A 72,089-nucleotide genomic window follows, 5' to 3' on the forward strand; every position below is an offset into this window, starting at 1 on the left:
TAGCCTGACCAAACAAATTTATGAGCAGTTTCTACCTAGTTAACCTAAAGTACCCTGGAAATGTGTGATGAACAAGAATGATGCTAGACATAAGGCCAGATTCATCATGTGGATGCAACTACAATACAAGTTTCTCACTACTGATAGGCTACCAAAATGGGGCATAACTGTTGACTTAGAATGTGTTATGTGCCATACTCAACCTGAAAGTAGAAATCATTTGTTCATGGACTATGATTTCACCAGAGCAGTGTGGAATAGGATTCTCATATGGATTCAGAAGAAGGTAGGGCCAAACACTGGATGGGATTAACATGTAGCTTGGATAATCCAGAATGCAAAAAGGAGGACTCAACAAGCTCACATATTTAGAAATGTCATGCAGAATGTGTCTATGCCATTTGGATGGAGAGAAATTATCACGACCCAAACTGATAGGCCGTCACGGACACCCAATACTTTACTCAACCGAGTACCAATGTAACGTATCTTTCATATCATACTATCATAGGTAAATGAGCCGGAGAGGTTGTCGTGAGATAAGTAGAATAAAACATGAGGAAATACTCAATATAGGGTGACCCAACTTGATATATCGACTTATAAATATGGCATACTGGCCTATAAGGTTATACCAATATCCGTATACATGACATCTGTCTACAAGCCTCTAAGAGTACATAAATATCATAAAGGTCAGGACAGAGCCCCGCCATTCCAAATCATACACATCTAAATCATACCGACCAATCAAGCAACTCCGGAGAGAATGAAGTGCACCAATATCTTATGCTGAGCTGATCGCCTACTTGGAGGACTCTCGACCTGTCTATCGAGACTTGCGGGCATGAAACGCAGCGTCCCCAGAAAAAGGGAGGTCAGTACAAATAATGTACCGAGTATGTAAGGAATGAAAATCAGTAAACAATAGACATGAGAAAAACATGGAGTAAAAGGCTCAACATGTATGTCTGAATAACTCTGTGCATCATTAATATTTACAATGCCGTGCATATACGTATAAATATCATACCATGTTTAGGTATATGCATTCATAACATCATCAAGCCTCCGAGGGCATCCCATCATATCATCTCGGCCACTGTGGGCAAATCATCAACGTATACAAGCTGATCATATGGTGGTGCATATATAACGCCGTAACCTTTTCCCATATCCCATATTCATATAATATACGCGTATATAACGCCTTCTAGTCATGGGTCAATATACATGTATAAGTGCACGAAATGCATAAGAAATACGTTAATAAGATTTCTCGAATATCATAAAATCAATATGCCTTTCGGACAAACTTTTATCAAATACATTTTTTTCTGAGACCCATGAATAGAGGATATAATAATTATTCACATAGGGAATCAAGAATATAGACACCACTAGTATTTCTATGAATAGAGTCATTTATGAAAGTTGCGTATTTTGCTCATTTCGTTTGTATCATTTGGATCATGCCAAAAAGAAAGAAGGAATAGCCTTAACATACATGGATAGATTCTCTTGACAATTCCTCTAACACGCGTCTATTGCAACAACACGTAATGGCGGATCAAAGTAGGAAAATATTCGTATGATATTCTTGAAAAAGATTGTTCCGTACTCCCTTAGAATCGCAAAATTCTGTTGCTGTTACGCAGAATAATTTCGTATGAAATTCTTGCTTAAGATAGTTACCTTGCTGAATTTTTTTAATCCTTCTCTCTTAATGAATTTGATTACAATATTGGATAACTTTTCTTGCTGAAGCTATCCGTCACTTTGAAACAATCTCGTATGAATTTTTGACGTAACTCACGTTGCCATTCAAATTCACATGATGTCTCTCTTTGAATTTGAGAAGTTTCTTTGAATTTGAGAAGTCTCTTTTGATAGGTAACTCACGTTGCCATCAACATCTGTAAAGGATTCATGTGAATTCCTTCTTTGACAAATTCCATCCGTTGCTTTGTAGTAAGCATCTCAATATTATAATTTAGAGAAGCTTTTTATATTAGTGGTGTGGTCCCCACTTGCATAATGACTAAGCCACCCAAAATTCACCTAACTTTGTCATTTTGCAACATAATTCATGAGTCATTAATTATAGTGATGGGCTGCCACGTAAATGGTTATAAGGCTTATCCAAAAATCATCCACTTAATTCCTTAATCAACTCATTAATCTCCTGCTAATCCAATAATCTACATAATTAAGAATTATCTCAAATTACTTAAAATACTACTCATTTTTAACATACCTCATACATATTACTATCATAGTCATGTGGTACCTTGTATGGTACTAGTCCATAAATACCGGATATTTTAGCTCGGTCCGTATTTTATCCCAAAATATCAAATTTCGACGAAACGCATTTTCTTTGATTCATTTACCCTTTCACCTTCATGAATTTACTCATTATTTGTTTGAAATTGCCTAATACTTATAATTTCCAAATAATCTTGTCCTTGAACTGATGTCAATTATCTTACGACAAATTCAAAATACAATACTATAGGGTGTAACATCGTCATAACAAATTACTGCGGAGCGTAGCACCGTCGTAATAAATTACTGCGGAGCGTAACATCGTCGTAACAAATTACTGCAGAGCGTAACACCGTTGTAATAAATTAATGTGGAGCGTAACATCGTCATAATAAATTACTGCAGAGCGTAACATCATCGTAATAAATTACTATGGAGCGTAACATTGATGTAATAATGTTAGGCGTAACATCATTCCCCCCATTGGAACATTTGTCCTCAAATGTTGACTGATGCATTTATTAATTTCATAACCTATAATTCTTGCGAATGCTTTAGTACTCTTCTTGCCAACTAGGCAACTGTTCTGTCAATAAATCCAAGGGTCAGGGCATTCCCCACTTTAAGCCTCTTTCTCATACCACGACTTGTGGTAGGAATCCTTTCAATCCCGTAACTGTTGTTACCTTATATCATGCATCATGTACGATTCTGACCTTGTAAATGTGCCTATGCAACTCTTCTCTCCTTTTTCCTCTAGATTTTAACCAATCTCTAAGCCTCACTTTGTAAACATATACAGAGCTTGATAAGATATCCCTCTGGGCATCTATAAGTACACCGAAGTTCTCTGCTCGGTACTTTGTTGAATTTAAGAATATTGTTATATCTTATTTCATATACATCTCTTGACTTTGTTATGCCTTGAGAATAGCGAGGACTTTGGTTGTGATGCTTAGGCTCAGTTTTTGACTCGTGTATAAGTACCTCAAATTGTATAGGCTTAACTTTGCTTAACTGCTTTGACTAGAGTGTCTTAATGAAACTAATCCTGAGTGAGTTATGTGTCATGTGTGTGTGAGATTTGGGTGTTATTCCGTGCATTACATTTGATGCCTAGAACTTGCCCCGTGTGTTTGCAAAGCGAAATAGTAGTTTTGTTCAGTCTTGGAAGTGATATAGGCATTTCTTTGTTGAGCCATATATATATTTTACCCGCCTAATTATTATGTATCGTAGTTAACCCATTTGAGCCTGTAATTCTGTTTCTTTGGTAACCATATTACAAGCCTTACCCATTTGTTTGAATTAACCATCTATTTGAACCTTCTAACCTCTCATGAGCACTTGAATTATTATGAACTGTGTAAAAGTTAAAGTGTGGGATGGATGGTTTGGCTTTTGAGTGGAACTAATGAAATAAGGAGAAAGGTGCACTGTTTTGAAAAAGTAAGAGCCACTTGAATTGAAAAAGAAAGAAAAGGAAAAAAATAGTTGTATTGCTGTGAAAAAGAATTATTCCTTGATAAATGGTGACTCTTGATGTAATTGTGCTTAAAGAAGTATGGGGTAATATACATTGATGTGAAGGTAGAGTTTGGTTTGACATAAGTATGGGGTTTGAATGTTAAAGTATATGTATTAAAGTGCTTAGGGAGGTGTAGTCACTCTTATATCTAAATGTATCCTACCCGTCCCGAAGCCTGCATTACAACCAAATAAAGTCCTACTTGATCCTAGACTGAATGAGCTCGATTAGTAGAGTAGTACACTACAGACAAGCCTATGGTGCATATTTTGTGGCATATAAATGTTATTTGTGGATTCGACTCCGGACTTTTAGACCGAATTATATTTGCAACGACCGCTTATCCTTTTTAGGACTAGAGTTGGGCGTGATCAAATTTTGGCGCCGTTGTCGGGGAACTAACAGTGTAAATGTAGGTGTATGTAGTTCTAGGTTGCAAGTTTGAGCTTTTATTTTTGATTTCTTGTCTCTGATTATTTTTTAAATTTTTATTTTTGACTTGAGAGACATGGCATCTTGGAATTATGAGAGTTTTGATGTTGGTAATTCTACGTTTGATCCTCCTTATGCATATAATTGAGGAAGCCACCCATTGCAAAATTATCAAAATATTCACGTGAGCGAGTTATGTGCACCAACTCAATCTTACGTGTGGAATGTGTGGTGGTCAAGATGGTCACTTTTAATGTTGTGCTTATACTTCTTATCATCCCCCAACCAGTTATTCATCCGTATGACTTTACTGCATCTAGGTAGGTCATACTGTACCATAACTCTTACTTTGATTTATCGTTACTGAGGTCTTCTACCAAACTCCAGGATATTTTCGTTGCTTATCCTATATGTATAAATCTAAGTCCTTTAATGCTTCTTCATCACTGTTCATCTTATTAGTGATGGCCTATTCTCATCTCATACTTTGTAACTTTTATCCATCCATTGTTGATTCACCTCAATATTGATCTATAATCTACCATTGATAACTTGACCTTTTATGTAATCACTACGGCTCACGTCTCATCGGGGAACATCTGAAATGATCAAACTGATCCACCTGGGGCGATAACTTGCTTTCATAACCGTATTTCATAGCATCCCAGTGTGATTCATCTTATGTGGGTATTTTAATCCTGTACAATTCATGAAATCAAATCATTACTCAATCGAAGGCCCAAACGTCATCCTTTATCTATCGCAATCACACCCTCATTCTACTTCCAGGGCAACATTCCATCTTTTCTAAATGCTACTAGTCTTAGACTCCTTTGAGTTCATTCAGGCTATACTAAGCTTTCTATAACTTAGAGAAACCATCATCTCTCTTGTTTTCACTGGCTTAATCCCGAGGAATTATCCATTTTTTCACCTTCTCACTTGCCCTTTCTTATCCTTACTCCCGTCTTCCTAAAACCTTGTCGTTTTACCATACTTTAGCTTGGGACCTACACATATCTATTTATACTACTCGCAACCTTCCTTCAACTTACTTGCATCATAGATTTCCTTATGTCAGCCTGGAACATCAAGCGAGATATCACATCGTTTCTAACTCTTCTTTATTCTTTTAACTAGACTTCTTGATACATAGAAACCATAGGCCAGAAAATATTCCAATGCCGATGCCGTTATCATTCCTGGATACTGAGTATCAACGTTTCTGGCCTTCTAGCTAAAGTATGGACTATTCACAACCTTCTGCTTTGAGTATCTCGTATGTTGTTCACCTTTACCTTACTTAGCTTAAAATCTCGCATCACATCTTCTATCTCTTTCATGACCTCCCTTACACACAGCTATAATTCACATCCACAACTTGAAGCTCTATTATAATACTTGCATCTCTGGTGCATACACAATCCGGTGAGAGCTTCATATTGACTTTTTATGAGGCTGGTACTCTTCTAACTGGCTTTGTCGTAGATCCGTTATATAATATGGTTGTTGTACTATCTCTCTTGTACCTCTGATATTAAGAGTGATTCTTCAATGTTCTCAATCATGATGTCTAAAGTTTTCTGGGTCCAATAATCAGACTCCTGATTTTCTTCGTTGGTGTAACTCTTTAGTTTCCTCTTCCTTCTGACCAGCCTTTGTGTAGGCTTAAGCTATCTTCCGATCTGCAGCTCATGGTATTAGTTATTACTTTAGCCTTTCATGGACGCTATGGAATATCTATGATATAATCTTCTAACGATTCAATCCTTTGTCTATGACCTGGACTCAATTCTTTATTTTAACTTATACCGGAGTCTTCTATGGCTGTATGATTATCAACATATATGCTGCATGGATAATACTCCAAAATCTTGAGTGCATTCATAACGTAACTCACTCTAGATCATTGATCGAATAATTCCTTTCGTTCCTTCTTAGCTTTCTTTAAACATAAGATATTACCTTTCCTGGTCTTTCTGCCCCATTGTTGCTTGCATACTTAGCTTATCTTAGTTCCCATGCATGCCGGAGTTTTCGTGCAACTCATATAATCTCGAATGTTACTTTTGATTTTTACTTCCCATTCATTAGCCACGGTAGGTGCCGCTTTCTTATGGAGTGTATCCAATATTGTAGTGAGACTGTTTTTTTTTACATGACCATTTCCTCTTTAGGTCGCTGTGCTTAGGTTGAAGCCTTCTTCCTTATTTCCTCAGCTAGTCTTTCGTTATTGTACTTAGGGAAGACCCTCTGACTCTTGTAAAGCTGCGAGCTTATTTCATCGTATACTTGACGGAATTTTCAATGTTCTTCCTTGCCTATAATTATCCGTAGTTACTTATTTCCACACCCTTGTGCTTGTAGGGTTGCTCCTGAACTGAAGTTTTGACTGTCTTCCCAGTGAGACTATCTTTTATTTTCATAACAGTCATACGGTACCTTTAACTACCCAACTCTTATCTGAATATTTCTCAAGGGTCACGATGTCGTATCTGCGAGACTAAATTCCCATGTTGGGGTTCACTATGTTTATCTTGCATGATCTGTTGATTTTTCTATAACCTCTTGTCTATCCATAACTAGACTCTTCCTGAATCAACTACTAACTGCTCGTTGGTCCATTTTCATATCTGTATTCCGCGGAATCCCTCTTGGGTTATTCCCTTTGTCTTAACTTACGTCTTGTACTGGCTCCTTATTTATCAATAACATCTCGGGTAGGAACCCTTACTTCCTTTCCTTGACATCGTGTTTGCATAATGTTCTGGAATCGTAGCATATCTGTAGGATTTGAATCAGTGCAATCTCATCCCTTTTCTCCTTTTTATCGCATTCTTTTACCATTCCATAGTTACTAGAACCGCTTAATTCTGACTTAATTCCACATCACTCCATATTCCCCCCTTTAGAGGAGTACTAAGAATTGGAGCTATGACGATCTACGTATAGATGTTTTACATTTTCATCTTTGGCATCTTTTCACATTATCGATGATCCTTACTCTCCTCGCGGTAATCGTTCTGTACCAAGGATAACGAAATTCCTCACTCGCAAGGGTGACACTTAGTGTAACTGGCACATACAGTCCCTTAAGCTTAACTTTGCTCACCTTGCTTGCTTTAGGGAAGCGTCTTCCTAAATGACCTTTAAAGGGTATTCTTTTGTCCTCCATTCTATTATTGCCGGGACGCAATCTCTGATATTCTCATGATGCCGATTATTACCCAGTCCCTAGTTCATGTTTAGTTTATCTTGTTCATCAATCGGTGCTGATTTCTTATTACTCTGGGGTCTAACTTTTCCTTTTGTTTATCACGTTGGAGTCACGAACTTATTTCTCGAAATGAGGATATGACTTTATGGCCTATACTCTTTTATTGTCTCAAGGCCTGTCACCTCTCGTCTTTTCCTTCACTTGACTATAAACTCTGTAATATTGTCATCTTTTTTATCAACCGTTGTCATCCATGTATCACATCTTACTCATAATGCTTCATTAACTCTCTTCTTATTTCCCTGCCAACATCTCTATCTATCACTTTATTCTAAAAACTCGAACAAGACATTCTTTTGCTTTTTAGCTCCCCTTGATCCATCTACTGGCTGTTCGGGTTGCCTAACATTATTTCTCTACATGTGACGGGATCCACACTAAGGTAATATTTATCCCTTCAAGGCTTCTAGTGCCTATCTTTGTAGTATTCGTATCTAGCTATACTATCTTAGAGTGCACCATCTGGGTGTGGCCAATTATACATACCTCTGTTACTGTTGAAGGTAACTCAAAATGCTTATATCTCTCTTCCTGAATTGTAGATAATGTTCATCTTTACTAACTGGGTACATTATTCCCTTCTTCACCTTGCTTCTTTTACTTGTTGAAACTTGTATCAACCTTCCGATTCTCTTATTCCTTTTTACCGTATGGGTATATTCTTGCCTTATGGCTCCTTATCAAGAAGCTTACATGTCTTACTATACACATGATCTGCTGAATACCTCATATTTATCCATCATAAGCATGATGCAAAATTTGAGTTCCTCTTACTCAACTCTTCCACAGCTATATCTCTTACCAGCCATCTTTCTGGATGTAGGCATCATCGTATTATGAATAAGATAGAGTTTAGGAAATTGAGTTCTTACAACTGAGCTCTACCACACGATCTAGAGTAAGAAGAAAGAGTGACAGTCCTAAATGCCCTGTAGCCTCCTACTTATAAGTGCGGTGCACAACACACTCATAAACAAGACTCCACTAGACACGGCTTGTAGACTCCCTAGGACAGAACTACTCTGATACTACTTTTGTCACGACCCAAACCAATAGGCCGCGACGGGTACCCGGTACTTTACTCAACCGAGTACCAACGTAATGTATCTTTCGTATCATACTATCATAGGTAAATGAGCCGGAGAGGCTGTCATGAGATAAGTAGAATAAAACATGAGGAAATACTCAATATAGGGTGACCCAACTTGATATACCGACTTATAAATATGGCGTACTGGCCTATAAGGTTATACCAATATCCGTATACATGACATCTGTCTACAAGCCTCTAAGAGTACATAAATATTATAAAGGTCGGGACAAAGACCCGCCATACCAAATCATACACATCTAAATTATACTGACCAATCAAGCAACTCCGAAGCGAATGGAGTGCACCAATATCTTCTGCTGAGCTGATCGCCTACTTGGAGGACTCTCGACATGTCTATCGAGACCTGCGGGCATGAAACTCAGCTTCCCCAGGCAAAAGGGACGTTAGTACAAATAATGTACCGAGTATGTAAGGAATGAAAATCAGTAAACAATAGACATGAGAAAAATATGGAGTAAAAGACTCCACCTATATGTCTGAATAACTCTGTGCATCATTAATATTTACAATGTCATGCATATGCGTATAAATATCATACCATATTTAGGTATATGCGTTCATAACATCATCAAGCCTCTGAGAACATCCCATCATATCATCTCGGCCACTGTGGGCAAATCATCAACGTATACCAGCTGATCAAGTGGTGGTGCGTATATAACGCCGTAACTTTTTCCCATATCCCATATACATATAATATACGCGTATATAACGCCTTCTGGTCATGGGTCAATGTACATGTATAAGTGCATGAAATGCATAAGAAATACGTTAATAAGATTTTTCGAATATCATAAAATCAATATGCCTTTTAGACAAACTTTATTAAATATGTATTTTTCTGAGACCCATGAATAGAGGATATAATAATTATTCACATAGGGAATCAAGAATATAGACACCACTAGTATTTCTATGAATAGAGTCATTTATGAAAGTTGCTTATTTTGCTCGTTTCGTTTGTATCATTTGGATCATGCCAAAAAGAAAGAAGGAATAGCCTTAACATACATGGATAGATTCTCTTGACAATTTCTTTAACACGCGTCTATTGCAACAATACGTAATAGTGGATCGAAGTAGGGAAACATACGTATGATATTCTTGAAAAATATTGTACCGTACTCCCTTAGAATCGCAAAATTCTGTTGCTATTACGCAGAATAATTTCGTATGAAATTCTTTCTTAAGATAGTTACCTTGCTGAATTTTTTTAATCCTTCTCTCTTAATGAATTTGATCACAATATTGGATAACTTTTCTTGCTAAAGCTATCCGTCACTTTGAAGATGAAAATTCTCACGTTAATCAGATACAATCTCGTATGAATTTTTGACATAACTCACGTTGCCATTCAAATTCACATGATGTCTCTCTTTGAATTTGAGAAGTTTCTTTGAATTTGAGAAGTCTCTTTTGATAGGTAACTCACGTTGCCATCAACATCTGTAAAGGATTCATGTGAATTCCTTCTTTGACAAATTCCATCCGTTGCTTTGTAGTAAGCATCTCAATATTATAATTTAGAGAAGCTTTTTATATTAGTGGTGTGGGCCCCACTTGCATAATGACTAAGCCACCCAAAATTCACCTAACTTTGTCATTTTGCAACATAATTCATGAGTCACTAATTATTGTGATGGGCTGCCACGTAAATGGTTATAAGGCTTATCCAAAAATCATCCACTTAATTCCTTAATCAACTCATTAATCTCCTGCTAATCCAATAATCTACATAATTAAGAATTATCTCAAATTACTTAAAATACTACTCATTTTTAACATACCTCATACATATTACTATCATAGTCATGTGGTACCTTGTATGGTACTAGTTCATAAATACCGGATATTTTAGCTCGGTCCGTATTTTATCCCAAAATATCAAATTTCGACGAAACTCATTTTCTTTGACTCGTTTACCCTTTCAACTTCACGAATTTACTCATCATTTGTTTGAAATTGCCTAATACTTATAATTTCCTAATTATCTTGTCCTTGAACTGATGTCAATTATCTTATGACAAATTCAACGTACAATACTATAGGGTGTAACATCGTCGTAACAAATTACTGCGGAGCATAACACCATCGTAATAAATTACTGCGGAGCGTAACATCGTCATAACAAATTACTGCGGAGCGTAACACCGTCGTAATAAATTACTGCGGAGCGTTACATCGTCATAATAAATTACTGCATAGCGTAACATCATCGTAATAAATTACTGCAGAGCGTAACATTTATGTAATAATGTGAGTCGTAATAGAAATAAGAGGATCTTCGAAAAGAAACCAAGGAACTGGGAGATTATAGCTAGAGAAATTGCCTACTTGTCCAATGTTAGAGCATTTCATGGTGTCCAAAACCTGTTACATAACATGTTGTTCTAGCTTGGCTAGCTAGAGGTTATTACTGGTTTGCTAGTTCAGCTTAGGCTTTTGGTGTTTTTCTTTAGATAGCTAGTTGTGTTAAACTAGCTATGGTATTGTAATGTTGATTCCTGATGATTAATATAAAGTTAGTTACCTAAAAAACACTCCCTCCTAAGTTAAATTGATTTTAATTTGACCTGAAAGTGATTGGGTGCTAATAAGGGTGGCAAGTGGGCCGGTCCCGAGCCTAAACGGGCTAAGTGGTCTGGTCCAAACGGTCCCGGTCCCGGGTCGGTCCCAAATTAAACGGGCTAAACGGTCCCAGAAAAATGGTCTTTTTGCAGGGACCGGCCCGGGACCGGGACAGTTTGGTCCCGGGCTAAACGGTCTCGGCCCTTGGGCTAAATAAGCTAAGTGGGCCCAATGGATTTTTTTTTAAAATTAAATAGAAATTAGAGATAAAAGGATGTTAAAATTAATATCTAAGTCTAAAGACAAAAATATTATAAAGAGATATGCCTTGTAATTTTATTATAGCATTAAAAAATATAGCAATATCTTTCTTAGTCTTCATCCCCCTATGGAATGAGCACAACAAGGTGCTAATACCACCATTGAGAAGAAAAAGAAACTAATCAAGATGTGCCAAAATATAAGTTACATAATACATACTAATGTTTGTTCATACAAGTTACATGGTATCTCTTTCAAACTTTATAAATCTATCAAGGTCCGGAGGAATTTCCGTTGGTGGTGGCAGAAAAGTAGCTTGGTCATCGCCACTTCCGGGCGAAGCAACATCCTCCGCAAGTTCAGCTAGCATTTCTTCGTAAGATTTGTCTTCATCTGGTTGTGATTCAGCAAGTACAAAATTTCTTCTTTCCGACCGAATCCAATTTCTGAAAAGTACTGAATTTTCCAAGCTCTCCCTCATAGACGCTCTATAATCACCGAGTTGAAGTCTTGCTTGATTGAAAGCGCTCTCTGATGCCACTGTTGAAGCTTGAATAGTTAAAATGTCTCGGTCCATCCTTGAAAGAACCGGAAAGTATTTTTCTTCGTCCTTCCACCATTCCAAAAGATTAAAGGAGCCGTCAGGATTCACTTCCTCAATTCCCTGCGATAAATAAACTTCAAGCTCATTTAGTTGTGAAAAATCACTACTACTAGAATCTTGAGAACCCTTAAACCCCGCCCAAGCACTAAGTGCTCTTACTCCCGCAGTTTTTTTAGATGATTGAGAATCAGAAGAAGAAGGAGTTGGAACATTTGGTCTAGCATGATTTAATGCAACTTGATAAGTATTAAAAATAATTTGAGCATTTATTCTAATTGAGGCTATTGCTTCCGGAAGTTGAGACAATTCCGTATCTTCAAGTGCTAAACCTTTATAAACAGTTTCATACAAAAAATGAGGACCTCCTAATTTCATACAAGGATTTAACAAAGCAGAAATACCATAAATAGGGGGAATAGGGAAAAAATATTTTTTATACTTTTTTCTCATAGAATCAATAGCAAGTTTATAAATTTCCCCACCCTCTAAAAAATGGGCAAACAAATTTGCAAGTTCTGCAATATAAACTAAACAGTTAGAAATAGTAGGATAATATTGCCCAGAAAATTCATTTGTAGCAATATGAAATTTTTCTAAAATATCTACAAGTATTTTAACATTAGCCCAATCCCCATTTGTAAGGTGCTCATCATCATCACTTACATATGCATTAAATGTTGAGTTTATGGGGTTTCTACATTCATATGCAACAACCAAACTTTCATACATGTAATTCCATCTAGTTGGACAAGGTTTAGGAACCTTTCTTTCTCTTAGGCCAAATTCATCGCATCTTTTAAAATATTCTCTAAGTCTACTTCTACGATTTGAATAAAAAATCCAGTTAAGAGGCATTTTAACCTTTTTAATTTTAATATTTAAAATTTTCATACCATCACCCATAATTAAATGATAAATATGACAAATACATCTAACATGAAAAATATCACTAAATGCAGGATTTAGCGTAGTGGTAAGCAAGGCTATAGAATTTGTGTTACTAGTGGCATTATCCATTGAAATTGACATTATTTTATCACTAATGCAAAAATATCTACAAATATATGTAACTGTGCTAGCAATAAACTGCCCTGTGTGACGTGAATTAATTATTCTATAAGAAATAATGTGCTTTTGCATTATCCAATCCTCATCAATCCAATGACTGGTAACAGTAAGGTAATCACAGTCGTTACCACTTCTACCAATATCAGTTGTAATAGCAACACGACAATTTATATGAGTAAATAAATAGCGCAAATATTGTTCATATTCATGTTTATATTTATAAATATCGCTCTTTACGGTTGTGCGATGAAAACCTTTATAAGTAGGATTAAAAATCTTTCTAATATAATGCACAAAGTTAGGGTCAGAAGGAAAACTATAGGGTAAACGCATAATAGTTACCATTTTTGCCAACTCTTTCCGATCATTTTTTGGATCATAATATAAAATACCACCGGTAACAGTATTAATTCTCGGTTGAAATTGATTTGCACCGGTACTAGGGTCAACCTGACTAGGAGTAGGTAGACTTTTCCCCTCGGCCAAAGCTTTCGGACGAAGATATCTCACTCTATCTTGAGGGTGTTTTATTATGTGTCTAGCCAAAGTTCCCGTCCCTCCACGATCCAAAATATTTAAAAACTAACTCCGTGACATAAGATTTACACTTAGCCTTATTTTCTGAAATTAGTTGAGTAAACAATGGTTAAACGGGAGATGTTTCTGTCCGTTTGCTAGGTTGTCTAGAAAACGTAGGGGTAGTAACAGGAGTATCAGATGGGGCATTATTTGGATTAGCAGGGTTATCACTAGTTGGGTTAACATCAGGAGCAGGACTAGTTAGTGTATCATCATCCGGTTGAGTTTCATCAAAATCTATTTCCTCGTCATCATTTTCATCAATAGTTGGATTAGAATAAAGAGCATTCATTAATTCATGGTCTAATTGTTCACCAGCTCTAATATTATGGCAAAATTGACTTTCAGTAAATTGTAATAAACTATTATCGCTATCAAGAATAGCAGGTGTAGGACGGATATGGAGTTTGATTCGGGGAGCCCGGGGCAGTGGAGGAGGAACAGATTGAGCACTAGATTCGTCATTCTTGGATTTTTTTTTATTTTTATCAATTTTTTTAAGGAAGTCATCTTAATTAATAAAGTAATAGAAAATAAATAAAACAAACAAAATTATAATATTAAAACTTAAAGAGTTGGAACGAGTTTACCGAATTGACGAATAACTTGTTGAAAATTGATTATTGTTGAAGACTTCAATTCACCAACTTCATAATTGTTTCGCAAATTATAACAATAAAGTAAGCAATAGTAGCAATTATAGAAGAAAATTAGAGAGAGATTCTGATAGATTGATGATTTTGTAAGAAAAAATGAAAGAGAATGAGGGGGTATTTATAGTTGAAAATAGGGAAAAAGTGTAATTATAAAAAGTTTGAGATTAAAACAAAGTTGGAGGAAGGGGGGAGTGGCTTAAATGACTATTTTATAAATAGCCAACGACTATTTTTGGCAGCCTAACGGCTATATTTTAAAAAAAATAGCCGTTGGGACCGTTTGGCCCGCTAAGGAACCGGTCCGGTCCCTGGCGGGCTAAATAATCCTGGGCATGGCAGGCCCAAATCATAGGACCGACCCACGAGACCGGCCCAGGCCCACTAAAACCGGGCCAAACGGTCCTGGCCTGTTTGGTCCGCGGTTCCGGTTCGGTCCCGGGCCTGGACCGGCCCACTTACCACCCTTAGGTGCTAATTAGGACAGATCAAAGATAAGGATTGGCAAACACGAGAAATGTTATATAGCCTTTAACAGTTTATTCTGTTATGTGTTCAAGTTTATTATTTGTGTTTGTTTTGGAAGTAATTGCCTTTGGTTTGTTACGAACTAAGTGTTTTTAACAAGTTTGCTACTGTAATTAGCTGCTCTGATGAACTTTGATTAAGAAATGACCATCTCAAAAATCTTATTTTAGCCAGTTTCTGTCTCCTATTTTGTTTCTGAGCATATCAAGTTTAATGTTGATATTCAATTTTAGATAGAAGCGAAATAGCAGTCCAGTGCTTATGATAATGCGTCTTCTGGTGACTTGTTCTTCAGTCTAGTGGAGGATCTAGAGCATGAGATATGGGTTCACGGAATCTAGTAACTTTTATCTAGATCCTCTATATGTATTAATAAATTCTCTAAATATATGTAAATATTTCACCATGAACCCAGTTATTATTGTACATTAACTTGAGGTTGGTGTAGGAACACATAAGATTCAAATTCTAAATACGCCTCTGCTTCATTAGCTACTGAGATGCTTAGCTTCTATAATTGATTGCACGGTAGGATCCAAAACAATACTTGATTGGTCTAAATAGAGTATAAGTATTCATATATTACAAATGGCACATTTTGTTATGGCAATTGGCAAAATCCAAATGAAACCTTCGAACAGAACTGCAGAGGTATATGCCACGTGGTCAATTTCGAATACATAACTGTAGTGAATAAAACAGATTGTTTGGAGAGAACATAACTGTAGGATTTGATTCCAAAGCTACTAAAAGCATTGAATTTGTCAAGGGTAATAGAGATGTTGGAAGCATTAAGCAAATCTTTAAGGCCTCCTGTCCAATTTTGTTTCCAATTTTAATTCCAAATTGTGCAGTTGAAGAGCTTTATCAATAGAAAATACACATAAACAAGGGATGATGTGATACACGATTATTAGAAAGGGAATGGAGTTCAGAAAAAGAGGCAAATAAGTTAGTTGTCACAGTGTTTACCCCAAAAACATATAGAGTTGAATTTATACGTAGTTCTAAGGGTATGTGGTATAACTTGACACAAATCTTAAGAGTAAATAGAAATATCGAGTATTGACTGTAGAGAATGAAAAATAATCAAAGTTGAAAAGAGGATGATTTATGGGTTAAGCAAGATGAATCAATCAATGAATCTAAAAAGGGATAACTCTTCAATATAAGAGTGTATGATATCTCAGTTACAATGTATGCCAAACTTCCTCCCCTTTACATAAATATAGTCATCCCTTTTATAGTGGAGAGATCCTACTTTAGATATAATTAAAAATACATAGTGTGAAACCCATGATAAATCAGTTTTTCCCTAATTCCCGCAGAGATTCTCTCCCTTAGTACGACTGCAATGGCTCTTGTCTATGAGCTTGATCTTGATCAGACTCGGTATTGGTCGTTATTGGACGGTTTCCAGTTTTAGAGATCGATGCGGGTTTGAGGCCGATGCTTATTCGGAGTCCGGTAATGACTTGGTCTCGATATTGGTTGGCCTCTGGCCCTTAATCTCGATTCCATCATATTTTATCGTAGTTCGATTCGGACTCGAGCTCGATAATGACTTCGAGCTCGGTATTTGACCTGTCCTAGAAATTTGAAGCTTGTTTGTGCCTTCTTCGGATCCCATCTCGATATTATGAAGACTTTCTTCGGTCCATTACGTTCTCATCTCGATCAGTCGTACGAAGACCGAAATCAATTTCGACCGTATACAGATAGTCTCCTCGTTTCTCGGGAAGGATGTGGTGAGAAACTATATGATTTCCCAACTGCTCGATTGGATATGCACTAACGTTTGCATCGAGCCCAACCATGATGTACGTGATAGCTGTCCCGTCGGTTCAATTTTCCAAGGCATTTAATGCGTGTCAGACGGTGGTCGGCCACCGCTGATAGTGAACCGTCATTGCTCAATCTATAAATAGCCCCTCTTTTTACAATTTATCACTTTTACATCTTCAATCTCCAAATTTTCCAAGTTCTTTTTCGTATCTTTTGAGTTCATCTGTAAATCTATGGTTTTTCACTGCAAAATCTTTTTTCAAAACACCAAATATTTGTTACATCCTTCTATTTTCAATCTTTAAATCCAAAATGGCGAAAACATCAAAAACTATTCCTCAAAAAGAAAAATCTTCTTCTTCACAGTTTGCCGCCAACAAAACACCAGCGAGGCCACATCCTGAGGAGTGCATTCCAAGGGCGTGTGTTCTTACCTCTGATTTTAAGGTCGACAAAGGCTCATCGGTTCCCGACTGATGTGAGCCAGCATTGAGGTATATGTATTCGATAACCGAGGGGTACCTCGAACAGATAAGGAAAGGTTGAAGTTGGGAGAATAGAGAAATAGTAAACCCCGAATCCTGAAGAAGATATCACCACTCACGTGAAAGGGTTTTTAAGCCTGTATACTTACCCTTTCATGTTAGGTCCTCTCGACCCTGTTATTATTGATTTTTGCCGTCAATACCAAATAACCCTATGCCAGATCCATCCTTCTTTTTGGCGGATCGTTATTTTGATTAGTTTCTTCGTGAACAAAATCGAGGGGATGCCTTTCACCCTCAACCATCTCATTCGATTGTACTGCCTCGCCTCTTTCGAGGTGGGTTAATAAAACTTCAGTGCCGGGCTACCAAGGTTCTATTCTCGAGCATAGACGAGGACAAGGATCGAGGCTGGATGGGCAGGTTCGTTCGAGTGAAGATTTCGGACCTGATTCCGTCTGAAAAGATGTCATTTCCCAAGGAGTGGAACATGAAGCGTAAGTCTAATTCTGCTATTATCTCATACTGTTTTCCCCTTCATTTCTTCTTCACTGATATCCCTCTACAAGAGTCAAAAGGTCTCCCTAAGTACTACAATGAAAGACTAGCTGAAGAAATAATGATGAAGGCTTTAACCTAAGCATAGTGACCTGAAGATGAAATGATCTTGGAATAACAGTCTCACTACAACATTGTATGCACTCCATGAGAAAGTAGCACCTATCGTGACTAAGGAACGGGAAGTAAAGTCAAAAGTAATATTCGAGATCATATGAGCTACACGAAATTCCAATATGTGTGGGCACTACGATAAGCAAAGTATTCATGCAACATGTGGCAGAACGATCAGGAAAAGTAATTGCTTACGTTTAAAGACAACTGAGAAGGCATGAGGAATTAATCGATCTATGACCCAAAGTTAGTTACATTATGACCACACTTATGATTTAAGAGTATTATCTGTGCAACATATAGGTTGACGTTCTTACAGTTATATGAGACTCTGGCATAAGTTAAAAGGAAGAATTAAGTCCACATCACAAACAAAGGCTTGAAATGTTAGAAGATTATAACATGGATGTTCCATAGCACCCACGAAAGGCTAAAGTAATAACTAATACCCTGAGCCGCAGAACGGAAGACAGATTAAGCCTGCATAAAGGCTGAGAGAGAAGAGGAAGCTCAAGAACTACAATAGCTAAGTAAATTAGGAGTTCGATTATTAGACCCAAATGATTATCGAAATCACGACTCAGAAAATTTCAAAATAACTCTTAATATCATAGGTGCAAGAGAGATAGTACAATGACCATACTCTATAACAGCTCTACGATAAAGCCAGTTAGAAGAGTACCAACCATATAAGAAGTCAGTATGAACCTCTCGCCAAGTTGTATATGCACCCGAGGTGCAAGTATTATATTAGACCTTTAAGGTGTGTATGTGAATTCCACCTTTGTGGAAGGGAGGTTATGAAAGCCACAGAAGATACGATGCGAGATTTAAAGGTAAGAAAGGAAAAAGTAAATGAGGTACGAGATACTCAAGTGTATAAGGTTGTGAATAGTTCAGACTTCAGATAGAGGGCTAGAAGCATCGTGATTCAGTATCCAGAAATGACAGTAGTATCATCAGTAGAATATCTTCTAGCCTATGTTTCCAGGTATCGAGAGGTCTAGTTAAGAGAGTAAATAAGAGTTAGAGATGACGCGATGTATCGCTTAAGGTTTTAGAATAACATAAGGAAATTTGTGGTGCTAGCACATTAAAGAAAGATTGCAAGTAGTATAAATAGATATGTGAAGGTCACAAGCTAAAGTATGGTAGAGAGACAAGGTTTGAGGTACACTAGAGTATGGATAAGAAAAGGTGAATGAGAAGGTGACAATAATAGGTAAGTCCTCGAGATTAAGCCCATCAAAACAAGAGAGCCGATGATTTCCATAAGTTATAAATAGCTCAGTATTGCCTGAATGAACTCGGAGGAGTTTAAGACTATGTGAATTTAGAAAAATATGGAATGTTTCCCTGGTAGTAGAATAAGGGTGTAATTGTGATAAATGATAAGAGGATGACATTTAGGCATTTGATTGAGTAATGATTCAAAGAGAAGAGATTTCATGAATTTCATGGGATTAGAATAACCCCATAAGATGAATCACGCTGGGATGCTATAAAATACAGTTATTGAAGTATAGTATCGTCCCTCGGTGGAGCAGGCAAATAACATCAGATGTTCCCCGATGAGACGTGAGCCCTAGTGACAATGTATACGTAAGAGGTTTCAAGTTATCAATGGTAGATTATAGATCATCATTAAGGTGAATCAACAATAGATGGATAAAAGGTCCAAAGTATGAGATGAGGGTAGACTGTCATTCTTAAGAGGAACAATAATAAATAAGCATTAAAGGACTTAGATTTATACATATAGGATAAGCAACAAGAGAGTAACCTGGAGTAGGGTAGCAGACCTCGGTAATAGTAAAATCGAAGTAAGTGTTATGATATAGTATTACCTACCTAGATGCAGTAAAGCCAAAAGGATAGATAAGCAAGGCTATGAAACAAAATATAGCAATAGTCATAAGTTCAACAAAGTACCATGCCGGAAGAAATAAGAGAGAAGAGTTGCATAGGCGCGCGTACAAGGACAGTGTCGTGCAGGCTGCATGACAGAAGGTAGAAAAAGTTACGAGATTGGAAGAATTTTGACCACCCTGGCCTTTGTATTTAATCACAGAACAATTGCATAGATGGCAAGGACAATATTAAGGTACTCGTAAGAGCTATAAGTTATGAGACTAATAAGCGCATCAGTCAACATTTGAGGTCGAATGTTCCAAAGGGGGGAATGATGTTACACCCCATGTTTTCGTACATGCGAGTATGTCGTAAGTCAATTAATGTAAGCTCAAAAATGAGATCATCTTTGAAAGTACATAAAGTAATTTAATCATATTACCGTGGAGTTAAAAAAAAATTATGATCATGAATTACAAGTACCAAAAGGATTGGAAGTCTTAGAAGTTAAACGAATTGAAGATAATAAGTTTTGTCGAAAGCCGACAAGTTGGAAAAGTTATAACATATACTTTTGGGGTGAGACTACGGTGCCCAACATGATAAGAAAGTTATGTTATGAGTTGTTTTAGTCTTATCATAGTCGTGTGCTATATTTTGAATTCAAGCGAGTTGTGGAAGAAAAGTTGGCAAAGGACATCACAATGTACTTTGAATTAGGGGATGTTCCACCTACAAAATTGAAGATCTACGAGTCTAGTTTCCAAAGGATTAAACCGTTCATTGATAAAATATTGGAGTAGAGATATATTTGCATTTTCGTGAGACTGCGGAGACTAGTAGGTGACAAGTAGGTGCATCACCTACTTGCCAAAAAGAAAAGGCCTCAATTAAAAGCTCCTAAAGTGACTAGAGAGGGGCGGCCAAGAGGGGACTTTTAAGGACTTATTAACTCATTTATTTCACTCATTTTTCAGAGCAAGAACATCATATTGAACCCCTACAACTCCTCCCCAAAAATCCCACACAAATCCTAAGTGATTTCGGGTGATTCGATCTTATTCTAGTGCCGAAAACCCCAGACAACTTGCTAGTTTCTCTTTCTCCTTCTTGTAGCTGCATTGAGGGATTGATTTTGGATGAAGAAGGACTAGGTTTAGTGGGTTATACTCAGTCCAAGGTAAGTATATGCATCTCCTTCCCTTATCTATGCTTTTACGAGTTGTAACTTGATCATAAAGACTAGACCTAGCGAGTTTCGAAAGAGTGGTATATTGTTTGTTGTTGCATCACTGTTGGCTAGTTGTGAACTTATTTTGAGTTGAATTCATAGATGGTTTGTAGTATAAGAGGCTTAATTATGTACTGTTGGGTGTGTTTCTCGATTTGAAATAAAAGACAAGTGGGAAACTTGTTTTAGTAAACTGAAAAATTAGTTTTGAGTTGTTGAACTTGTGGGACTGTTATGAGGTCATTTTAAAGTTGTATTGTGGCTGAAACTTCATAGGGATTAGTTAATATGTGGCTGTTGATGTTGTTCATAAATTCTTGAAGGGAGAAGGAGTTTAAAACTATAGTGGTTTAATCACAAACTGAGCTTGTCCCTCGTTGTACTACTGTTTGAATTGTTCTTACATTGTTGAGGGGTTGAATGGATAGGATTAGCTGTTGATATTGATGATGTTGTTGTTTTGTATTCTAAGAAGTGAGGAAATATAGCGGAAGTGCTACCCAATTCTCCATAAGAGAGCTAATAGTTTAGAAATGTGTTTTGAGTTCTTCTATGGTATTAACCGTAGTTCATACCTTGATGTAGGTTGAAGTACTACGGGCATTGTATATTGAGTCGTTATCAACAAAGGTATGTTATGGCTAAACTTTTCCTTTATTTTGGCATGATCTCGTAACTACATGCGTTTTATAACGAGACATAAAGATAAGTTCGTACTCCTGAATTTATGTACATTACCCTAGTCTCATAAGTTACAGTACTGTCTCTTATCGGGATTTTATATTCAGTTAAATATTGTCTTATTCCAGTCAAGAGAGTAGAGGGTCTATATACATATTCAGTATTACAGTATTTTCACAACCATCGAGCTATAATCAGTGGGCAGGCCCCTATTGGGCAGTATTATAGTATTTTTACCACCATCGAGCTATAATCGGTGAGCAGGCCCCTATTGGGCAACCTTTGATCAGATGGAAAGTTATATACCGAGCCTACTATGGTCGAGTGCCTATGAGTGAGCCCATAATGGCTGAGACACAGAGCCTAGTATGGCCGAGTGCGTATGAGCGGGGTTACTACGGTAGAGCAGTTACATGGACCGAACCTTATAGGGACGAACAACCATTTTACTTACTATATTTAGAGAGTTGAGTCAGTATCAACATGTAAGCATTTCTTCAGATTATCTTTGACTCCCAGTTACTTTTAGTTATTGTATTATCAGTTCAGTTTCGGCTTTCAGTTATTCTGTTGCCTTACATATTCGGTACATTATTTCGTACTGACGTCCCTTTTGCTGGGGATGCTGCATTTCATGCCTGCAGATCCTGATAGACACTTGGATAGACTTTTCCAGTAGATTGAGTCAAACATCAGCTTGGTTGGTAAGTTCCACTTCCTTAGACTTATCAGGTCTAGACCATGGAGTCCATTTTATATATACATGTTTGATATGTAGGTTGGGGCTCTGTCCCGACCATGATACTGTTCAGTTATCTCTAGAGGCTTGTAGACGAGTTATGTGTATTTTACATATCAGTGTTGTAGCCTTGCCAGTCCTATGTATATGTTCAGTTTGGTATTGCTGGTTGGAGACATTTATGGCGGCTCGTCGACCTGCACAATTATGTATATGAGCTTTTGGGTATGTTTATACCTCAAATAAGAGGGACGTTATTTTCAGATGATTCTGAATATGGACTCATCGTCCTTGATTGGTATTGTCAGTTTGCAGGTAAGCCTCGTCGGCGTAAGTTGAGGGTTACACCTCTAGAGTTCATAGTTACAGAGTGGTATACTCGGGCGAGTTGGCAGCTGGTGTCGGCCACGCCTCCCCAGGTTTGGGGCATGACAATCACGCTCGGTCTCCCAAGTTTCTTCCTTAACTGGGACATGACAATCACGCTCGGTATCCCCTTCACTGATGCTCTTCTTCATAAGCCAGATCCTCATCTAACTGCACTGAACTGAAATCCAATACATTTGACTGATCCTCATAATACTTTCGAAGCATGGAAACATGAAGCACCAGATCAACTCCCGATAAGCTGGGTGGAAAATAAAATATGTAGGCCACCTCACCAACTCTCTCTAACACCTCAAATGGACCAATATACCGAGGGCTAAACTTGCCCTTCTTCCCAAATCTCATCACGCGCTTCATAGGTGAAACTTGAAGAAGAACCTTCTAACCCTCCATGAAATCCACATCAAAAACCTTCCTATCAGCATAACTCTTTTGCCTGGACTGGGCTGTACAAAGAAGCTTCGAAATCAATTTCACCTTCTCCACAGCATCACGAACAAAATCTATGCCCAATAACCTAGTCTCACAAGGCTCAAACAACCAATCAGAGAACGACATTGCCTCCCATATAAGGCCTTAAAAGAAGCCATCTAGATACTAGACTAATCCCAATGGCCTCCGAAATCAATAACACATGCCCTCAGCATATCCTCCAAAATCTGAATGGTCCGCTCGGACTGCCTATCCATCTGAGGGTGAAATACAATTCCTAGCTCAACCTGCATGCCTAACTCACACTGAGCAACTCTCAAAAAGTTTGATGTAAACATATTGCCCCGATTAGAGATGATACAAATAGGCACACCATGCAAGCAAATAATCTCTGTGATGTTGTTTTGATCCAACTCCTCTGAACTGTAAGAAGTCATGACCGAAATGAAATGCCCAGGCTTGGTCACTTTGTCCATAATGATCCAAACATCGTCCAATCTCCTCAAAGATCGTGGAAGTCATACCACGAAATCGATGGTAATGTGCTCCCACTACAACTCCGGTATCTCTAACCTTTGAAGCAAACCACCCAGTCTCTGATGCTCATACTAAACATGTTGGTAATTCAAACACCAAGAGACATGCCCAATAATGTCCTTCTTATCCTCCACCATAAATAATGTTACTTCAAATCACGGTACATCTTTGCAGCACCTGGATAAATAGAAACCACGAACCATGAGCCTCCTTAAGCATCAACTCCCTCAAGCCATCCAAATCAGGGGACATACAAATATGACCCAGCATCCGCAAAACTCTATCATCTCCAACAATAACCTGCTTGGCACCTCTGTTCCACACCATGTCCTTAAGGACAAGCAAATGAGGGTCATCGTACTGACGAGCCTTGATGCACTCAAACAAGGATGAGTGCGCAACAATGCAAGCGAGAACATTCCTAGGCTCGGTAATATCCAAACTCAAAAATCTATTAGCCAAAGCCTGAATATCCATAACCAAAGGCCTCTCCACAATTGGAATAAATGTCGAACTCCACATACCCTCCACTTTCCTACTCAAAGCATCCACTACCACATTAGCCTTGCCTGAATGATACAAAATAGTGATACATAATTCTTCAACAACTCCAACCACCTCTACTGCCTCAAATTTAAATTCTCTTGCTTGGATGTTGAAGACTGATGATAATTGTAAACCTCACAAGACACGCCATACAAGTAGTGCCTCCAAATCTTGAGTGCTTGAACAAATAATCGCCAACTCCAAATCATGGACCTAATAGTTCTTCTTATAGGGTTTCAACAGGCGCGACACAAAGGAAATCACCCTACTGACCTGCATCAACACACATCCAAGGCCAACACATGATGCATCACAATAGTTAGTATATATTAGCGATCCTGAGGAGAACACCAAAATCGAAGTTGTAGTCAAATAAATATTGAGCTCCTAAAAACTCTGGTCACACTCGTCACACCCTTTGAATAGAGCGCCCTTCTGAGTCAACTGAGTCAATAAAGCTACAATAGATGAGAACCCTTCCAAAAAATGACGATATTAACCATCCAAACCTAGGAAACTCCAGATCTCTACAGTGGTAGAAAGTCTAGGCCAACTCTGAATTTCCTCAATATTCATCGAATCCAGCATGAACCTATCACTTGACACCACATGGCCCAAGCATACGACCGATCCCAGCAAACACTCACACTTGGATAACTTAACATACAACTTCTTCTCCCTCAAAATTTGAAGCACAATCCTCAAATGTTTCTCATGCTCCTCGGCATTACGATAATAAGCCAGTATATCATCAATAAATACAATAACAAAAGAAACCAAATAAGGCAGGAACATATTGTTCTTCAATGCATGAAAGTTGTTGGGGCATTAGTCAAATAAAAAGACATTACCAGAAACTCATAATGTCCATAATGAGTCCTGAATATTGTCTTAGGGATGTCTGAAGCCCTGATCTTCAATTGGTGAGATCTCAAGTAAATCTTCAAGAACATCCTGGCACTCTGAAGATGATCAAATAAATCATCAATGCAAGGCAATGGATACGTGTTCTTGATAGTTACCTTGTTCGACTGCCTATAATCAATGCACATCCTCATGGAACTGTCCTTCTTCTTCATAAACTACACCCATGCACCCTAAGGTGAAACACTTGGCATGATGAACCACTTTATACAACAACTCTTGCAACTGCTCCTTCAATTCCTTTAACTCAATTAGAGCCATGTGATACAGTGGAATAGATTCGAGCTGAGTGCTCGGCACAAAATCAATACCAAAATCAATGTCCTTATGGGGTGGCATGCTCGATAGGTATGTAGGAAACATATCTGGAAACTCCCTCACTACTGGAACTGACTTAACAGTAGGAGTATTGTCATGCCCCGAACTTGAGGAGCGTGACCGGCACTTAACCGATTGAACCCAGTCAAGCAAGCATGTTAGATAATTTTTACCCAAACTTACTTATGAATAAAGATAATACATATTTTCGTTAATTAGCAATAAAGAGATCATGTGTACAATACCAATTCATTACCATTAGTTACTTCATTTTAAAGTCTCAAATTACACCCATTTTCATAGTCTGAAGCGGAATAAGTAATTCAAACACAACATAACTTGTTTGACTTTCCCCAGCACTAATATAAAACCCACACTATGTATATGGAGCCTCTAATAGATACAAAAGAGTACAATAATAGTGCCGACAACAAGGCTCCGGCTATGCCTCAAACACAGTACACGAGGAATAAAAGATATATCCCAAAAATGAAGTGGGGCTCACCAAGTCAGCTGGGAAGGGGATGTTCCGCTATCACTGATAAATGTCTCCTGTAGTGGAACCACCTGCATCCATTGAAGATGCAGCTCCCCCGGCAAAAGGGACGTTAGTACAAGTATGAGTGACAAAAACCCTCTTAATAGAACGATTAATAATACAAGAAAGAACAATCATAATATCAATGGAAGCCTCAAACAACATCAAAACCTCAAGTTTGGACCAAGACAGTGTTTAAATAAATTTTCATATTTTAAGTTGTGAGATCTATAGTACCAATATGCCACTGTTTACAATACCAACGTTCACAATACCAATACCACCGTACTTTTAGCAAGGAGTCTGATCACGACCCAATCGGCTAGGCCGTCTCATCCAAGACATCAACAACAATCACAATTTCAATTACAATTTCCAGCACAATCACCATCATGCATGTAGCATGGCGTCTGATCATGACCCGATCGGCTAGGCTGTCTCACCACCATGATGTGTGGATCGACATCATCCTTTTCTACCAATCATATCGTTTTATACTTCTTTCACATCTTTTCATTTCATTGGCACTAGTGGCCACAATTATAAAATCATTCTTGGAACGTCGGCCATAATTAGTATTTCATGCTCACCTTTTTCACTTTCAAACATCGTCATCATCATCAACAACAAGGCTTTTCAAAACATGGTTTTTAGTACACATGCGAGCAATTAAGAATTCTTAGGCACATAGAGATTTTTCACAAAATTTGGCATAATAGCCTTTGTTTGAACTTGACTTGAAGTCGAAACATTTTTAATGCACAACCTATACTTTGAACACATTCTCAAATGATAACATAACATGATAAAAGCATTTGGGATACACATTGAACATATATCTTTCAACACAAGCTTATTCGGATTAGCCAATTTTATAATGAACAACTCGGGACTTACATAAATTACATGAACACCCTGGGATTCAATTCTAAGAGAGGAATTTAGCCAACAAACCTCAATTTGAGCTTTCCTTAACTTACTACAACATTCCGAAAATCCTAGCAATTCCAATCTATTTTGAGACATAACAAAGTTGAACACAAATTAGGAAGATATTCATGGTTTCAACTCATTTGAGCATTTTATCAAACACTAGGTGTGCAAATTTGGCTACAAGGTTCTTCTACAAGATTCCCTTCATCCCACAATCCAATCTTTACTTATTTGAGCTCAACAATCTTCCCACAAACCATATTAGTACATGCATGTATACATAATTCTCTCACACCCAAGAATCATACTCCCAATCACCCATATTTTACCCCAAACTCGGAATTGAAGAATTGAGGAAAGGAATTCTTACCTCTTTGAAACCCTAGCAAGATCCTTATGAAATCTTCAAGCCTTGACCAAGAATTGATGAACAAATGGCTAGGTCTTCTCTTTCTCTCTCTAAGATACTCTCACCTCTCTCTAAAAATATCAGATGAACCCCTTAAAAATGACCCCCAAAGCCTTTTTATAAAAATGGGATCGGGTAAAATTTCTAAAATTTAAACTTGCCAATACCGGGTCTGCGATCGCAGACAGCGCTGCATAATCGATATGCGGCCCGCATAATGGACGCGAAAATGATGCTAAAAAACTGGATGCCCAAAAACTGGACTCGTCTGACCCATTCTGCGACAGTTCTACGGTCCGCGGACCTATTATGCGACCGCAGACTGGACCGCATAATCATACTACAGATTTCCTCATGCCAAGTCTGCGACTGAAATGCGGTCCACGAAGTACAATCCTTAAACACGTAAGCCTACCCCGGCACCACAAAACCTTAAATTCCTTTACGAAATTTTACGGGGCCTTACATTCTCCCCCACTTAGGATCATTCATCCTCGAATGAGGGTCAAAATCCGTAATTAGCATTCAATGTGACTTAGCTGCTATATCACACACCTACAGTTCCAGATTTTTGACTAACTCCCTAAATTTACAAATATTTCCCAGAGTAGAATCCCAAAAACTAGTCCTAACAACATATACACAATCCGATGATGCAATATAACATAAAAACAACACCAACCGCGGCCTCATAAGCAATATACTACCAGAAAAAGGAACACCCTTAACATCAATTGTACAAATGATACATAACTCATAGAAGGTAACTCTTAGCATTTTCATAGAACACAACTTTATAAATAGATGGCTATTCAAACAAATAAGGATACTTCTTCTTCATTTCTTCCTTAGCCTCCCAGGTGGCCTCTTCAACCTACTGGTTTCGCCATAACACTTTCACGGAGGGAATTTTTTTATTTCTCAACTTTCGGACTTGCCGATCAATAATAGAAACTGGAATCTCTTCATAAGTCATTTCCTCATTAACCTCAATAGCCTCAACCAGAACAATGAGTGTCGGGTCTCCAACTACTTTCTTCAACATAGACACATGAAACACCGGGTGCACTAATGACATCTCAGGTGGTAGCTCAAGCTTGTATGCCACCTCACCGATCTTCTGAATGATTCTGTACGGTCCGACATACCTCAGACTTAATTTTCCTTTCTTACCAAATCGCATTACAACCTTTATGGGGAAAACCTTCAAGAATACCCAATCATCTTCTTTGAATTCCAAATCCCTATGACAAATATCCAAATAGGACTTCTGACGACTCTGAGTAGTCTTCAGTCGCTCCTTAATGATCTTAACTTTTTCCATAGCCTGATGCACGAGGTCTAGCACTATCAACTCTTCTTCCCTAATCTCGAACCACCCAATGAGAGATCTAAATCACCTACCATATAAATCCTCGAACGATGCCATCTGAATGCTAACATGATAACTATTATTGTATGAAAATTCTATGAGTGGAAAATGATCATCCCAGCTACCTTTGAAGTTAAGAACACAAGCGCTCAACATATCCTCAAGCGTCTGAATAGTCTGCTCTACCTGTCCGTTAGTCTGCGGGTGAAAGGCTGTACTAAGATTCACTTGAGTACCCAGACTTTGCTGAAATGTCTTCCAAAAATTTTCCGTGAACTGTGCCCCCTGATAAGAAATGATAGAAACCGTAGTGCCATGCAACCTGACTATTTCTTTGATATACAACTGAGCATAGTGTTCCGCTGTGTCGGTAGCCTTAACCGGCAAAAAGTTTGCTGATTTTGTAAGTCGATCCAGAATCACCCAAATCGAGTCAAACTTACGAGGAGTGCGAGGTAGTCCTACCACAAAGTCCATATTAATTATTTCCCACTTCCACATTGGAATTTCTATATTATATGCCAACCCACCGGGCCTTTGGTGTTCGGCCTTCACCTGCTGACAATTTGGACATCTCGTCACAAAGTCCGCTACATTCCTCTTCATATCATTCCACCAATAGACTTCCTTAAGATCATGATACATTTTTGTAGAGCCCGGGTACACGGAATACCTAGAAGTGTGAGCCTCGGTTATGATTCTCTCCCGGAGACCATCTATATTTGGAACACATAAACGCCCTTGGTACCTTAGTGTGCCATCACCAATGCCAAGAGAAAAGGCCATGGTCTTATGTTTATGAATCTATTTCAATTGTACCAACAATGGATCATTGTATTGCTTCTCCTTGACTTCCACAACAAGTGATGATTCATCCCTATTTTGCATAATCATCCCTCCTTCACTAGAGTCCGTAAGACTAACTCCCAAATTAGCCAATAGGTGAACTTCCTTGGCCAATGGCCTTTGGTATGCCTCCAAGTGTGCTAAACTACACATAGATTTCCGGCTAAGAGCATCCACCACAACATTAGCCTTCCCCGGATGATATAGAATATCAATGTCGTAGTCCTTGAGTAACTCAAGCCATCTTCTCTGCCTCAGATTCAATTCCTTCTGCTTGAAAATATATTGAAGGCTCTTATGGTCCGTGAATATATCCACATGGACCCCATATAAATAATGATGCCAAAGTTTTAATACAAATACCACCGCCGCATGTTCTAAGTCATGCGTGGGATAGTTCTTCCAATGATTTTTGAGTTTCCTAGAAGCATAAGCGATCACCTTGCCATGTTGCATCAATACACACCCAAGTCCTATTCTCAAAGCAACACAATATACTATAAATCCATCTGTACCCTTTAGTAGGGTCAACCCCGATGTCGTAGTCAATCTTGCTTTTAATTCCTGGAAGCTCCTTTCGCAAGCATCGGACCCATTGGAACTTAACCGCCTTCTGTGTCAATTTAGTCAACGGCGAGGCAAGAGTAGGGAACCCCTCCACAAATTTTCGGTAATACCCAGCTAAGCCTAAGAAACTGCAAATCTCTGTTGGAGTTGTAAGCCTCGGCCAATTCTTCGCAGATGCAATTTTCTGAGGATCAACCTTAATTCCTTCACTCGAGACGACATGACCCAAGAATGTGACAGATTCAAGCCAAAATTCACACTTTGAAAACTTTACATATAACTTGTGCTGATGCAGGGTTTGCAGAACTACCCTGCGATGATCGGCATGGTCATCTCGATTGCGTGAATATACAAGGATATCGTCAATGAACACTATCAAAAAAGAGTCAAGAAAAGGCTTGAAGACTCGATTCATAAGATCCATGAATGTCGTCGGGGCATTCGTTAGCCCAAAAGACATCACCAAAAATCCAAAGTGCCCATATCGGGTTCTAAAAGCTGTTTTTTGGAACATCTTGCTCCCTGATCTTCAATTGGTGATACCCGGATCTTAAATTAATCTTGGAGAAGTACTTAGCACCCTGCAATTGGACAAATAAATCATCTATCCTTGGTAGTGGGTACTTATTCTTGATTGTGACCTTGTTGAGGTGTCTATAGTCGATACATATTCTTAGTGACCCATCCTTCTTTCTTACAAATAGAACCGATGTGCCCCAAGGTGACACACTCAGTCGGATGAAACCCTTCTCTAATAAATCCTTTAATTGTTCCTTTAGCTCTTTCAATTATGCCAGTGAAATTCTGTAGGGTGGAATAGATATAGACTGCGTGCATGGCATCACATCAATTTCGAAATCAATCTCCCTGTCCGGTGGGATCCTAGGGAGCTCATCCGGAAAGACCTCTGGAAATTCATTCACAACAGGCACAAACTCAAGTATAGGTGCCTCAACATCGGTGTCCGTAACTCGGACCAAATGGTAAATACACCCCTTGTTGATCATCTTTGTGGCCTTAAGGTAAGAAATAAACCTACCCTTTGGTACCACGTCACCCCCCTTCCACTCAATAACTGGCTCATTTGGAAATTCGAACCTAACGGTCCTAGTTCGGCAATCAAGCTTGGAAAAGCATGCGTAAAGCCAGTCTATTCCCATTATTACATCGAAATCGACCATCCCCAATTCAATGAGATCGGCCATGGTGTCCCGACCATGCAACATGACAACACAATCCCTATAAACCCGCGCGACCCAAATAGACTCACCAACCGGAGTAGATACAGAGAATGGCTCATGAAGCTATTTCGGTTCTATCCCAAATTCCATAGCAACATAAGGAGTGACATATGACAAAGTGGAACTGGGAACAATAAGAGCATACACATCATGCGATTGGACAATAAATATACCTGTGACAACATCTGGAGAAGCCTCTGAATTCTGGCGACCCCTCATAGCATAGAAACGGCTGGATCCTCTCAAACTCTGTGTTCCACCCCTAGTTGCACCACGCCCTGCGTGTATTGGAGTGCCTCGAGCTGGAGGAGGTGGTGCGGATGTAGTCACTGCAGAACTGGCTGACTGTGTTGTGCCCCTGCCCGTACCTTGGCGGGACAAATGACAATCCCTCTGAATGTGACCCCTCAATCCACACCCGTAGCATATGGGTAAGTCCATGTAGCATATTCCTAAGTACATCTTTCCACACCTAGAGCATAGGGGCCTCCGCTGCTGCTGGAATCCACCACTATGCCGGCCCTACTGGTAGGAGCCCCTGTTGCCCTGACTGGGCGGGAAATGACTCCATTACTGCTGACTCAGCCCTGATAGCGGTGTACTAACCGAAGACTGAGCAGAGGACTGAGATGGCCCTGATGACCCTCCCCTGAATACTGACATGCCGCCACCAGACGAACCACCAATGTAGCCCACGGATCGGGCCTTATTTCTACCCTCTGACTGAAGAAACCTGTTCACCTTAGAACTAGCAGAATCACCTAGCTGACTGGAAGGAGTGGGTTCAACATTTGATCTTTGGGCCTGGGAAGCCACTATCTGAGCCATTTGTATGGCTCCCCTAAGATCCCCATCAGAAACACCAGAATCGGAAGCTGGGGCTGGAGGTGGAACTGGAATATCAGTTGGAGGGACCGTTGCACCCTCAGTAGGTGTAGGGGCAGGTGCAGTCTGATCAGTTATAGTAGAATCAGGCAGTGTAATTCACATCAGAATTACATAGTTCATATAAGAATTCAAGGCAACTATAACGACCTCATTAATTACCAATGGACTAAGGCCCTGCACAAACCGACGCACTTTAGCCTCTATAGTGGGCAACATGTAAATAGCATACTTGGACAGGTGCATGAACCTCATGACTCCCACACTCTCAGGCTACTTGCCTCAGGCTCTCAAACTCAGCAGCACGGGCTGCCTTAGTCTTGACAGGCAAGATATGATCAATGAAGGCATCGGCACACTCACCCCTCCTCGCCGGATGGCACCCTTCCTCTCAGGACTCCTTCCATAGCTCAAACCAAGAATATGCCACCTCTTTCAAGTGATTGGAGGCCAACTCCACTGCCTCTGTCTCAGTAGCATGCATAACTCGAAGAGTCTTGTGCATCTTACCAATAAAGTCCTAGGGGTCTTCCTCTGGGTTAGTACCCGTGAACATTAGAGGGTCTAACTGAAGAAACCTGTTCACCTTGGAACTAGCAGAACCCCTAGCTGACTGGAAGGAGTGGGTTCAATATTTGATCTTTGGGCCTGGGAAGCCACTATCTGAGCCATCTGTATGGCTTCCCTAAGATCCCCATCAGAAACATCGGAATCGGAAGCTGGGGCTGGAGGTGGAACTGAAATATCAGTTCGAGGGACCGTTGCACCCTCAGTAGGTGTAGGGGCCGGTGCGGTCTGATCAGTTGTAGTAGAATTAGGCAGTGTAGTTCACATCAGAATTACATAGTTCATATTAGAATTCAAGGCAGCTATAGCGGCCTCATTAATTACCAATGGACTAAGTCCTTGCACAAACCGGTGCACTCTAGCCTCCATAGTGGGCAATATGTAAATAGCATACTTGGACAGGTGCGCAAATCTCATGACTCCCACACTCTCAGGCTACTTGCCTCAGGCTCTCAAACTCAGCGGCACATGTTGCCTTAGTCTCGACAGGCAATATATGATCAATGAAGGCATCGACAAACTCACCCCACCTCGTCGGAGGGCTCCCTTCCTCACGGGACTCCTCCTATAGCTTAAACCAAGAATATGCCACCTCTTTCAAGTGATAGGAGGCCAACTCCACTGCCTCTGTCTTAGTAGCATGCATAATCTGGAGAGTCTTCTGCATCTCATCAATGAAGTCCTAGGGGTCCTCTTCTGGGTTAGTACCCGTGAATACTAGAGGGTCTAAATGAAGAAACCTGTTCACCCTGGAACTAGCAAAATTCCCTGGCTGACTAGAAGGAGTGGGTTCAACATTTAATCTTTGGGACTGAGAAGCCACTATCTGAACCATCTGTATGGATCCCCTAAGATCCCAATCAGAAACACCGGAATCGGAAGCTGGGCTAGAGGTGGAACTAGAATATCAGTTGGAGGGACTGTTACACCTTCAGTAGGTGTAGGGGCATGTGCGGTCTGATTAGTTGTAGTAGAATCAGGCAGTGTAGTGATTGGGGGAATATCCTCACCCCTTGGGTGCTCACCCGCATCATCAAATATATAATCAACTGCCACTCCTGGGGTGACATTGCTCTCTGTCCAGTTCTTTCCTTCTTCTTAGGTGCCATGTACTGAAAATTAGAGCAACGCACAAGTTAAAGGAAGAACTATCTTACAATCAACTTTATCACACGATCGAGAACATGAAAGAAGAGTATTATTCCTAAATGCCCAAATAGCATCCTAATTATAGATGTGGTCGACAGCATACCAATAAGAAGGACTCTACTAGACACGGTTCTGATACTAAGTTTGTCATGCCCCGAATTCGGGGAGCGCGACCGACGCACAATCGAGTGAACCCGATCAAGCAAGCCTGTTAGATACGTTTTACCCAAACTCACTTATGAATAAAGATAATATATATTTTCGTTAATTAGACAATAAAGAAATCATGTATACAATACCAATTCATTACCATTAGTTACTTCATTTTAAAGACTCAAATTACACCCATTTTCATGGTCTGAAGCGTAACAAGTAATTCAAACACAACATAACTTGTTTGACTTTCCCCAGCACTAATATACAACCCATACTATGTCTACAGAGCCTCTAATCGATACGAAAGAGTACTATGATAGTGCCGGCAACATGGCCCCGGCTATACCTCAAACACAATAAACTAGTAACAAAAGATACATGACCCCGAAATAAAGTGGGGCTCACCACCTCAGTTGGGAAGATGGTGTACCGCTATCACTGATCAATGTCTCCTGTTGTGGATCCACCTGCATCCATTAACCGACAAAAGGGATGTTAGTATATATGGAATAGTACTAGTATGAATGACAAAATACCCTCTCAATAGAACAATTAAAAATACAAGAAAGCACAATCATAAGATCAGTGGAAGCCTCAAACAACATCAAACCTCAAGTTAGGACCAAGACAGTGTTTAAATAAATTTTCATATTTTAAGTTGTGAGATCTTTAGTACCAATATGCCACCGTTCACAATACCAACGTTCATAATACCAATACCACCGTACTTTTAGTACGGAGTCCGATCATGACCCGATCGGCTAGGCCGTCTCATCCGAGACATCAACCACAATCATAATTTCAATTACAATTTCTAGTACAATCTCCACCATGTGTGCGGCATGGCATCTGATCACGACCCGATCGGCTAGGCCGTCTCACCACCATGATGTGTGGATCGACATCACCCTTTTCTACCAATCATATCGTTTCATACTTCTTTCACATCTTTTCATTTCATTGGCACTAGTGGCCACAATTATAAAATTATTCTTGGCACGTCGGCCGTAATTAGTATTTCATGCTCACCTTTTTCACTTTCAAACATCGTCATCATCATCAACAAACAAGGCATTTCAAAACAAGGTTTTTAGTACACATATGAGCAATTAATAATTCTTAGGCACATAGAGATGTTTCACAAAATTTGGCATAATAGCCGTCGTTTGAATTTGACTTGAAGTCGAAACATTTTTAATGCAAACCCCATGCTTTGAACACATTCTAAAATGATTACATAACATGGTAAAAGCATTTGGGATACACATTGAACATATATCTTTCAACACAAGCTTATTCGGAATAGCCAATTTTATAATGAACAACTCGGGACTTACATAAATTACATGAACACCATGGGATTCAATTCTAAGAGAGGAGTTTAGCCAATATACCTCGATTTGAGCTTTCCTTAAATTACTACAACGTTCCGAAAATCCTAGCAATTCCAATCTATTTTGAGACATAACAAAGTTGAACACAAATTGGGAAGATATTCATGGTTTCAACTCCTTTGAGCATTTTATCAAACACTATGTGTGCAAATTTGGCTACAAGGTTCTTATACAAGATTCCCTTCATCCCACAATCCAATCTTTACTTATTTGAGCTCAACAATCTTCCCACAAACCTTATTGGTACATTCATGTATACATAATTCTCTCACACCCAAGAATCATACTCCCAATCACCCATATTTTACCCCAAACTCGAAATTGAAGAATTGAGGAAAGGAATTCTTACCTCTTTGTAAATCCTAGCAAGATCCTTGTGAAATCTTCAAGCCTTGACCAAGAATTGATGAACAAATGTCTAGGTCTTCTCTTTCTCTCTCTAAGATACTCTCACCTCTCTCTAAAAATATCAGATGAAACCCTTGAAAATGACCCCCAAAGCCTTTTTATAAAAATGGGATCGGGTAAAATTTCCAAAATTTAAACTTGCCAAAACCGGGTCTGCGATCGCAGACAGCGCTGCATAATCGATATGCGGCCCGCATAATGGCCGCAAAAATGATGCTAAAAAACTGGACTCATCTGACCCATTCTGTGACAGTTCTGTGGTCCGCAGACCTATTCTACGACCATAGACTGGACCGTATAATCATATTCCAGATTTTCTCATGCCAAGTCTGCGAAAGAAATGCAGTCCGCCAAGTGCATATGTGATCGCATAATGGACCGCAAAAATGAACTACAAATTCAACAATATCTCTGCTTCAATTCGCTGTCACGCCCTAAACTCGGGGAGCGCGACCGACGCTCAACCGAGTGAACCCGGCCGAGCAAGCCTATTAGATTTTCTTCTACCCAAACTCATCCATGAATAAAGAGAATACATAATTTTGGTAATTAGACAATAAGGTGATCATGTCTACAATACCAATTCATTACCATTAGTCACCTCATTAATAAGTCTCAAACACACACACACACACACACACACACCCCTTCATAGTTCAAAGTGGAACAAGTGATTTAATCACAACACAATTTTTTTAACATTCCCAACACCCATACACAACCCACACTTAGTCTACAGAGCCTCTAAAAATACCAAAGAGTACAATGATAATGCCGGAAACAAAGCTCCGGCTATACCTCAAAACACGATCGCACATACGAAACAAAAGATGCACAACCCCGGAATGAGATGTGACTCACCAAGTCAGCTGGGAAGAATGAGCACTACTATCACTGGTCAGTATCCTCCGCTGTGGAACCACCTACATCCATTAAAGATGTAGTACCCCCGGCAAAAGGGATGTTAGTACATGTCGAATAGTACTAGAATGAAAACCAAACACCAATTTAAGAACTCGTAAATACAATATGAATATGATGAATCAAGGCGACAATAATATAGCATAGATATCCATTTAAACCAAAGCAATCTTATCAAGAGGTGTCACTAACATTTATAGAATTTAAGGTGAGATTCTCTGTAACCATTTTCAGGAAAAGCGGCCCCGCCGCCTCACCCCAATGTATGCAGGTGAAGGTGTAAGCACAATACCAAATCCCTACTCAAGCGGCCCTGCCGCCTCACCCCAATATATGCGGGTGAAAATGCATCAATGATACCAATACCTACACAAAGCGGCTATGTTGCCTCACCCCAATATATATATGGGGGTGGTGGTGCAACAACAATACCAAAACTATACACAAAGCGGCCGTACCGCCTCACCCCAATGTATGCAGGTGGAGGTGTAATCTTAATCACAATCTTTACACAATTGGCATAATAATTTCCGCATAAATTATGACTTGGAATTATAACATGTAGATACACAATCCATAGTTTGGAACCCATCATCAATTTATAATGAAATATTATAAGAGCATTTGAAATACGAATTGAACATATCTCTTTGTCACAAACTTATTCGGAATACTCGGTTTGTAATAAATATCTTGGAACTTACAAGGGTATTGGGGGTTCCAATTCTTAAAGAAGAGTTTAGCCAACATACCTCAATTGAGCTTCCTTTAACTTTAAAACGTTCCGAAATTCTTAGTAACTTCAATCTATTTTAGAAACATAACAAGTTGAACCAAAGTTAGGAAGATGATCATGATTCTAGCTCATTTGAGCATATTATCAATCACTAGGTATGTATTAAGGTTTTTAAGGCCCTTTTACGAAAGATTCCAGCATCCTTCAACCTATTCTCTACCATTTTTAGCTCACAACCTTCCTATATTATTTGATAACACATGCATGTAAGATAACAACTCCCACATCCAAAAATTATCTTGTTAATTACTCCCTTTTTAGTAGATTTCGAAATTAAGTGCTAGGGCATAGACTCTTACCTTTAGTATGAAGACTTTCCTTGTTAATCTTCAATTGTTGAGAAAGAATTGATGGATAATAGGTTGAAGGTTACTCCCCCACTCTAAGCACTCTTTCTCACTCTAAAAGTATCAAAAATTTTGCTAAAAATGGACTATGGCATATGTTTTAACGAAGTAGGGTCGGATTATAAAAATCCAAAAATGAAGCCCCGGGACAGGATCTGCGGTCGCATATGCGACCACATAATGATTCTGCGGTCCACGAAATGGCCGCGAAAAATGGCCTCCGGAATTGGGCTAGCCTGCTTCACTCTGCGACCGTTATACGACCCACATACCTATTATGCGGTCGCATAATGCGCCGCAGAAACTCCCTCCGCAAAATTCCAAGGCTGATTATGCGATCAAAGTGCAGCCCGCGAAATGGTTATACGGTAGCATAACTGGCCGCGAAATCGACATCAAAAATGGCCCCAATAGCCGCTTCACTCTGCGGCCATTCTGCGGCCCGCAGATGATTATTCGGCCGTAGAAATGCCCAACCCTGCAAAATATATTCCTTCAACTCCCCAACGCACTTTTCAATCCAAAAAGTTCGAACCCCGGTTTTTAGGAAACATTTCACAGGGCCTTACATTCGCGGCAGATCTGCGGTCCGCAGATCAATTCTGGGACCGCACAATGAACTGCAGAAATGCTCTATATTTTTGAAGATTTTCTTCAACTCCCCAAGTCACTGTTCAACCCAAAAGGTCCAAGACGCGGCGAGCAAGCTCGCCGCAAAGAATTTCTACAATCCTCAAATACGTAAACCTACCCCGGCACCACGAAACCTTAAATAACTATACGAAATTTAACGGGGCCTTACAAGTATCACCATTAATATCTCTAAAAAATCTAGATATGCTAAATACCCCTTCTAGACCATCTGTTGAACCTTAAAATATCAGATCACTCTACTACGAGTATGACCAAGAGAAGCCCTCTATTCCAAACTTGGCATCCCCTGCATAGCCAACGTCACGGTCTTTGCATGGTAAGCAAGGATAGCATGGTATGGAGATAGCCAATCCATACCAAACATCGTATCAAAATCTACCACATTAAGCAATAGAAGATCAACCCTGGTCTCATAACCCAATGGTAACCACACAAGTCCGATACACAAGATCCACCACAATAGAATCACCAACAGGAGTAGATACATGAATAAGAATATCAAGAGAACCACGAGGCATATCCAAATAAGGAGCAAAATATGATGACACATATGAGTTAAGTAGACCCTAGATCAAACAACACTAAAGCATCTCTATGACAAATCGAACTATACCAATAATCACTGCATCTGAGGCCATCTCCTCGAGTCTACCATGAAAAGCATAGAGTCGAGCTTGACCACTACTAGTCGATGCTCCACCAACTTGGCATCCCCCTCTCGAGCAACCTCTAGCTGCACATCCTTTCTCTCTAACTGTCTGGACAAGGGTGGAGCGACTGGGACGCGAAACCATTTGCTGAAAAATTAGGGAGTTGTGCCCCTAACAAACCTGGGACATTGTCTCCTCATGTGGCCAAGCTCTCCACTCTCACAAAAACCTCTAGCTGACTGAGGTTGTTGTACCAGAATTTGCCCGTGGTGGCCTGAATACCCACTGGAAGAACCCTGAATAGATAAAGCACGGTTTGAAATCGCTGGGAGAACACTGAAAGATGATGGTATTGGGGCACTGAAAGAAGGTCAAGACACTTCCATGAGCCATATGCGTTGTAGAATAAGCTAGCCTACCATGATGACCTATGTTAAACTAACCTCTACCTCCAGATAAGGTAACACTGAAGCTACCAGAATGACAAAGCCTCTTGTCTCTCTCTCTATAGCCTCTCATCCTTTACAACAAAAGTGCACGATCCTCCAAGATATCTCCACAGCCTAGCGGAAAGTAGTCCCAATCTCTGACACTTAAGCCATAAAAATCCTAATTCCATAGCTCAAACGCTCAATGAATAGACTCACCCTCTCAACATTGGTGGGGATGAAAATAAGAGCATGATAAAACAAATTTGTGAATCTCGCCTGATACTCGGTCACAGTAAAGTGATCCTGCTAAAGACGCTCAAACTGGCATCTCAACTCATCCCTCCTGCTGTGTGGGATATACCTCTCAAGGAACAAGTGTGAGAACTGAGCCTAAGTAAGTAGAGGTAAACCTCCTAGTCTGCCCAGCTAATAAGTCTGCCACTATCTTCAGGCAACTCCTTTAAATTGAAAAGAAGTGATGTCCACACATTGGACTCCACCAAGCCCAAATTGCAAAGTATCTAGTGACATTTGTCTACAAAATCCTGGGCATCCTCTGAAACAACGCCCTCAAAGTGTGGAAGAAACAACCTCTAAAACCTCTCTAATATCTTTTGCTCATCGAAAAACATGGCAAGCAAAATCTCAGGTCTAGCTGCTATAAAAGGCTACTCTAGAGTACGGGTTATAGGGGTCTGAACTCCCCCTCCATCCTGAGATGCAGCTTGGACCACTGGAACCACGCCAGCCTGAGTCAAAGCATCAATAAAACTGACCATCTTGTCCATGGCCTCCTGGAATACTGGTGCAGTAATAAATCCCTCTAGGTGTTGTGGGGGAACTAGGACCTCAATCTGATCATCAACAAACTGATCCTCCACCGATACTACCCGAACATGCTCCCGGGCTCTAGCAGATGCTCTGCCCCTAGCCTCCATTGTGCGAACCGTAGTAGGTATCTTCGCCCTACCCCTCGTGGATACAGCTGGAGGTACTACCTCTCCATCACCGGCCACTACTAAAGAACATATTCTCACCATCTGTGAGAGAGTAGAAGAAACAAATTTAGGCTCAGACAATAATCAACGCACAATCAAGAATTAAAAAAGGGAGGTTTTACTAAAGCCATATAGCCTCTTGCAGATAGATACTAATGTCTCCACAAGACTACTAGGCATGATCGTGACTTGTGTGATGCTTAAAACCTAGAGCTCTGATACCAACTTGTCACAACCTGAAATCCCACCAAAGGTCATGATATCGCCTAACCTGCCCTCTAGGCAATCCAACATTTAACTACATTTACAAAATTCAATTTATAAGACATTAACTGATTCATGAGATAAAAACAAGGCAAAATAAGTCAAAACTCAATATCAGATATGCATAATTCTCAGCCAGGGTCTACGTGACCACAACTGTCTCACAAACTTTTCCAAAACCCGGATGTCACAACTAGTCACAAGCATATAATAAAAGCACAAAATCAATTGAATGCAAGTTCTGTCCTAAAATGGCAAATATAAAGGCAGATATAAAGAGTATAGAAGGGATGACTCCATGTGCTGTAGATCGGATCAAGTAAGTAGCTCCCCATGAAAAATTCTAGTAGCACTCCTGCTCCACTGGGGGTATGCCACAAGAACTAGACTCAGATCATCCATAAAATATGTAGAAGTATAGTATGAGCATAAAATATGGTACTCGGCAAGTATTAAGTTTAGCCTTAAAGAAGTAGTGGTGAGAGGTCAATAGTCGGACCTAGTACCGACTCAATAATCATAAGAGCCATAAACAACATATGGAAAAAGATTATATCATCAATTAAATTTACCACTATAAGTACAATAACGTTGGTATATAAACATGTTTTTCAAATAAGAGAAAGCACACAATATTAGGTATCCCAAATCTTTCACAATTAGGATATAAGGCGATCAACAATCAAATAATTATAAGAGTCACTGCATGAGTCTAGGCTACCAATGCATGCTCACAACCCAATAAAAATTCTCTGCACGATTCCATATAACCGATATAGACTGAGTGTCCAATTCAATATCAATATGATTGTATTGCTCTCACAGAGCTCAAAGTATCATGGGTAATCACCTGAATCCAAAGGGATGGTATGATTCCCAACATCATTGCAACGTACAACCCAATCCACTAATAGTAATAATACCATTGCATTGTGCAACTGTAACGACTTGGCCGAATATTTTGTGTATTTGCGCCATGTTCCCCTATTTTATGCTTCCCGTAGGTGTATTTGTTCTTATGTGACTTTTGGGGATGGTTTTTTTGGTTACAGGGAGGTTTTAGATTGAATTGGAATACTTAGTTTCAATTTTGGAAGCTTAAGTTGAAAGTGTTGACCAAGTTTGACTTTTGTGCATTTAACCTTGGATTGGAGTTTTGATTGTTTCATTAGTATTGGATGGTGATTTTTGACTTTGTCATATGTCCAAATTTTGTTTCAGAGGCTTCTAGGTTGATTTGGCTCTAAGTGGCGAAAGTTGACAATTTGAAGGTTTAGAAGTTTATAGGTTTGACCTATAGTTGACTTTGTGGTTATCAATATCTGTTTGGGATTCTGATCCTTGGAATAGGTTCGTATGGCGTTAGTTTGGAAGTCAAAATTTTGGATTAGGTTATTAAGCTTGAATTGATGTGTGATTCGTGATTTTGATGTTATTTTGTGTGATTTGAGGCCTCGAGTAGGTCCATGTTATGTTTTGGGGATTGGTTGGTGTTATTGGACGGGGTCGGTGTGTTTCGGATGAGTTTAGGATCATTTCACTCATGTTTAGAATTGCTGATTTCTGGTGTTTTGGTGTTCTTCTCGATTGTGGAGGGAGTTTCGCAATCGTGGAGTGTGTTTTGGGTGTTTGGTGTTTTACCCTTCGCGTTCATAGAGCATGGAGGTTAGTGGTCACCGTGTTCGCATCCTGGGCATCGCGTTCGCGTAGAGGAAAAGCTGGATGGGGTCACCAGGCTTTTGGCCTTCGCAGTCCCAGGTGAGGGACCGCGTTTGCGTAGGGCAGTGGAGGTGTGCATCACGTTCGTAAGTGCGTGACGGGGTCCCGCAATCACGAAGGGGACCCCTGGGAAGACTTTAATAACTTTATTTTAGCATTTGAATGATGAATCTATATGAAGAAAACTAGGAATTTTGGCGAAACTTGTCTAAAATGAAAAATAGGGATTTGAACCCTCTTTCGGAGTCGGATTTGGATGAAACTTGTATGCTTGGACTTGTATTCGAATGTTCATACGGAATTTGAAATTTTTGTCGGGTTCCATGAGTCGAGCCCGGGTTGACGTTTTGGTTGATTTGTTTTTATTTTTGTTCAAGATCGGAGCTTTAATTTTTGGAATCGATATCTATAGTCGTGTTTGATATTATTTAGTTGTTTTGGCTAAATTTGACCTGTTCGGAAGCCGGTTTGAGAGTCAAGAGATTTTTAGAGTATTTATTTGGCTTATTTGAGGTAAATATCTTACTTAACCTTGTGTGGGGGAATATCCCTTATGATTTAGCCTTAATTTGACTATTCTTCTTATGTGAAAAGTGACGTGTATATGAGGTGACGAGCGTATACACGGGAGCTATGTGTGGCTTTTGACCGGATTAGACTGTAGGCTATTAATATGTGTTAATTTGATAATGAACTTTGTATGAAACATGTTTTAACCACTTTGTGACTACATGAACATGATCACTACATTGACTTAGCAACAGTCATGCTTTATTTGTTGAACACCCTTCCACACTTTTATGTTATTGTTATGTCCTTGTGCATCTTATTGATAAGTTGCGAGCTTATATCTTGCTGAAATATTGGTATTATTGTTTTGTGATATTGTGGCACATGTGGACATGTTGAGCGGACATAATTCAATATACCACATAATTCAAACATAATTCAATATACCACATAAAACATGTGAGATAACATATCAAAAGTGCACAGAGACAAAAGATATAGCCCACGGATATAATATCATGACTGAAAAGTATGATTACGACTAAAGCAAATAGCTCAACATAGCAAAAATAGCCCTATCATGCCCGAATAGGTAAGAAAATATCCTAGACATGATTGCAAGCATGAACGATAGCTCATGTAGTCACACAAATAGAGAAAACACGATATTAAAGAAGAATGACTGCAAAATAAGGCATATAATGGCCTAAGAACTACCCGAATCATGAATAACCATAGTGCACGCATATATGCTCATCATAATGCATATACGTCACCACCAATACATAGCAAATACCATAGACCACAGGGAAATTACACTCAAACCAAGCTTATGCAAGATACTTACCTCATATGGGCTAGTCTTCAACCTCGAATCGCATCAAAAAATCAATCCAACCCCCTAATTGTGAAAATCCAAGCCAAACATCATCCAAGGAAGTCAACAATGACATAGGAGGCGATCCTAATCGATAATGCTTTGATCTCTGAAGAAATTCCTATAAGTCAACAAAAGTTAGCTCGGGCCCGCCCAAAATCCGAAACCAATACCAAAATCCGATGACCCATAACTTGTATAGTCAAAATATGTAATTTGTTTCTAAAATCGAGTCCAAATCGGCACTACAATACCCAAAATATACTCTTTTAAGTTGTAGACATAAACCCCAAATTTCCATTCAAAATTTGAAGTAGTGAAATTGCTTTTCAAAATCTCCCCTTCTCGAAGTCTAGGGTTCAAAATAGGAAATAATGGGTAAAATCCCGAAAATGGAAACATAAATGCATACCCGCAGTACTCTACGCGATCGCGGTAGTACCCTCACGATCGCGAAGGTCAAATAGCCTTCAGCTACGCTTCACGAACGTAAAGCTTCCTACGCGAACGCGATGATCCACTTCTTGGTAAGAATTCCTTTCCCCAATTCTTCAATTTCGGGATTAGGGTTAATTATGGATGATGAGGGTAGATTTATCACATGCATTAGCTAATAGGGATTGTGGGAAAGTTGTAGAACAATCTTGGGTGGTTTTGTGGTTGAATTGGTTGAGGGAAAGGTCGGGTCATAGCTGTAACAGCCCTTGCCATACGAATTTCTCTAATTGCGCTTGTAATTCTCTCCTCCTCTATGGATTGGCATCGTTAGGAGTGCTGGGACATTATTGTTTCATTACGAAAAGCATTTTCGAGGTATGAAGGCTAAACTCTTATTCTAGTATCGGAACTCCCGAATTCTTGTAAAATTCTATCATGTGTAGTTTAACTTGAAACGCTATTGACGTGGGATGTTCAAGCTAGTAAATTGATTCTCAAATTTGCATAACGTACCCGATCCCTCTTGTGTTAAAGATTGACTATTGTGACTTAATTATGTTATACTCTTTGTGGGAGGAAGGTATTGTTTGAAATCAATGTGATTAAGCACTTATTTCTCATGTGATGAAACCGTAAGAACTTACACTGCTAAGGCCAAAGGTGCCAAATGGTTGATTTGAAAGGGAACTATTTTGTACAAACTATTATAGTTTTGGGACCCTAAATTGTGGTATTGTGAATACACCTCCACCCGCATATATTGGGGTGAGGAAGCGGGGTCTCTTTGTGTAGCGTTGTGATATTGTGAGTAAACCTCCACCCGCATATATTGGGGTGACGCTGTGGGGCCGCTTTGTGTAGTGTTGTGATACTGTGAGTATGCCTCCACCCGCATATATTAGGTTGAGGCAGCGGGGCCGCTTGTATAGTGTTCTGGTATTGTGATTGCACCTCCACCCGCATACATTGGGGTGAGGCGGCAGGGCCGCTTTGTGTAGAGATAGTCGTAGAGGATCCCCGACTTGAAATTTATAAATGCTATTGAAAGCTCTTAATAAATTTGTTGTGGATTTAACAGCTAATTAATCCTTTTATTGTTACCACAATTCATGTTGTATTTCCAAGTCCTTGAATAGGTGTTTGGTTTTCATACTAGTACTATTCGACATGTACTAACGTTCCTTTTTGCCGGGGGCACTGCATCTTTAATGGATGCAGGTTGTTCTACAACATAAGGCATTGACCAGTGATAGCGGTACACTCTTCTCCCAGCTGACTATGTGAGCCCCACTTTTTTCCGGGGTTGTGCACTTTTTTTGTTCTGTGTGTATTATGTCTTGAGGTATAGCCGGAGCCCTGTTGCCGGTACCATCATTGTACTCTTTTATATCTATTAGAGGCAATCTACAGTTTTACTTTGCTCAACATACTGAACTACCACATAAGTAGCAGGTGGAGCTTCTTTAGGAACATTGTTGATCATCTCAATACTTGTAGCACCTACTTGAATGTTAGGCGCAGTAGCATTTGGAGGGACTGGTCCCTTACTTTTACATGTCATCGTAACCTTCCTTGGTTCTCTTCTTCTTTCCTGTGGTGCATGATTGTGAGTGCCAGGCTTATGAGGAGGTGGACACTTATGTCCCACTACTTGGCATAGTTTGCAGAACTCAGGTTTGCAATCAAATATAACTTCATGGGTGAATTGTCGACCATTTGGATCTAGAACTGTAATTTCCTCAGGCAATTATCTAGTGACATTTACTTCAACAAGCATCCTAGCATAGGAAACTTATGTCTTCTTGGAAGTACATTCATCTGCAAAGATGGGAGTTCCAATAACACTTGTTATCCTGCTAAGGGAGTTGCTACTCCAAATATTCATAGGGAGATATGGGAATTTCACCCACAATGGAATCTCAGTAGGGAATTTAGTGTTGAAATTGAATTCAGGTGTCCAGGGTTTAAGAATAATAGGTCTATTATTGATTGAATAGGGTCCAGCATAGTATACTGCATTCAGATCTTCAATAGTTTGGAACTTAATCACATAGCAACCCTTGTCATGGAGATATAGATCAGGATTTGCATCTTGTGCCCAGTTTTGGCTAACAAATCTACGCATGACATTATAACCTGGTACAACAGATATGAAATAGGCTATTAGCGCACATCGCCATTTCAATGTCTCCTGTTCAACCCCAGCTTTATCCAACTGGACAATCGGATGCCCATCCACAATTCGAGGGGGGATATAGGATAGAGCAATACCATTCTCCGTTGACTTGTTCTTCTTAAACAAGATGGTCCACGCAGCTAGCTTCCCTTTTTCATTAGGCATACTATCTGTTTGATCTAATTCCTTAATCACCTTGGGTGTAGATACTGTTTGATTGGAGCTCCCCTTACCACCATCCACGTTTTCCGCGGAAGGAGGTGGAGTAGTAAGGTCTAATCGACCCAGAGATTGGATTGTTTCAGGCGCCACCAGTTCAGAAGATACCACTGATTTATCACTCTACAAAGGATTCCCTTTTGCAGTCAAAGAAGAAGTTGACGTACCTACAGAGCTACCAAATGCTCCTAATGGTTGTTGTTGCTGACCTTGTCATCTTCCTCTTCTCCGTCCCCTAGCCATGGTCGAAAACACAGAGGCGCACATTAGCTATCGTACACCGAGCACCATTAGAGAGAGGTTAGATAAAATTAGAGATATGTTGTATTATTATTATTCCAAGTTTTGAAAATGTTCAAAATGTGGAGTGTTTTCTTCAGCATCATTATTTTATTTGAGAGTACCATGAGTAAATTTCATTGGTGTTCATTCAACTTTGTGTTCATTAAATCATTCAACTTTATGTTCATTATCGAAAAGTCACTTTTCTTTCTTTTGTTACACAAAAATTATTTTACTTTGGGTAATGAACACAAAGTTGAATGATTTTTACGTAATAAAAGAAAGAAAAATAATTTTTGTATAATGAACACAAAGTTGAATGAACACCCATGAAATGTACTCTCTGTTTGAATGTACTGATAGTACTCTCATAGCAACAACAACAACCACCCAGTAAAATCCCACTAATGGGGTCTGGGGAGGGTAGTGTGTACGCAGGCCTTACCCCTACCCCGAAGGAATAGAGAGGCTGTTTCCGAAATACCCTCGGCTAAAAAAAAAACAAAAAGACAAAAGAAAAAAAAGGAGACAATATTAGTATCGCAACAACAATCATATGATAGTACTCTCATAGCAAAAGAATAATAATGGATGGTCATGTATGTTCTTGTCATAATTAACATAATATTTTCTCTCTTTAATAGCTTCTTTTTCCTCTTGAAGGACTAATATGTTCCAAGTTTTTTAATGTATGATTCGAACTTTCAGGGGAGGCCCGACGAATTTTGTGACCTAAAACTAAACTTTATGAGAGACGTTAACTTTTTTTAAATTTTATTTATTTATTTATTTAAAGTCTATTTTTCTAGATTTTCTTAGATACAAAGTTATTAATAATTTTCTTATAATCAATAACTCCTAATAAGTATTTCTCAATTGATAATATAACTAATCTACTTAACGTTTCTTGATACATTATTAATATTAGATAAGATTTTATCAATTTTAACTTTGAAAACTTCTTTCCAATGAAGCAACGGTAACATGAGTTATTAGCATTATTCCATAAGCAATATAGGCATTTGAAAAAGAATCAGATCTTTTTATTTGATTGAGTGTATCAATTAAACTCTTATCTTCTAATTGTATTATTTTCCTTATACTTTTAATTCAGAAAATAAATCTAAACCATTAATATCGAATTGATTTGTAACGATCCGACCAGTCGTTTTGAGCATTGGAGTTCCTTCCTGCTATTTGAAGTCTTGAGTAGCTTAGTATGATGTATTATGACTTGTGTGAATCGTCATTCTTAGTTTTTCAGGTGATCCGGAAGTGATTTGAAAGAATGGATTTCATGTTTGAAGCTTTAAGTGGAAGAGTTGATTAAGTTTGACTTTTATGAATTTGACCCTAGAGCGGAGTTTTATGGTTCCGTTAGGTCCTGATGATGATTTTAGACTCAAGTGTATGCCAGAATTTGCATTTGAATAATTCTAGAAGTATTCGACACTAATTGACGAAAGCTGGAAATTTGAATGTTTGGAAAGTGCATAGGTTTGACCGAAAGTTAATTTTGATGATATCGGGTTCATATTGTGGTTTTGGAAATTTTAATAGCTTCGTTATGTCATTTGGGACCTCTGTGCAAAAGTTGGGTTCATTCCAAGTTGATTTGATATGTTTCAGCGCGTGTTTTGGAAGTTGAAAGTTTATTCAAGTTCGAATTGAGGTGTGATTCGTTGTTTCGATGTTGTTCTGTGTGATTTGAGTCCTCGAGTAGGTCTGTATTATATTATGGTACTTGTTGGTATATTTGGTCGGGGTCTCGAGTGGCTCGGGTGAGTTATGGACGTGGTTCAGAAAGTTGACCTGAGGTACTATATGGTTTGTGTTATGTTAGCTTATGAAGGATTTAGTTGAATTTCCCTGCGGTATTATTGTAGTAACAGAGTATAGGTATGGTTAGTTATCACATGTCCTATTCTATGGCATTGAACTAAGCGGGGGAGTCTGCTATCGACGATTTGATTGCATGGTTACATGTTGTATTGGTTTGGTCTAAGGCATACTTGTTGATCGGTTATGACTTGCAGAGGTTGAGATCGAGGATGACTCGATTAAAGGAATTTCTGGATATAGGATATGTTACACTTTATGAGTATATAGGAATCATGGAATGATTTGAGTTGTTATTCGTGATGGATATAGTGTGCATGGAGTAGAAATTTGCTCGGTTGCGCTAAGGCGGGGTCATTTATTTGGATGATGTTGTGCTAATGGGGCACATGTCGTTCGGCCCATTTGGTCGGTGCAGTGGATATTTGAGCAGGATGGTTGACTCTTAAGAAAGTTCTAATGGATTCAAAATTGTCATATAGCAATTGAGAATTTTGCAGATTTGTATATGGCTAAAATATGAGATTTGCATTGGATGGTGTCGAGACTCGCGGTATTTCTATATCATTATGGATTTTACATTTTGGTATTAGAAAGGCGGAGGAAGCGACTTCACATTCACAGAAGGTCTCTTTAGAGTGAGTACCTCGGTTGCGGTATATTTGGGGTGCTTAAGAGGGAATACATCGGCTTATGGGCCTTAGGACGGTGTAGTTTTATGCTAGGATCTCTTGTGGTGAGCTTTGGGTGAGTATCGTGATATTCTAATAAGGATAAGTGTCAGCTTGAGGGCAATTCAGAAGGAACTCGGAGAAATGGGATAACTTGATAGTAGGTTGGATTAGTACAGTAATAGATATGATCGGTTCTTTGGGTACTTATGATGTGGTGAGGCTCTACATGTGTTTTGGTGTCAATATTCTTGGGTTTGGCGACTTGCGTGGCTTGGTTGGGTTAGAGAGACTCAATTCTGATGGTTTGGTTATAGGAAAATGGGTTTCGAAGAGTTCTCGATGGTTTCTATCATGGCTTTGGATTATTATTTCCTACTGGCTGAAGAACATGTTGCGTATTGTGATTTTCTCCCGGATGAGATTAAATAGAAGGTTTCTGACTGATCGGGTATGTATTCTACTTGTGACTTAGGGTTGATTATGAGATTCTCGTACGTTTCATATGATTGGCATGACAGATGCGGTGTGTTGTGTAGGATTTGAGATTTGCATGTGTAAGTCACATTTCATATTTGGAGGGAATGTCATGAATTTTAGATAGCATGGACAATTTAAGATATTTAGATGAATGTTATAACTACTTGGTAATTCCTGAGATGAGTGCGTATTTCAGAAGGCACACAATGTGTTGACTTACGAACGCTTCATTGATATTGCGGTACTCGCCTAATTGATCGACTGTTGATATTGAGATTTTGCTATGTGGAACAGAAGAATTATGGAAGTATTCCTCGTGGGATGATCATGTATGAGAGATTTGTTAGACATTCGGGCGGTAGAGTTCGGAGCAGATATGGTGATTCGTGTGTTCTATGAATTTGGAGACAGGAAGTTCTCAGAAGCAGATTGTTTCGCGGTTGTGGACTATGAAGTTGTGGCCAAAGCTAGCCAGATGATAGTACATGTTATGATTCAGTCATTGTAGACTTTCGGAGGGTTATTTATCTATTTGTGGGTGACCAGAGTTGATTTGGGGTCCATTGTAAGCCCAATGAGGATGTGTATTCTACACCGGATCGAATTAGTTAACTCTGTACTGCTATTGTTGAGGGGTTTTGATTTGTTGGTTATAAGCACACATGGTGTGGTTCTATTTGGTCTTGTAGAGGGATTTGAGTGAGATGGTTATTGGGATGTCGAATGGTTAATTGCGCCTTGGTTATGTTCTCTCCGGACTATGGTATATTGTGCTATTTGCTTCTCCGTGGTTATGGTCATACACTTCGGGTATTTGATGTAGAATTGCGTGTAGTTGTTGATTTTGAGCATGGTGGCTCGAGGTATTTCATATGGACCCGTGTTTGGATGGGGTCACGCATTCCAACTGGGTTATGTCGGGATATGATCCTTTATGTTAGATTCGTGTGTCTTAGTTCTAGTATGTAAGATGGGTTTGTAGCCTTGCGATTGTGGTGGTACTTCTTGAACTTGTGGGATGGTTCTCTCATTTGAGTCATTTTCCATGAATGAGTACATTTGGGTTGTTGCTTATTAGTGCACGGATTGAGTGGGTTAGGGGTTTAGATTGTATTAATGTGGCATGTCACTAGGGTGGTTATGTAATGAGATGAGGTTATCAGACAAGAATGGGTGCTATCAGATTTGTTTGCAGTATATTTGGAAGGATAATGTCATTGATCGGCTTATAAATTGGTTATAGTTCTTGTCGAAGGGGAGGGAGCTCCATGGCTTGTTGGTTTGATGAGTGGTTGTGAGTTTCTGCATGTTTCTTTTGTCATCGGAGTTGTACGAAGGTTTTAGAATGAGGTTTTGTTTGATATGAGGTTTGTTACCGGTGTTGGGTTGTTTTGAGCAGCCACAGTGATCGGAAATTTTGCTATGTGATCACATCTTGGGTTATGGTTATGGTTATGGTTATGGCTTGATACAACTTCTTCAGACTTATACAATATGCAGATGCGAGGTACGGGTCTTGTGGGAAATTCCAGATGTTGGAAATTGGTTTCTGTAGTTTATGGGTTGAGGTTGAAGTAATGATCTTCAATTATGTTGTGTTGTCGGGCCTATATGGAATAGGGTGACAAGAGATCACCCCCATGTATGTGCATGGTAAGGATACACGGTGGTTTGATGGCTTTTTGGAACAACTCTTGGCACGTTCGAGGACGAACGTATGTTTAAGTGTGGGAGAATGTAATGACCCGATCGATTGTTTTGAGCATTGGCGTTTTGGAAGTCGAAAGTTGAAAGTTCATTCAAATTCGAATTGAGGTGCGATTCACCATTTCGATGTTGTTATGTGTGATTTGAGGCCTCGAGTAGGTCCGTATTATGTTATGGGAATTGTTGGTAAATTTGGTCGGGGTCTCGCGTGGATTAGGTGAGTTGCGGATAAGGTTTAGATCATTTTTCCTCTTGTTGCTGTCACACCCCGTTTTCTCACGAAAGCGGGCCTCGACGTGTGACAACTCTTTTAAAGGGAGATATTAAATGAGAAAAGTCGTCACCTAACGATTTTTAAGGTGCGCTAGAGCACCTATTTGCAAATAACTCTGTTTGACTAGTCCGTGTCACCAAAGATCGGGTTAGGGCTCAAGTTACTTAGAAGAGAAGGTGTTAGGCATTCTTCGAAGTCCACAATTATGGGTCCCGACCGAACTTTAATCAATGCGGATTATGTGATTAGTCTAGGCGATCAAATAGACAAAGGGAAATTTAAAAGTCAAAGAGTATTACTATAACACATAAAAATCGGTACGAATCTTAATGATTATAAGGATACAACTACATTAGTCTATATTAAATGACTAAGTGTAAATAACAAGTATATAAAGAAAAAGGGGGGTCATAAGTTTTTTAGCCTAAAGGATCACCCCATGCAACATAAATAATGCTTCGCAACACCCTTAAGGTAGGGGTTGCTCATATTATTCACTAGGCATGGACTATCATCTCCTGCTACCCACTTACTATGTTGAAGTTGTTACTTAAAGGTGCTCTAATTCAATTCTAAATCGTATCCTATGCGTGCACTATCCGTCCCATACCTATGATCCAATAGGTTTTGGACCTATTATTTGGATGGTTCTAGACTTCACCTAGGTTGCTTGGTTGCTCAAAATGATAAAACTAACGCACATTAAAAACATATAGGACTACACATAAATGCAAGAAAAGGCTCAAGTTAACCTCCACACATAAACATCAAATTGCACGCAGGCAAATTCAGCAATAGACAGTTTTGTTTTAGAAGTAAGACGCATTAGAGTCGTTGTGTCCTATAAGCATGGATTCTATGTGATTCTGATTTCTAATATTATACAAACAATGTTGTTGTTTCTGACTAATGAATTCCGTGATTACAGGAGTTTAAAAAGCTCGTATGGGCATGATCTCTGAACTGTTCACACAATAAGATAGTAAAAACTGTTTGATAGCCCAGAATTAGCGACGTTGATTTATAGACATACTTTCTAGACAAGTGATAATATCATATAGGCAAGATTTATAACGAATTAAACCTGGTTTTTATAGCACTTTATCCCTATAGACATGTCATCTAGGCGGGGGAGTGTAATGAGAACAACATCAGTAGTTTATTAATATAGTAAAATCCTATGATCATAATATTTATATGAGAAAAGTAATGAAGACATGTATTATCAGATCCTATAGGCATGCTGTCTAATAAGTAATCAAGGCGTTTGATTCCTATATGCATGATGTCTAAGTGTGCACAGTGGTAGACGTGAAATCAAGTATAGAGATTACTAACATGCTTGAGATAGCATACGAGTATTAGACAAGTTAGATGCAGTGTGTGCGATTCCTATAGACATGGTTCCTATTTGTGTGCACAAATAGGGCATGCTAGACGTAATGGCAAATAGAACACATATATCCTACAAGCATATTTTCTACCCATTCATGCAAATATTAGAGTACCCCAGTCCCTTTATATTACAGGCCCTATTGAATAATTACATGCATAAATGTGAATACACAATAACCCAGTAATAATTGGGCCTTCAAGATAGGTTTAGAATTCTATGTGGACGGTAGGCTCAGATTCCAAGTGCAAACAGTGTTCTTCAGACTTCCAATACCAAAGCAGGCCCAGCATACCAGGCCCAAACGGATAATTTCTTACCCAAAGTATGCTAAGCTTGGGTATACAGATGACACTACACACATAGTTAATTGAACAACTCTGAAAATTAAAACACTCAGTCCTTAAGTTGTGACCAACAAAAACCTCTAACCAGGACTTCTAGATAAGGTCATATAAACACATATGCGGCAAGGTTTGTGATTGTAACTCCAGAAACAAAGTTTGAGAGCAACAAGGCTCTTTCAAATAAAGTTCCAGAACAAAGATTGATCAAAACCATCCTAAGGAGCCTTAAGCAGGGGTCTGAACATAGAATTCTAATAGTATCATGGGCAAGATTAATGAAATGTAGATTTAACATGGAAACTTCAACACAAGAACCCGATGAGAGCATTTAATTTGCAGAGCTTAACATATGGGACATGCAAACAAACTCAGTTTATCTATAAGTGAGCATTCAGATGAGAGCAGGCTGATTTGCAGGTAGGTCAAGTAAGCAGGCATCGTATAAATAAGAGTAAACAGGATAGGGATTGAAATTCGTCCAAGGAGTCTCAAATAATAGGTGATCACAAAACATCAAAGCAAATAATGAGTCTGTTTTGGCATTGCAACAACATTAGCACATAGAGTTCATATGATCACACGTTGGATTCAGGGAATAGCAGGTATACATAGAAGATTTGGCATAGGTTCTAGGCATGCATTGATTTCCCAGAAGAGTCCCAATCAAAACAACAATTGCCTCGAATAGTCAATTAAGCTTAAACACGGAGACAAACATTCAAACAACTTGGTTATCTACAATAGGCATGCATTGAGGCCAATAATGTAAAGGAAAAGCATGCTAGGCTAAGTATTCATGTAATGTCATCCCATATTTGTAGCAGGATGATAGGTGATGGGTAAGGGATTCGACAAGAAGAAAAACACTTCTAGACAGACATAGCTTCCCAGGAATCAAAATAACATTCGATGAACATGTAATGACCTGACCGGTCATTTTGAGTATTACAGTCCCGTTTCCTTATTTACTATACAATTTATTCTTTACAGTTGCTGTATGACTTTCCGGGGTAATTGGTTTGGGTCCGGTGAGGTTTTGAAATGAATTGGAACACTTAGTTTCAAGGTTTAAGGCTTAAGTTAAAATAGTAATCGGATGTCGACTTATATGTAAATGACCCCAAAATATAGTTTTGATGGTTCCAATAGCTCCGTATGGTAATTTTGGACTTAGGAGTATGTCCAGAAAAGTATTTGGAAGTCTGTAGTTAAATTAGGCTTGAAATGGCTTAAGTAGAAATTTAAGCATAGAAGTTTGACCGGGGAGTTGACCTTTTGATATCGGGGTCAGAATCCGATTATGGAAATTTGAAATAACATTGTTATTCCATTTATGACTTGTGTGCAAAATTTGAGATCAACCGGACTTAATTTAATAGGTTTCAGCATCGAATGTAGAAATAAAAAATTCTTAGTATCGTTAAGCTTGAATTGGGGTATGACTCGTGGTTTTAGTATTGTTTGATGTAATTTGAGGCCTCGAATAAGTTTGTATAATGTTTTAGGACTTGTTGGTATATTTGGTTAAGGTCCCGGGGGCCTCGGGTGAGTTTCGGATGATTAACGGATCAAATTTGGCTAAAGGAAATGCTGGAATTTTTCTGGTACTGGTGTCTTCACACCTACGCATGAGGGACCGCAGGTGCAAGCTCGTAGAAGCGAGCATGGTTGTGCAAAAGTGGAATTGGCTTGGCAAGGGGAGGGGTCGCAAGTGCGCATGTAGGACTGCATAAGCGGACTCGCACCTCCGACGAGTTGATCGCAAAAGCGGAAGTGAGAGAGGATGGGCCTCATCGCAGAAGAGGCTTGGGTTCCGCAAATGCGAGGCCGCAGAAGCGGACCTTTTGTCCACAGAAGCAAAATAAGCCACAGAAGCGGCAACTTCGACGTAGAAGTGGGAACCGCAGAAGCGGTTTAGTGAGCCGCAGATGCGAAAACCCCTGGACAGAATAAAATCAGAGGGGTTGCGGGATTTTGGCATTTTTGGACATTTCCCACACGAGTTGAGGCGACTTTTCAGAGAGAATTCACAGGAAAACTTGAGGTAAGTCACTTGTGACCATTGTTAGTCAATAATATTGGATTATTATTGAGTATTTCGATTAGATTACGTGTTTTTGAGGTGAAATTATAGGATTTGGGCCTAGGGATTTGAAAATGAGATTTGGGGATTTTAAGGTTGTTGTCGGAATTTGGTAAATTTGATATGGTTGGACTCATGGTTAAATGGTAGTTCATATTTTGTAATATTTTTTGGGTTCCGAGATGTGGACCCCACTGGCAATTTTTGAGTGTAATTTCGGATTTTTGTGGGAAAACAATTAGTATTTTGATATGGAATTAATTGCTATAATTGTGTGGACTGAATCAAATAAATTTCTTACTAGATTCGAGCCGTTCAGAAGTTGATACGCGCAGAATGGAATTTCTGGAGCATTGTTTAGCTTGCTAGACATTGGATTCGGCTTGTGCGAGGTAAGTAACTCTTCTAGTCATGGAACTGAGGGTATGAACCCTGATTATACATGTTATGTGTTTGGTGTTGAGGTGACGCATGTGCTAGGTGACAGGCATGTAGGCATGCACCGTGTGAACTGTGACTCCGTTATTCCTGTGGTATTGTGTAGTTATTTGAACTTATCTGTAATCATGAAATCTATACGTACTAGAGTTATCGAGTTGTGATTCATGTTAGAAACTATGTATAGACTACATGCTTATTCTGTTGGGACCCATTGAGGTCGTTACTGTTGTTGAGTCTTTGCTTACATTGCAATTTCATACTCACTCATATTCATTCATTTAATATCATATCTCAGTCTCTATTGCTACATATTGACACATCATATCATCATTTTGGGCTAGTTTTCTGACATTGTGAGCCCGAGAGACTGGAGAGATTGATGACTAAGTGAGGCCGAGGGCCTGATTGTGAGGATATTGATACTATGGCACGTGAGTTGTCCGTGCAGTTGATAGCACTTGGGCTGAAGGAGCCCCTCCGGAGTTTGCACATACCCCAATGAGCGCAGTTGATTTATATTGAGGGATGGATCTTCCCCGGACATGGACCTTGTCTGAATCATTTATACCCGGAGATAGATCTTTCCTACGGTTGGATTGGCCCTACTCAGTACTGAGTGACTGATGGTCAGTTGATGTATATATTCCGGGATGGAACTTCCGTGGGCCGGATTGGCCATTTACAATACTGAATGATTGAGCATGATGAGTGAAAAGTGTGAGACCGTGAGATTGAGTACTCTGAGAGTATGACTACATGAGTTCATCTCTGAGATACATTTCATTGACATGCACCCATGACATACATGCATAGAGATGTATTTTCCTCATGCTGTACGGTATCGTGTAATTCATGACTTCTCACACATACTGACATATGGGCATAGTGATGCATTTCACACTGTCTATCTGGAAAGAAAAATAAAACATCTTATTTATTGTTGGAATGAGTTTTGGGAAAAATTAATGTTTTCAAAGTTACTCATATTTTTGGCAACTTCGATAAATTTTCTTGGGTTTTCACTAATGCACTTGAAAGGTAGAACTATTTTCAGAAATCATGATTAAGCTGAGCATATTATCTTTGAGTTACTTCTTTTATTACTTGCCTTACGTTGTTATGGACTATTGTTGGCTATTAATGTTAGACCCGGCCTTTTTCCCAGCTTGTCACTACTTTCAACCTAAGTTTAGGTTTGTTACTTATTGAGTACATGGGGTCGATTGTACTCATACTACACTTCTGCACCTTGCATGCAAATGTTAGTTGCTGATGTTGCTGTGATCGATGGGAGCTGGGATTGAAGACATACCTGCGTTTAGGTTGCAACTGCCTCTTGTTCAAGGTAGCCTTAGATTTATAAAAATCTGTTTATGTTCATTTCGAACATATGCTGTATTTATTTCATACCAACTTTGTAAATTCTAATCTTAGAAGCTCATGATTTGTACTACCAGTCTATGAGGACTGTATTAGAGTCAGTTAAGTATTAATTTAATTGAATAGTTATTAATTGGCTTACCTGACGGGTTGGGTTCGGTGCCATCACGACTAGGTGGATTTTGGGTCGTGAGAAGGTGGTATCAGAGCCCTAGGTTCATAGGTTCTACAAGTCATGAGCAAGTGTCTAGTAGAGTCCTACGGATCGGTTTGATGACGTCCATACTTATCTTCGAGAGGCTACATGGAATTTAGGATATTTTCCCATCTTTATTTCCTTATCGTGCGAAATTGATTCAGCTTGAAACATAACTCTTTGAATTTCCTTCCACACATTCGTGTGCGCATGTGAGCGTTTGGTATTAGTTGTGCATCACTGGCTTGTGATTCTATGAACGAGGTTCAAGATGCGTATTCTGTATTTTGATGATGGGCTAGTTTGGAGGACTTGAGGCTAGGTTTAGACCGCAACTTAGGTTTGGTACCTTCGGTTGTGTGAACTTGTACATTTGGACTCAGATGTCCGGTAATGTCCCGATGAATGAAATTTTTGGCTCGATGAGCGGTTAAATGGCTATAGGATAAGTATGATGTAACTGCAGGATGTGTTAAGACGATTTGAATATGATGAGAAATGTTTCCTTGAAATGTAAAGAAAGGGGCATTGGATTCCTGATTTTCATTTTGATGTGACGTACAGTCTCGAGTATGAATGTTTTGAAAGATCTTTCATGTTGTTAAATTTTGGGACAAATTAAATTCTCATGTCTTGTCAATGAGTTTGGACTCAGAAAGATTAAGTGATTGCATAGTAATTGTGGTTGCAAAAGGGTATAACAAGATGCTAATTTGAGGCTAAGAAAGAGTGTTATCCCCTGCAGAGTAATCTACATAGGTGTGTTCCTTATAGTGTTGAGTGGATAGTTTCTTTTCTACCAACAGGGTTTATGTATTGAGATTTGTATTTGAATCTGGTTGAGAAAGTTGACTTGAAGTGTCAATAGAATGAATGCGAGCTTAGAAGATGATTGAGGTATTTTTATGGTTGGCGTTGTATGAGCTTAAGCATATTTTTCGTTGAACTCATTGTGGTATTAAGGCAGTAATAGAGTATGGTTATTGTGAGTTATTGAGTGCTTTAATCTATGGCTTTGAGGCAAGTGGGGGAGCCTGCTATTGACAATTCAATTCATGGTTATATGTTAAATTTTAGTTTTGGTCTGAGGCATACTTGTGGATTAGTTGTGACTTGCAGAGGTTAAGATCGAGGATGATTCGAGTACTGAAATTCCTAAATATGGGTTATATTGCGCTTTATGAGTATATGAAAATCATGAGATGAGTGAGTTGTTATTTGTGAATGATGTAGTGCCCACAGAGTATGAATTTGATCAGTGGTGTTAAGGTAGGGTTTCCTCTTTGAGTGTTGTTGTGCTAATGGGGCACGTGTCTTTTAGCCCGTTTGGGCGGTGCAATTTCGATTTGAGAAAAGTAGGTGACTCTCGATAAGGTGCTAATGGATTCAAAATATATATGGCAATTGAAAAATTTTCGGATTCATATATCACTAGAATCAGTTATTTACATTGGATGGTGTCGGGGCTTGCAGTAATTCTGTATGACTATGGATTCAATATTTCAGTATAAGAAAGGGAAGAAGAATAATTTTAAATTCATATAAGGTTTTTCAGAGTGGATGTCTCGATTTTTGTATTTATGGGGCTGCTTAAGAGGAATACAGTAACTTATAGGCCTTAGGGTGATGCGATTTAATGTTAGGATGTCTTGTAGTGAGCTTTGGGTAAGGATCGTAGTATTTTGACAAGGAGAAGTGTCAACTTGAGGGTAATTCAGAAGAAACTCGGAGAAAATAGGACATTGGGTAGTAGGCTAGACCAGCATGGTAATGGTATGCTCATTTCTTTTGGGTAATTATGATATGGTGAGGCTCTACATATGTTTTGGTGACCCTGTGTGGCTTGGTAGAGATAGGAAGATTCGGCTCTAATAGCTCGGTTATGTACAAATGGGTTTTGAAGAGTTCTTGATGGTTTCTATCATGGTTCGAACCAAATATTTTTCCACCGATGCGAGGGACATGTTGTTTATTGTGATTTCCTCTTGGAAAGAAGGAAGAGAAAGGTTTCTAACTAACCGGGTATGTAGTTTGTTGGTGACTCAGAGTTGATAATGAGATTCTTGTGCTTTTCACACGATGGCATAATAGATGTGGTATGTTGTACGGGGTTAAGACTTACATGTACAAGATGGCAGTTCAGTCTTGAAGGGAAGGTCACGAAGTTTGGGCACAATGGTCAGTTTTAGTTATTTAGACGAATGTTATAATTTCTCGGTAATTCCGGAGAAGGGTGCACATTTTAGAAGGGGGCATTGTGTTTTGACTTACGGATGTTCATAGATATTGCAGTACTCATATGGTTGATAGACTGCTAATATTCAAATTATTGCTATGTGGCATGAAAGAATTATGGAAGTATTTCTCATGGGATGATCGTTCATGAAAGATGTGTTAGTCATTCGAATGCTAGAATTGGGATCAGTTATGATGATTCATGTGTCCTATAAATTTGGAAACTGGGAATTCTCAGAAGCATATTGTTTCAGTGTTGCGACCTGTTTGAGGTGAGTATTTTATTTAAACTCAGTAGAGGCACTAGTTGCGTTAATTATTTGTGATAGCTACGCGCTAAAAGTGTGCATATAGGTGAGGTTTGAGCCCATGTGCGGGCATCAGGGCAAGTATTCATACTCGGAAGAATGCTTAGGCTATGATATGCCTAGAGTTGACTGTTAAGCATAAAGTTATAATGTTTCTCATATTCGTACCTTTGTGGAGAACTATCTGGGCTATACTTGAGGTTATAAAGAGGCTAATTCCCTGAGAAAACTTGGTAGTTACTATTTATGTGTTAACATGCCGATTTGAGTTGTGATAGCAGACTTTGCACATGCCTACACTATGGCGTGTTATTTATACCAGTCCAGGAGTATGAGAATCTTATTTCATTATCATATACATATGTACTTGTTTAATTGCTCATGTATAATATGCTCGGACTGGAGGCATGTGACCATGTCGTGCTGTTAATGTTAATGTGGGCTCTAGAAGAGCTGGTTACTGTTGTTAGATTCGTGTGTCTTAGTTCTAATATATACGATGAACTTATAGCATTGCAATTGTGGTGGTGTTTGTTGTACTTGAAATATGGTTCTCTTCTTTGAGATATTTTCCATTTTTGGGTACACGGATTGTGCAGTTGTAACTTGAGTTATATTGGTGTGGCATGTCTGTGGGATAGTTGGTTTAATAATAACTGGTCATTGGACCTAGAATGGGTACTATCAGGTTTGATTACAGTATTTTTGGGAGGATGGCATTGAAAGTCGGCTAAAAAAGTGATTATGGTTCTGGTTGGGGAGAGAGAGCTCCATGACTTGTTGATCTGATAAGAAATTACGAGATTCCACGTGTTTCTTTTATTATCAGCAGTGTACAAAGGTTTTGGAACGCGATTTGGCTTGATATGGGGTTTAGTACTAGTACAAGGTTAGTTTGGAGTAGTTACTGTGACCGAAAATGTTGTTGCAAGCATGCGAGTTGTGTAGTATGTTATATGATTATATCGGGGGTTATGGTTATGGCTTGATACAGCTTGTTCAGACTCATACAATGTGTAGATGTGAGATTCGTGTCTTGAAAAGAATTCTGGATGTTGGAAATTTGGGTTCTAAGTTTTACGGACTAAAGTTAAAGTAATGATCTTCAATTATGCTGTATTGTCAGGCCTATATGGAATAGAATGGTGTGGGATCATCCCCGAGTACGTGCGTGGTATGATGGAATAGTGATTTGATGGCTTCGAAACAACTCTTGGCACATTCGAGGACGAACACATGTTTAAGTGGGGGAGAATGTAACGACCCGACCGGTTGTTTTGAGTATTATAGCCTTGTTTCCCCATTTACTACTCAATTTATGCTTTACAGTTGTTGTATGACTTTTCGAGGTAATTGGTTCGGGTCCGGTGAGGTTTTGAAATGAATTGGAACATTTAGGTCCAAGGTTTAAAGCTTAAGTTAAAATAGTGACCAAATATCGCCTTATGTGTAAACGATCCCGGAATAGAGTTTTGATGATTTCAATAGTTTCGTATGGTGATTTTGGACTTAGGAGCATGTCCGGAAAATTATTTGGAAGTCCGTAGTTAAATTAGGCTTGAAATGGATAAAATAGAAATTTAAACTTGGAAGTTTGACCAGGGAGTTGAACTTTTGATATCGGGGTCGGAATCCGATTCTGGAAAATTGAAATAGCTTCGTTATGTCATTTATGACTTGTGTGCAAAATTTGAGGTCAATCGGACTAGATTTCATAGGTTTCTGCATCGAATGTAGAAGTTGAAAATTCTTAGTTTCATTAAGCTTGAATTGGGGTATGATTCGTGGTTTTAGTATTGTTTGATATGATTTGAGGCCTCGACTAAGTTCGTATAATGCTTTAGGACTTGTTGGTATATTTGGTTGAGGTCCCGGGGGCCTCAGGTGAGTTTCAGATGATTAACGGATCAAATTTGGACTTAAGGAAATGCTGGAATTTTTCTGTTGCTGGTGTCTTCGCAACTGCGCATGAGGACCACAAGTGCGAGCTCATAGAAGCGAGTATGGTTGCATAGAAGCGGAATTCGCTTGGCAAGTGCAGGGGTCGCGAATGCGCACGCAGGACCGCAAAAGCGGACTCGCACCTGCGACGAGTTGATTGCAAAAGCGAAAGTGAGAGAGGAGGGGCTTCATCGCAGAAGCGGCTTGGGTTCCGCAAATGCGAGGCCGTAGAAGCGGACCTCTTGTCAGCAGAAGCGAAATAAGCCACAGATACGAACACCCCTGGACAGAATAAAATCAGAGGAGTTGTGGGTTTTGGCATTTTTGGACATTTCCAACACGATTTGAGGTGATTTTTCAGAGAGAATTCACGGGAAAACTTGAGGTAAGTCACTTGTGACCATTGTTAGTCAATAATATTGGATTAGCATTGAGTATTTTGATTAGATTACATGTTTTTGAGGTTAAATTAGAGGATTTGGGCCTCGGGATTTGAAAATGAGATTTGGGGATTTTAAGGTCTAGTTCTTGTCAGAAATTGATAAATTTGGTATGGTTGGACTCGTGGTTGAATGGGAGTTCATATTTTGTAAATTTTGTCTGGTTCTGAGATGTAGGCCCCACTGGCGATTTTTGAGTGTAATTTCGGATTTTTGTGGGAAACAAAATTAGTATTTTGATATGGAATTAATTGCTATAATTGTGTGGACTGAATCAAATTAATTGTGACTAGATTCAAGCCATTCAACACGTGCACAATGAAAATCAATGCAATTTCATACTCAGTTATGTTCATTCATTTCATATCATATCTCAGTCTCTGTTGCTACATATTGACATATAATATCATCATTTTTGGGCTAGTTTCCTGACATTGTGAGCCCGAGAGACTGGAGAGATTGATGACTAAGTGAGGTCAAGGTTCTGATTGTGAGGATATTTATACTATGGCACGTGAGTTGTCAGTGCGGTTTATAGCGCTTGGGCTGAAGGATCTCCTCCAGAGTCTACACACACCCCAATGAGTGCGGTTGATTTATATTGAGGGATGGATCTTCCCTCGACATGGATCTTGTCCGAAGCATTTATACCTGGGGATGGATCTTCCCCACAGGCTGGATTGGCCCTACTTAGTACTAAGTAACTCATGGTCAGTTGATGTATATATTCCGGGATGGATCTTCCCTGGGCCGGATTGGCCATATACAGTACTGAGTGATTGAGCATGATGAGTTGAAAGTGTGAGACAGTGAGATTGAGTACTCTGAGAGTGTGAGTACATGAGTTCATCTCTGAGATACATTGCATTGACATGCACACATGACATACAAGCATAGAGATGTATTTTTCTCATGTTGTACGGTATCACGTCATTCATGACTTCTTACACATATTTACATATGGGCATTGTGATGCATTTTACACTGGCTATATGGAAAGAAAAATGAAACATCTTATTTATTGTTGGAAGGAGTTTTGGGAAAAATTACTGCTTTCAAATTTACTCATATTTTTGGTAACTTCGGTAAACGACTTGGGTTTTTAGTGATGCACTTGAAAGGCAGAACTATTTTCAGAAATCATGATTAAGTTGAGCATTATATCTCTAAGTTACTTCTTTTATTACTTGCTTTACATTGTTATGGACCGTTGTTGGCTATTGGTGTGGACCCGAACTTTGTTTCAGTTCGTCTCTACTTTCAACCTAAGGTTAGGTTTGTTACTTATTGAGTACATGGGGTGGTTGTACTCATACTACACTTCTGCACCTTGTGTACAAATGTTGGTTTCTCATGTTGTTGTGATAGACGGGGAGCTGGGATTGAAGACGTACCTGTGTTTCGGTTATAGCTGCCTCTTATTCAAGGTAACCATAGATTTATAAAAATATGTTTATATACATTTCGTATAGATTATGTATTTATTTCATACCAACTTTGTAAATTCTAATCCTAGAAGCTCATGATTTGTACTACCAGTCCTTGGAGAGTGTATTAGAGTCAGATAAATATTAATTTAATTGGATAGTTTTTAATTGGCATACATGACGGGTTGGGTTAGGTGCCATCTTGACTAGGTGAATTTTGGGTAGTGACAGAACATTAATCAGGTTTAGTTGCAAGCCCAGTAACATCATGTATCACTTAGTAAAAGTTAGAATTAGAGTAGGTTTGAGATACCATGATATAAAACACCCATAGAAATGCACACAATCAGAAAGCAATAAAATTACTAGAGTATAGGGCACTAACCAGTTGCAAACAAACTAAAAAAATGAAGAAGAACTCAAAAATCTCAAGAATAGCTGTAATTATTGAAGACCAGTAAAATCCCAACTCCCCAGTTCTTCAGAGTTCACAGGAGCCTCGAAATGGACCCCGAGCAGTGCTTGCACTAGAGGAAGGTGAACAGAATCTGGTGGCTTTGGCTTTCAGCCGACCAAGGGACCAATTTCAGATTGGAATAGAATAAGTGAGAGTGAGAGAATAGTTCTTAAGGTGATTCCGATCACTCTAAAAGGAAAATTAGGGAGGGGTGATATACTAATAAAAATCAACACACAAATAAGGAAATATAGTCAATCGAACATAAACAAGGAAATAAGAACATGCAAAACATAAGTTTAGAATCAGATTATGAGAAGAAACCAGGTAATCCTTAGTTTGACTACGATCAGAAATTGGTCAGAGATCCCGATTAATCGGATCTGTATAGCCTTACCGTGAACGTATACAGACGAAATATCATCCAAATCTTGGAGAGTGAAGCCGATTTCCTTTGATTCATAGACTGGTACTTGCCAAAAATGGGCAAGTACTAAGCAACATCCTATGTACACATGTAATAGCGGTATAATCTGAAAAGGCTAAGTAAGTCATGGTAAGAGTCCATGGATGAGTTGGATTCAGAGAAGAATTAGGGTGGAGTCTAGCGTTTGTGAGGTGAGGGGAGGGTTTGAGAGAGCATAGAGGCAGCTGACCGGGTATAATGAGGCTAGGGTTTGGGATGAGGTTAATTAGAAGTGGGGATATTGAATGTGGGCCATTGATTTCCCAAGATCAACGACCAGGATTTTAATGAGAGGCAGGTCAGGTTGGTGGACGGGTATGGGGTAGTGGATTGCTGGTATTGGGCTAGGGGTTATTAGGCTGGAGTTTCGGGTGTGGGCTGGTGAAATAGGTCCGAAATTTGGCTTGTTTTGGGCCAGATTTTAAATACAAGAAATTAAAGGAAAAATAATTTAATAAAATAGCTAAATAATATAAAAAATAGTATTTATGCAATGTAATATTTTAAAATAATGGCTGAAATTTATAACAATATAAAAATTATTTTGACCTTGAATAAAATGATAAATGCAATTAATTGTAAAATATAGGCTATTATTGCAAAAATGCGTAAATAGTTAGAAAAATGCAAATGTGATTATGGAATGAAGGAAAATGTTTTAAAACATATGTGTGGGTGTAATAATAAATTTGGATGATTAATTCATCACAAAAATAATTTCAAAGGATAATTAATATATATTTGAACAATTAAATTGCAAGAAAATCAATTTTAAAACCTTAAAAATTGTGAAGAATTACAGAAAATACTTATATGACCTCTGTAAATTGGTGATGATGCTGGAATGATATTTTAAAAGAATATATGACTTTTATAAAAATACGAGGGCAAAATTGGATATCAACAGGTGCACATATTTACCCGAGAATGATGAAAGAGTTGTCGGGTAAAGAAAATGATGATTAATTTTGTCCGGAGTAGGTGATGAATGATGTGTTTTGAAAATGAATATGAGTTGAACCGTGGTTCTTGAGTTGCCTACATATCCCTGGTGTTACGGGAATCAGGCCGTGTGTAGTTCTTGGTCCAACGACGAATGAAACCGATGGAGTTGTTATAGGAGTGGTCGTGTGTTTCGAAAAAGGAAACTTTGGATGTTATAGTGTCGTGATTAACTGGTGATTTCATAGGGAGCTATGAATGCAAATTTGATCGTTGTGGATGTATAAGACAGGTATTTGAATGGTCATAGAACAAAGGTAATCAATTGACTTTTATCGGTTACGTTTAAGGCGATCGAAGGATGTGAACGTTATGAATGGAAATCAGAGTGAGAATTGCTCATGTTTGTAGAACGATTATCTCGTGAGTTACATGCAAAACTTAAAACACGATGCACGCGAATATATATGGGTTATTGCAAAAATTTAAACATGATGCAAATTCCCTTCGGACCATGAGAGTTGTGTTTGGACGATGAGGATGATGTCCTTAGACTATGACGTCCTGGGCCATGAAGCGTATGAAAATGGATTCACATGCCATGAAATGGTGTCCTCGGGCCATGACCATGGTGCCTATGGACTATGATGCCTTTGAATAATGATATGCAGTTTCGAGAGATCCTCAGGCCATTGCATTGTGTCTTCGGGCTATGAGGATGATGCCCTCATACTATGGTGCTTTCGGACAACGTGGTGGTATTTCAGCCTATGAAATTCAAAGATGCGGTTATATCGATCGTTTAATAAAGGAAACAAGTAATGCTTAGTCATATGCGAGAACGAGACGAGACAAGGCTTAGTCTTGTACGCGATGAGGGCAATGCCTAGCCCGATACAAAGAAAGGCAGTGTTTAGCCTTGTTCAATGATGGAGGCAATGCTTAGCCTCGTGCAATAATAGAGACAATGTTTAGTCTCATGCAATAAAATGAGGGCAGTGGTTATCCCTATGCAAAGAAAGGTGGCGTTTAGACTTATGCAATGATGGAGGCAGCACTTAGCCTTATGCCAAGAATGGAGACAATGCTTACTCTCTTTCAAGGAAAGGCAATGCTTAGCCTTATGCAATAATGGAGGCAATGCTTGGCCTCCTGCAAGGAATGGATACAGTGCTTAGTCGTATACAAAGAAAGGCAGTGCTTAGACTTATGCAATAATGGAGACAGTGCTTAGTCTCATACAAAGAATGGAGACAATGTTTAGTGTCCTGCAAGGGAAGGCAATGCTTAGCCTTATGCAATAATGGAGACAATGCTTAGTATCCTGCAAAGAATGGAGACAGTATTTAATCTTATGCAAGAGAAGGCAATGCTTAGCTTTATTCAATAATGGAGACATTGCTTAGTCGCATGTAAAGAATGGAGACAATGCTTAGTATCATGCAAGTAAATGCAATGTTTAGCTTTATGAAATAATGTAGACAATGTTTAGTCCCATGCAAGGAATGGAGACAAAGATTAGTCTCAAAGAAAGGCAATGTTTAGCCTTATGCGATGATGCGGGCAGCGCTTAGCCCTATGCAAGAAGAACAATGTTTTTTTTAAGCAACTATACCACTCGGCAACACTTGCCTAGTGGCTAATATATAAATAAAATCCCAAAATGGGTCCAAAGCTTAGAAGATGTCCAAACCAAAATAGAAGTTGCATGAAGCTACTAGCTATTAAAAAGATAGAAAAGCTAAAATCTAATGAACTAGCTATTACAATATAATAAGTTGAATGCTTCCTTCTCCTATCAGTGTATGTGAATCCAATTGTCATTGGCAAATACCAAGCAGCACCTATCAAGCTCTCACCAGGCACCAGGGTATATTGTCCATAGGCTAAAATGAATTCCAAACATCTCCACCATAGAGTTGAAGCCAGCATAGTCTTCCAAGTGTAGCTACTATATGATCTCCATATGTAGTGGACTGATTTTGTCCAATTATTAATCATGTGCTCACTCATCAAAATTAATGTGTAAAAGAGGAGCCTGGCTTTAGGTAGGCTTTGCAAGGCAAAAGCCAGGCTTGATCTGGCTTTAGGCAGGCTTTGCAAGGCAAAAGCCAGGCATGAGCTGGCTTTAGGCCGGCTTTGCAAGGCAAAAGCTAGGAATGAGCTGGCTTTAAGCAGGCTTTGCAAGGCGAAGGCCAAGCTTTGAAACTGTGCCTTTTTGTGATCTTGTAAGCTCAGATCCTTCCCTACTAGAACCTTTAATGTAGACATCATTCTAAACATTGCTAAACCATCCTCAGATTGAGCATGAAAGCATGCTAATACCACTGAGAAATGATTCAACAATCTCCAGAAATACCATATGATGGGTTCAGCATTTTCCTTAGCATTTGGACATATCAGAAGTAGGATAAATTGTACCATCCCACACCTGCTTATCGCATTTTTTCTGTACACTATCAAAGCACCCCCAGAGTGATCATGGGACCATACTAATACCATTGGAAAGTACCTTAATAGCATACTGAATGAGACAAAGAAACATGCAGGTTTGTGCAGAGTCCAATCCTGTGAAGCCATCAGTCTGGGGTTCTTCTCTTTGCTATCCTAACCATAAGGCTAGGTTATTGAGATTTATCTAGATTGATCAACCTCTTCCCTGCACTAGGAAGTTCAGAGAATGAATGAAACTTAGATGTACCTGCAAAGGAAAACACAATGTTAGCTATAAAATCCGCCACTGAGTTGCCTTCTCTGAACACATGTTGAAAGATCACATTGAAGTTGTCCTTCATCTCTATAATTTTCTTCACATCCTATACAATTACCCAAGGAGGTTCCCATTCCCCTTCTATCACCTTCTTCATCACCAATGAATGAAGAGAAATGTTTAAATGTGAGAGGGCAAAGTATTTTTTAGCTTGACCCGTTTGTGTTTGGCGACTTCTGTCGGTGTGAAGATAATGATCTTGTTATATGTATATATTTGCGGACGTTCTTGTTACGTCCATCATGCCTGCATCAAAAGAAAAAATATGAGTTCGGAGGGGGGAAGGTTGGTTCGTGCTCTCGATTCCTTGCTTTGCCTTTGATCTTGTCTTGAGGTACTATTTGAGTCACCCTAGGTAGCGTATGGCTACTATAGAATAAATAAGAGTTTTCAAAAAATATGCATTTGTGATAAATTATTTATAGTTGTTTGAAATATATGATAATGCCTGAGAGTAAATAATTTTATTGAATCGATGAGACCGAGCCCACATGGTTGCCTACGTATCCCCTCTTAAACGGGAATCAGGTCAAGCATAGTTTAGGTAACATCAAATAGAAAGTGCAAACATAATATCTCTTGACTGCATCTGAATTGATAGGTTTTGGGCATATCTCTCCATCCATATCTACAAGTATGAGTGCTCCTCCTGTTAGTACTCGGTGAGCCATGTAAGGTCCTTGCCAATTGGGTGAAAATTTCCCCTTTCCTTCATTCTGATGTGGGAAGATCCGTTTCAGTACCAATTGCCCCGGTGTGAATTTCCTTGACCTAACCTTTTTGTTGAAAGCTCTTGACATTCTATTCTGGTAGAGTTGACTGTGACACAGTGCATTCATTCTTTTACCATCAATGAAATCTAGTTGTTCATACCGGTTCCATACCCATTATGCGTCGCTGAGCTCGACTTCTTATTCGATTCTTAGGAAAGGGATCTCCACTTCGGCTGGAATAACGACTTCAGTACCATAAACCAGTAGATAGGGAGTTTCCCCAGTTGATGTACGAACCGTGGTTAGATACCCAAGTAAAGCAAATGGTAGATTTTCGTTCCATTGCTTGTAGTTGTCCACCATTTCCCTCAATATCCTCTTGGTCTTGTTGGCGGCATCTATGACTCCATTTATTTGTGGCCAGTATGTTGTAGAGTTTCGATGCTTGATCTTGAATATTTCACACATAGCGTTCATTAAGTCACCGTTGAGATTGGCGAAATTGTCTGTAATGATTGATCCAGGTACTCCAAATCGACAAACAATGCGATCGCAGACAAAATCCACTTCTTAGTCACAACCTTATAGGATGTGGCTTCAACCCATTTTGCGAAGTAGTCTACGGCCACCAAAATGAACCTGTGTCTGTTTGAAGCAGCGGGTTTGATTGGTTCGATGACATCCATGCCCTAAGCAGAGAAAGGCCAGGGTAAACTTGTTGCATTGAGCTCGTTGGGCGGTACTCATATCATATCAGCATGTATCTGGCATTGGTGACACTTTTGAACATATTTGATGCAGTCTGTTTCCATAGTCATCCTAAAATACCCTACTCTTAATATCTTCTTGGCCAAAGCGAAACCGTTCATGTGGGGTCCTGTCACGACCCAAAATTTCGTCACAGACGTCGTGATGGCACTTAGTCTCTAAGACTAAGTAAGCCGATTATAATTACAATTCAAGCCATTTTTTTATAGATAATCGAAACCAACATCGAAAATAATTACAAACAACCTCCCAAGACTGGTAATACTAAGTCATGAACTCTAACTGAATAGATGAAATGATCTCAAGGATCGAATACTCAATACTGTTTGAATAATGATTTAACAGTACAATAAAATGGAAAGACTCCAAGGGACTGCGGCGACTAAGCAACTCTACCTCGAATCCTTGTGATCCCACTCTAACTTTATTCGAGTCCGATATATCCAATACCTGGCTCTGCACAAAAATGTGCAGAAGTGTAGTATGAGTACACCACAATTGGTACCTAGTAAGTATCAAGACTAACCTCGGTGGAGTAGTGACAAGGTACAGTTAAGACACTCACTAATCTTCTCATACTCCCTTGAAGTTTGCTTCTCCATCGAAGAACATCCTCCAACCATCATATGCTTCAGTAATATCTTCTCATACAAATGATACCTCTTCATCGGGAAAATATGTCTTCAATGGTTCGTATTCTCCGTCTACGGGATTTTCTTCCAAATGATCAGCCAATACTTGCTCTTTGACTGCCTTCTGAGTTACATAGATGATGTCGAACTCATTCAGCAATATCTTCCACTTTGCTAACTTACCCGTAGGAATGGGCTTCCGAAAGATGTATTTTAGCGGATCCATCCTTGATATGAGATATGTCGTGTATGCACATAAATGGGCTATCCATGTCAAAGCACAGCAGGTGCGTTCTAACAAAGAGTACCTGGCTTTGTAAGGCATGAACTTCTTGCTCAAATAATATATCGCCTGCTCCTTTCTCCCAGTTTCATCATGTTATCCAAGAACGCAACCAAAGGCCTCATCCAATACAGATAGATAAAGTAGCAGAAGGCTTCCTGGTTCTGGTGGGACCAACATGGGTCGTTTAGATAAATACTCATTTATTTTGTCGAAGGCTTTCTGGCATTCTTTAGTCCAGCTTGTTGCAACGTCTTTCTTCAACATTTTGAAGATCGGCTCACATATCAGTGTTGCTTGTGCTATAAAATAGCTGATATAATAGTGGCACCCTAGAAGACTCATCACATCTTTCTTATTCTTTAGTGGTGGCAAGTCCTGGATAGATTTGATTTTTGACGGGTCTAGCTCAATACCTTGGCGACTGACGATGAAATCAAACAATTTTCCGTCAGGGACTCCGAAGGCACATTTTGTGGGGTTCAACTTCAAGTTGTATTTTTGAAGTCGTTCGAAACATTTTTCAGGTATGCTATGTGATCCGAACTCCTTTTATATTTAATGTTAACATCATCTACGTACACCTCTATTTCCTTGTGTATCATGTCGTGGAAGATAGTCATCATATCCCTCATGTAGGTGGCCCTAGAGTTCTTAAAACCAAATGGCATTATTTTGTAA

The sequence above is a fragment of the Nicotiana tabacum genome, chromosome 24, assembly GCF_000715075.1.
Source record: "Nicotiana tabacum cultivar K326 chromosome 24, ASM71507v2, whole genome shotgun sequence".
In the NCBI taxonomy this organism is placed as follows: Eukaryota; Viridiplantae; Streptophyta; class Magnoliopsida; order Solanales; family Solanaceae; genus Nicotiana; species Nicotiana tabacum.